This window comes from Haemorhous mexicanus, chromosome 5, assembly GCF_027477595.1.
Source record: "Haemorhous mexicanus isolate bHaeMex1 chromosome 5, bHaeMex1.pri, whole genome shotgun sequence".
In the NCBI taxonomy this organism is placed as follows: Eukaryota; Metazoa; Chordata; class Aves; order Passeriformes; family Fringillidae; genus Haemorhous; species Haemorhous mexicanus.
In genome coordinates this window covers 48093060-48165148 of record NC_082345.1, presented here as the reverse complement: position 1 = coordinate 48165148, position 72089 = coordinate 48093060, and the positions used below count along the sequence as shown (strand labels likewise).

Here is a 72089-nt window from a genome sequence, read left to right as displayed (position 1 = left end):
ACGTGAGATTGTCTCAAATTAGCTATGAGAGCTGAGAGGTGAAAGAAAGGGGAATTATTATTCCCTGGAAACTGAGGCACCAAGTGACTAATGATCTCTTCATTTTTAACTTCTTAAGGGTTGTGGATGTTTAGTTCCCATCCATTTAAATAGAAGCTAGGTTTAAAAACATGAAAAAAAGCTCTGTAAACCCTACCCTGATGGGATTCCAAAAAGCCTCCTTGAAATCCAATGTATCTATTTTTTATAAGCATTTGAAGTAGCATATACATATGTGCCTGTGTCTGTATCTGTCTGTGCACTTTCTGGCTTTCAACAAGCAGCCTGCACAGCATATTTTTGCCTGACTTGGATTTATTTGTACTGCTGTGTAGAATATCACATAATCCATTTGCAGAACAGTGTGTAAATGTTTTGGGTAATATACAGGCTGAACAGTTTATCCTTATATACATTTCCAGACATGGGCCCTGTGAACCATTCAGCGTGCTCTATTGACTTTATTTTCTAAATGCCACTGTCAGCTGCCTTAGACTCATAGGACACCACAGGCCAAATTTCCACACAATTTCAGAGCCAATGGTCCCTGGGAAATTCGGTCTTGTTGGGTATGCCCATTGTCCAAACTGCAGGTATAGGCAGGCTCCAGGTTCCACAGCCATCCATTACACCCTGGGCTCTTCTCTGGCAATCCCAGAAATACTGAATGCCAAAGCTGTACACACTCAGCCTCGGTTCCTCACACACCTGTGCATGGATAGGAGACTTACTGTAGAAATCCACAAATCAGGCTTGAAATCAGTAGGAAGTTTGCCTTTTTGGTTATCCAATCTCCTAGTTTCATTCTTTCCTCTCAGTCAAGCCTACAATCCACACAAGGCATTATTGCTTGGAGTATGACTCACACCTGTTTCCACAAAAACCCCAGTGGAGATTTCATGTGACACTGACAGTGAAATGAAGTAAGCATCTTCGTGGTGTGTGCTTAGATTAAACGAAAGATAGACTATGAAAAGACATCTGAAAGATAGAAGGCTCCTCTGGAGATGTTTTGAGCTTATGATCTAAGACTTAGACTAAGAATTACAATGAAGACAAGAATATGGTAAAATGCAGTCAAAAAACAAAGACAGACAAAAGAATCTGATTGTAACTAGGTAAATTGAAGAAACTGTGGGTGGAAAGAAAAATAAGTAGCAGAGGCAGCCTCATTTTCCTAAATAAACCTTGGCTGACTGAGTGGGAGTGACATGATTAGGTGGACTTGGCAGTACTAGGTTAGAGGATAGATGATCTTGAAGGTACTTTGCCACATAAAATGATTCTATGATTCTATATAAATCACCAAAGCCATTATTTTTTATGTTTAAATGCAATAAAGGTTTAAAATACTTATCATACCTCCTTTGTTCACAATTCTATCACGAAGAAACAAAAGCAAGCACAACAATGATCTGTCATTGGTTGTCAAAAGAATATAGCCATCTCAGTATCACCCCTCCATTTGTAAAAATGTAGCCTGCTTGTCAATCAGTGATAAATAAGTTGTCTTCTAAGGCTGTCTGCCCCCATAACAGAAAATAAATGTTCTGTCTCTCTCTCCTGTCGTGTCTTTTCTCACCAAACATTTAATCTTAAGCAGACAAAAAGCTCACTTTTATCATCCACAGTATTAACTTCTGTCACTCAGGGCTTATGTGGATCCCTCAAGGTAGCATGCCTACTAATCCCTTACCCATCTTGCTGTTATTTTGGGCAATTTTGAGACACCTTTTAAAAGAATCATATCCCTCTGTGTGTTTAGCAGAGAAGTAATACAGGGCAGCTCTAGATAACTATATGAGTCAGCTAACCTACCTTTGCTGTCTGAATAGTTAACAGAAAGGTGATTTCTCTGGAGATCATCTCCAAAGATTCAAGATTGTCTCCTGCTCCTTCCCTCCATTGTGCCCCTAACTGCATACAAAACCTCCCAGCTAGGACTCCTGTGCCACCTCTTCTACAGGGCTGGTGCACCCTCACCAGCCTGATTCTCCAGCCATCCAGGCAGAGGAAGTGCTGGAGGGCAGCATGGTCATTTGTCCTGTTTGTGGATACAGGGACACCAGTGTGGAGATGGGAAGGGTGGGGAGAGTGTGGTGTCCTTATCCCCCCACCCCAGTCAGAAGTGTCTGGGTTCCTACCTGAACTGATGGCTGGAGCCAAAACCAAGAACCCCCAGATTCAAGAGCAGAGCTGAGGCCTAAATTAGATATTGGCTTCCAAAATACATACCAAGCAGCATGAATTTTTTTGGGCCATATTCAGGCAATCAGGCACAAAGAGTAATTCCAGAGACTTGAATGTTTTCACTTTATTCATTAAACTTCCAATCTAGGAGTATGGAAGTAGCAGGCCAGCAGTAGTGATGAACTAGCTCTGAAAATGCATCCAGACCAATCATCCCATCCTGTAAAATCCTTGCTGACAAAACCCAGAAATAAATAGAAATAGCATAAATTGCAATCTGAGAACAAAACAAAACAAAAGGCTTTATAGAGCTGAAGGATCTGTAAACGATTTTCCACCACATTGTCAGAACTTTGCAGTATACTAATAAATAATTCACGTAACTCTAGTTCAAATGCAAAAGTAAAGAATAAGTCATTACAGCAGGAAGCTTCTCAACAGTTTGTGTATTGGTATAACTTGAATGTGCTCGGAAATATAACAAGCAAATATTATGGTTTTAATAAGCGAAAAATAGACTCTATAATCTTCCTTAAATTCTCCATAAGTAGAACTTGCCTAGTTACAAAAACAGGGCTTTGAGTTTAAAATAAAATGGAAAAATTTTATAATCTCTGCTGCTCACTCTGCTAGACAAGTCCCTGAGCAGAGCACTTGAACTAATTGAACTTATCCTGAGCAGGGGTTTGGACTCCATCTTTTCCAAAAGTCCTTTCTAACCTAAATAATTGTATGATTCCATGATACAATATCCTTCTCATTTAAAGTCAGTATAAATCCTTGATTTTTCATGAGCATGTTCCTCATAAAGGAGCAGTGTCCAGTGCAAGATGAACAAATCTCTGGAGGAAATGATTGCATGTTGCAATGCAGAACTTACCTCTCACTGATGTGCCTTTTCATTGAACTATGATATCTTCCAGTGGATGCATTTCCTGTGGGAGGAATATCAGGCCATTTTCTTTATTATAACATGAAGCATCTGTGTGCTAAAAATTACAAGGATCCTCAGTTCATACAGCCAGCAAGTCACTTGGTATAACAAATTTCAAAACATGAAGGCATTATTTATGCCCAGAGGCTTTTCTATATTATTATCCCATAAGAGATTTATGATTCAGCTATTGCCTGGTTATTAACTTCTTGCTCATTTGCATTTGAAGTCCAAGAAGTTTAAGTCCAGAATTCTTTTTCACACAATGCAGGTTTTAATAGCTATTCAGAAGGACAGTATATCCAGTAGAAATATCCTTTGGAAGTTCAAGTGGCTGCAACAGCATAAAGGAGGCACAAAAACTGACAGACACCTATAGTTCTAGAGGTGGTACAATGCTATCTATATTTGCAGAGTGCCCACTCAGCTCTAGTCTTTTCAAGACCTGCTACAAGGTTTGGGGTGTGACTACCCAGACAGTGATGTCGGATAATTTTGAAATCTGTGCAGACCCAGCTCTTTTGTATTTGGTAACACACTGGGCCAACAGTTTTCTCAGATACAGAGTAGAGTAACTAAAGCATATTTTTTTTTAAATACGACATTGAAAATAATATTGAGATCAATTCAAAATAGAAAGACTCTTCCAATTTATCAAAAAATGAAATTGACAAATAATGTTAAATTTTTCAGGTGAATCCTTATTTATTTTTTCATAAATTGATAGTCTTTCCATGAAAACTGACCATTTTGTCAAAGTATAATTTTTTTCTTATGCTTCTTTAGTTGAAGCTTTTCAATCGACTTTTCACTCACCTTGAACCAAATGCCCCAAGCGATCTGATTGTCCCAGACAAAACCAGCAAACAAAATCCATCCTAAACTTCTCATAGAGTGTCAAATGAGGGATTTCCAGGGCCTCCTCTAAGTTCCTTTTTTATGACACCTACAAATATTTGAAAAGCTCAATACTTCACACACATGTCTCTGACAATGTTAAAGGAAATTTAAAAGTAATCTGTATCTCAAATCTGAGGAATAACCCGGTATGGAGGATGGAAGGCAGCTGCTCTGATGCCTATTCAAACCTGCCCATTTTCCTCAAGTAATCATGTGCTTGACCACGAATCCACAGCAAATATTCAGTCCTGCTACTGGTCTTGTTTGGACTAGTTGTTCTGACTCCATTTGCAGCCAAGCCTCAGGGTCTCTGCCTCAGCACTGGCTATTGTCTGAGCTGACTTGTGATTTCCACCACTATTTCTTTCCATCTTTTTCTCTCCTTGGTGGTGGAACAGGGATGAATATCACTAGCCATCTACTGCATTGCTCCCAAAAACATCTAGCACATTCACAAACTGAGGGGTAAAACTACTTTGCACAGCTCATTTTCTTCAAACAAAGATCAGAGAAAAGCCCCCAGTGTGTAATTGGATACTTACTGGTTTGAGAAGCCTCTGCTCACTTAATTGCCATTCCATAAGACAAGTAGGGCATGCTTAATGAATACTTTTACTTAACACCCAGTTCCTTTGATTTAGGCTGGCTTGTTAGGGCTTTAAAATTACATCTGAGACAACCTTACTAGCTCCATACTCTTCAAACTTAGTAGCTCACATTTAAGAACAATTTATAGAAGAATGAATGTTTTTGATAATATGTTTCTCAGAAAAAGCCACCAACCTGCTTTTACAATAGACATAAATAAATAATGAGATTTACATGAAAGATTGTATTTGAAACTATGAAGCTAGGTTGAACTTCAAGTGCATTCACTGGTGTCCCTGGGCCCCTTTCTGTTTATTCTCCATGATTTTGGTATTCACATTTTTTTATAAAATACTTTAAAGGCTCTTACTCTTTTTCCCCTGTCTCATTTTATTTTTTCCTATCCATTTCAATCTCCCTGTTTTCATATTCAGGTAGACAAACAGAAGGACCTCTAAGAACATATTATAACTGATTTGCATTTTAAATTATATCTGTAAATTATATCTCTGTTGTTCAATAATTTAATAATTTAATAATTTCAATAAACAAGCTGTTCTTTTAAAGACTTACACTTCAAGGGCTGCCTTTTCTAAAAATACACCTATCTTGGCCTCTTTCTTTAACTACACCACTATGGGTATCTAAAATACATACTGTATATTGCATTGTATTGTCACTTGAAGGTACAGAGCCGTGGGTGGCTGATGAAGGCAGAAAAGATTTCACTCATTTACTTGCTAGCATTAATTTTAGGTAATGTTATTTGTGAGTCGTGGTTTTGTATCTGGGCTGAAACTGCTGAAGGACAGGACAGCTGGAAGCCTCTGTGTTCAACAGCTCATGGAGAGAGTGAAAAGCAAACAAACTATGTTAGGAAAATATTCACACTTTCAGATTACTGCCTGACTGAAAAGGGTCCATAATTTCTATATTTGACCACCTACTAATGTGGTATTTAGTCTTAAAAATGTGAATATCTTGTGGAAGGAATGGTTTATCTGTTTATAAAGCACTCAGTATAAGCATATTTAATAGACTGTTTTAAACTTCTTTTTTCATAGTGTATATGATAGGGGGAAAATGAAAAAAATAACTGGTTCATATAATAGTCTCTCCCTTTCTGAAAAACACATTAGTGTGGACCAGAAATCTACTTATATGGCCACATAACCCTTGCAGAAGAATAAAATGTATATCACCTCTTCCTCCAGATATTATGTAGAGAATGCCAGGGACCTGAGCAGCCCCTGAGGACAATTCACAGGGGTTTTTTCAGACCTTTGCATTACATTGAATCCTAATGTTTTCATCCAGACCTAGGATTAGGAGACCCAAAAGATGGCAGGCTGTTGTCACTCACTAGATACCCATTGGCTCTGACATTATGATATAGTCATTGAAACTCCAGTTTTGAACAAACACTATGATACTGCAGAAAAAATTCCCAAGACTTAAGAAAAAAAAAGTACCAGTTGTTCAAGCAGCAATCAACTTCAAACCACAGACATTTAAAAAAGATAATATAAACAGCTTAAATTTTGAATTGTTCTTCTGCCAAGGAGAAAGCTGTAAACTTCAATAGTTATTATGTAATTTGTAGATGTTCTCACGGGCGTAGGAAAAAATTGGCACAAATGCTTTTGCAATTGAGTCATACAAATTGGCATTGTTCACTGACCCTCAAACCTATATTTTCATCTCTCTTATAGTTTTGCTGCTCTGTAGCATATGTGCTGCACAAAAGCTTGGCTAGTAACTGCCTGCTGTCTACCATCTGTGCTTCCTTAAATGTATCTGCCTGGTGTTGAGGCAGGCTGCAAATGTGCCACTCAATTGCACAGCAACCCAACTGCCAGCACACGTGGATGCTGTTGTGCTAATGTTACATAGCATGGAACTGGCTCCTAAACAGCATTCTGCATGTGACACATCAAAGTATTTGACAATATTGTTTTAAAGCCTACTCAAGGACAAATAGTGCTATTTTCCCCAGAGACCACAAAGGAAACCACAGATTTCCACATAATGCACCCTTTTGCCAAAACATGCTTTAATACAGACAGATGAGACAAACTTTTGTTTATAGGGATGTTGTATGATTGAGCAATCATCATGTTTGCACTTTACTGTATTTTTAATCTTGTAGTAAGTGGTTTACTCCTAAAGAGCCTAAAATGTGAAAAAGCTTTTTAAGTACCTTCTCCTGAATGGCAATTTCTCCTTGCCATTTTGCTAAGTGGAGGATTTGTTTGTTTCTACGTCTAAATGTGCATATGCACTAGGTTTCAAACCTTGGATTTGATAACTTTTTTTTAAATCAAGCCATTTTTCTGATTTATCATGTTCATTTCATGAAATACATTAGGCACATTCATCTGTGAATGATCTTACACAGTCTGAGTGTGCAGCATGTCTGGGGGTGGGCAGGTTTGCTGCCAGGACTTGGGACCCTGCAGAGAGCCCACACTCCACCAGTCTGTTCCTGAAGGACTGACTCTGGAAGGAATCCTCACTGGAGTAGTTTGTGAAAACTGCAGCTCAAGGAAAGGAGTGGCATTGAGAACTTCATGAAGGACTGTCTCCTGTGGCAGGGACCCCATGCTGCAGCAGGGCAACATTTGTGAAGAGCCCTCCCCAGGAGGAGGAAAGAGCAGAAGAGACAATGTGTGATGAACTGACCACAACCCCCATTTCCCTCCCCCCTGTCCTACATGCAGGGAGGAGGGAGACAGTCTGGGTGGGAAGTTGAGCCTGGGAAGAAAGGAAGGATGGAGGGGGAAAGGTGGGGCTTAGGATTTGGGTTTTTTCTCATTACCCTTCTCTCATTTTGATTGGCAATACACTAAATTAATTCCCCAGGCCGAGTCTGTTTTCCCCATGACAGAAATGGTGAGGGATCTCTCCTTGTCTTTAGCCCTACCCACAAGCCTTACATTCTATTTTCCCTCCCTTTTCCAGCTGAGGAGGAGATAGACTGGCTTTGGTCACTGTATGTCCAGACAGGGTCAACCAAACAGCAAAGTCTAAATATTTTTGCCACTAATGAAATCTCTTCTGAACACTTTAATTACCTTTGACACCAGAGAACTGAGACACCTTAAAATAACTTCAATTAATTAAAAAAAATATTAATTTTGAGAGTTCTGGAGCAATCAGTGAATAGCTGAATTTTAAGAAGTAGAGCTCAAAATAATTTTCTGAAAAGAATTTTCAGAATTATTTCTTTTTCATTTTTCTATTTTATTATTACAAGGTGAATAAAAAGTGAAAAAAAATTAAATTATTCAGTGCCAAAATATTAACTAGGAAGGTAAGGGATATTTATACACTACTACATTATGACACTCTCTAGCCACTTAGCATACTAACAATGTATGTTCATGACATTCAGTGTTAGAGAAATGTTGAAACTTCTAGAAAAACAGTACTGCTGGCACAATTCCTTTCCCTTACAGATGTAAAATGTTCATGAATAATTTGAGTGCAAGTCAGTTCTGAGACTTCTGTCTGAATCAACTTCACATTTCCCTCCAGGACAAAACTGCATTCATAAACTTGTAATTGATTTCTTTACCTGAAGGCAGAGAAAATATTTCATCTTTGGAGCACAGTTTAAAAAAAAATCAGAGTATTACAAGATGCAGTTTGTATCAAATCACAAGATTAAATTTTAACATATAAACATATCTATATCTGGCATGGATATATCTGGCATATCTATATCTGGCATGGCTGTAAAATTATGGACTTACCTTAGAAATTGATTTATAAAACAATACTTTATAGATTTCTATGGATAGTCTTTTTGTGCCTCCAGTTATTTTACAGATGGTGTACATAAAATACTGAATTTGTTTTAAATATCAAGTCTCAAGTTAATTCTTTGTCTTCTATCAATGATTTAATTCTATCTTGCAGCCTTGGCACAGCTTAAAATTCAATAGGATTAAACTAATTTTACATTTATGATATTCCTCTCATCTGCTTTCATTTACAGAAAAGACTCTTTATTAAAGGAAAACCTGAAGCTACTGAATTAATAAATAAGTTAGCTACTCAGTCTGGTTTCTTAATTTCAGTGACTGAAAATCTAATTTTTATAGTGTCCCTCAGGTAATTAATACAAAATTCAGCTCTTCATGGTCCTTGCTTAAATTGCAAGTAAGATGAGTTTTACTGTCTCATTCTTAGCAGAACAAAACCTCTATCACAGTTTAATTTCCTTCTCTTGCAGAATCATTTGGGAGCAATGCCAGAAGTGGCAGACTAAGGTGACATTGCAGGCCAGAAGTATCAGACTAAGGTGACATTGCAGTGAAAGGAGAAAGGAGTCAAAAGATGAAGATATTCACATATCTATATGTTTTTGAATTGCAGGAATGCAACTATGTGCTGTGTCTTCCTTTTATCCTCACAGAACAAAAAAGAGGTGAAGGTGGGGAGAGTGTTTGGCCACAAAGCACCTGTGCCCTCCGGACTCCTGAAATAGGCAGTGGCAGCCCAGCAGGACTTGTCCACAGTGATGTCGACTTCCACACGCTGATTGCTCTTTTTGGTGTGTTCATGCCCACCTGGATACTCAATGCATTGTTTCATGACACAAAAAAGGCACAGGAAGTACCTATGGATATGCCTGCGCTGCTGCCTTCAGTATGGACACGCACCTGATATGCTCCTGGATCACTTTGCCTGTTTGTGTTCATATTTCCACGGGTAGATAGCCTTGTTAATTATACAAATGGTTCAGTTCTGATCCTCTGTGGTCACCACTGTTCACAGTATAAACACAGAGTATGCAACATTAGCTCATGTGCAATCTTAAAGCATTTGGGAGGGAAATTTCCAAAACCTGAGTACAGAAGATGCTGGGCATGCTTCATCCATGATCCACAGGAGCAGCTGCAGAGCAGTCCTGTGGCAGACCCTGGCACTGACCTAGTGTATTATGCACATGCATGCCAGCATTCCAGCAGGAGAAAGGTAGAGATCAGTCCCTTTTCCAAGGTAACAGGTGACAGGACCAGACTATATGGCCTCAAGTTGTGTCAGGGGAGGCTTAGATTAGATATTAGAAAAAAGCTTGTTCACTAGAATAGTCATCAGGCATTGGAAGAGGCTGCAAGTGGCAGTGGTGGAATCATCACACCTGGAAAGGTTTAAAATGCATTTGGATGTGGCACTTGAGAATAAGGTTTACTGGTGAACATGGTGGTGCTGAATTAATGCTTGAACTTGATGATTGTGGTGGTTTTTTCCAACCTTAATGATTCTATGAGTCTATGAGTCCAGAGCTCTAAGCGTTCAACTTGCCATGCTATCATTCCTTTGATACAAATTACATGGAAGGATCATACAGTCCTCACATACAAGCATTAATTCTTTGTGTGAGTGCAAACAAAACAAACCCAAATCCTACAACAATGTTTTTAACCTCATCTTTCTCAGCATATGCATTGAACTCCAAGATTCAATACTCACAATTGCTGAGCTAAAAAATAAGAACTTCTTTTCTGAGGTTTTTCTAACATATTTATTGGGAAGAGATAGTAACAGATAAACACATATCATCTCAGAATGTGAGTCTTGTCAAGAAAGGATCAGGAATATTAATCACATTCCCAGCCAACTGTAATTTGTATTAAATCTATCAATAGGCAGTGCATTCAAATCATGACTCTGCCTGCCAGAAGGCTTGTATTCTCCATGAAAAAGTACAATTTTTCCCATCAGTAAGTCAAAAGCTGGAGCTACTCAGCACTAAATCATTTGAGGCCAAACATCTATTAACACATTTAGAGACATGGGCAAATATTTCCAATACACTGTGACAGCTAGCAGATAATTTACCCCTAGCATCTCTTCAAAGGTGGTGATACAGACAATAACTGAACTCATGAATAAGCTAAGGAATACAAGAACAGCATCTTAAAGCAAAAATTTTGATTTAATAACCAAGTAAATATATATATACATGACAATGTAAATATACATAAACATGACACAAACTTTTAACATTTTGGACCAAAATTCATTTTAGGGTAGTTTCATGGAATTCAATGTGCAGCAATAATACTGGAACTAAAAATATTATCTTTATCCTTTTAGCTAAATAAAATGGCAGCATCATTTATAAAATGTACATTTGTGATTGAAATCATGGTTCTCCTATTTCAGCTTCATAACTGGTCTACATATGGCACAGTCCTAAATTTGTTTCCTTTTAAAACTTATTGTAGAATATATGATGATTTCATTTAAATAATAGTGATGATGGTGATGGTCATCATGATGATAACGATGATAGCAATGATGACAAGAATATCACTTTTTCTTGGGTCTTAGTATTTATTACTATATCTATTGTCTTGAAAAGTGGTCATTGGCATGTAAGGAGATGTCTTTCTAGTTATATCCACCTCCCCAGCCATAATTTCCAGATTTTGTTTGGCATTTTTTAAACTTCTTCCCCAGATGGCAATGTAATATTTCCTCCACAAAGTCCTAATGATTCCTGCATTGTTAATAAAGAATTCAGAAGATTTGTAGCTAAAATCTGGGTAACACACAATTTTAACAATTTTTGATATATCAAAATGGATACAAGAAACACAAATTCAAAATGCTAACGATAGTTCAAAGTGTGAGCCATGATATAAAAAAATCTCCTGATGAATGCAATAGCACTTGAATAGGTTTGCACTGTATCTCTAGGACAACATTTGGATGGAAAGGCAAGAAGCCTTTGCTTAGAGTCTCATTGCCCCCAAAGTTCATTATGGAGATGGATGATATACCTCAGTTAAATCAGTTGCTACAACCTACTGGCAGAAAGTACGCTTTGTTCTGCTGCACTGGCAAAAAAGGAAGCACAAGGGAATGAGTATGGCTACTTAGTTTCACTCAAAGTCTCTTTTTTCTATGGCTCCTAAAGAGTGAAATTTAAATTAATAAAAATTTTTTGGAGGGGTTGTAAAAATGCCCAGAATCTGCTCCCTAAATGAGATGACCTTCAGAAAGTCCTCAAGTGGTAATTACAGGAGTGTCATATAAGCCCAGGGAAAAGATGAAGCTTCTGTCCTTTTGTTTCAGAGAGGCAAAATGAAGATAACCTTGGCGACCTTAGCAAGAGATTAAGGCAGGTAGAGTTTGGGAAGTATTTTGCAGACCATGAAGCTCTACCAGGGACCAGGAGAACAGAAAGGGAACTGTTGCTGGGCACACATAGGGGTGAAGAGGTACGATTTGGAATAGCAGTCAGAATTTTGATCTGGTAGGAGAGATTGCATCAGTTTTTATTTGTGATTTTCTAACAGCAAGATTTCCTTTCAATTCAAATCTATATGGATCAGCCATGGATCATCATAAATAGATCCTCGGTAGAGAATAAATTATTTGTGGCTGCATTACTACAAGTAACACAATTCCTATTTGAACTGTTTGCAATTCTGTTTTACTGCTGTATGAACAATCTGTTTCATAACCATGGATGTTTCCTGTAGATAGCCAGGGCATTCAGGCCCAAAACTCTACCTTATGAAGTCAGAAAACAGCTTTCTCTCCTTTTTTTTTTTTTTCTACTCTAAGGAATCAAACCCAAACCGAATTTTCCTAAATGAACTGATTAGCCGGGTCATTCCACTCTGCCTTTGTCAGTTCATGACACCCTTTAAGCCAAAAGTATCTAACATTCACAACCTCTTGAGGACACTATTGTCCTGGCCATGTGTTTGACAACTAGAGATTACAGCCATGATTGTCTCACAGATTAAAACCTGCCAGTTCCAACTTGTGTCTCCATATCTGCCAGTCTTCCCCTAACAATGCAGACACAGGAGCGGTTTATTCCACTCCATAACCAGTTTCTCTTGTGAGAACTAAATGATCCAAGTGAAAATGTCAGGACATTATTTTGGCACCATCTTTAAAATTCCTCAGCATTATTTCATTGCAAGATTAAAAAGATTATCATGCACCGCTTCTATCTTCAGTATTCACCATTTAAAGAAATGTGGACTGGGACTGGCTATGAAAATACATAAGCAGCTCTGTAGAATAAAAGAATGATCAAAATATACTGTTAAGAATGCAAAACATGTTGGGATTTTCTTTTCATTCTACTAGGTTGTTTTTGTAGTTTCTTTTTCTTATAATAAATTTATACAGAACCAATAGATTACATTGTATTTCATTCTTCTTATTTGTACTGCAAAATATAAACTACTAATTTTTAAGCAAGAATCTAATTCCTTTTAGTGAACTGTGCCTTTCCCAAGTAGTAATAAAACCATGGAAAGTAAAAAAAAATCCCCACCCAGATAACCAGAAAGCATGTCACAGTGCCAGCATCAACAACATAGTCATTCATTTCAGGACTGGGAACAGTAGGGGTTTTTTTTACTCAGAATTTATTTGTGTGAGAAAACAGAACCTAGGCTTTGATGAGAAAGGCTTTCATCTGATAATTGGATTTTTTCCATTTTTATGGGTTTCCACAGTGCTCCTGGGGACTCATATGTTTGAGTTATTGACTCTCCCATATGGATTAAACACCTTGGCCAGACTACAGTGTTGTGCCAAAGTCAACCTTCTCTCTTAATGAGATACTGCAATACCTGCTGGAAATCTATGCGCAGTGAATTGAAAAATATTTAGTTCAGATGAAGACTCAAAATATAAAGCAAAACAAGGGTACAAGATGTTCAAACAACAACTTCCATGAGCACTGATGGATAAATTTACAAAGAGAAAAATTTTATTTTTAAATGTGGGGGTTTTTTTAAGAAATAAGAGAAGTCCTGAAAGAGGCACGTTATAAGGATTTTAAAAAAATAAAAAGGGAAAGGAAAAAAATTACCCAAATGAATTTCCCATCATTTGAAAACGAGTTTTGATGGAAAAACAGTGGACCTGAACAAAACTCCCTGCTGAGCCTGTTAGTCAGTCCCGTGGGGTAGGCAGGACAGGGCATGTGGGATAAAGACGTCCATCTGGAAAATGCAGCCCACTTCATTCTCCTAAGAGAAAAAGCAGGAATACCTGTGTTCAAATACCTCCTGACAGACTGAAACTAAAAGTATCCATAGCCTGTAGTTCGCACTAGAGTGCAACCTTTAATTTTCTTTTTAAGAGCAGGACTGATGTCAGGGGAAGGAAAATGAAAAAATCAGAAAGAAAACACTTGAGAGACAAAAATGGAAGTGTTTTGAACATTACAGATGGTGAAAAATCATCACTGAACTTAACAAGTTCTGATATTTCATTCACTACATGATTAAAATAGCTGAGATAGGGACAGTTAACATTTCTCTCGGACTTTTAAAGAACACATCAAGGTACTGTTATTTGCAAAATCCAACTCTACCAAATTATTTATAGAGCCAGTAACAAATATATATTAGAAATGCAGAAATGTAAGTAGTAGAAGGTAAACTTCTACTAGAGATCAGATCAGGTGGTGTCAAATGGCACAATTTCTCCACTGTGGTGTCTGAACAGAACTGTGACTTCCACCAGTTCTGGATCTGGATGACTCTGTACACAATCTGAATGCCAGTTTTCTTTGCAAATTAATGCCTTTTTAGGAGTTTTGCTGCCAATACAGTAGTGCAGTCACACAGGTGATTCCTTGAAGCATTTCTGTTTACAGTTCCTTTCAAGTCTGCACATTATGCTGTGTAACTAACTACAATCAAAGGAAATGGAAAAAACAAAAATCCCATCATTAACCATTGGATTAGGTCATAAGGGAAAACTTCACTGAGAGCTAATTGACTGAAACTCTTAGAAAGTCAGTGAGTGGGTGCATCAATATCCTATCAACAGAATTAATTGTATCTTGGATATTCTTACCCCACCTGAGGACATTCACTTAAGTTACAGATTTGCTCTAACAGGGAATTTTTTGTGGGGTAGAATTATTAACTACTACTTAAAGGGAGAGGGGAAAAAACAGCTAAAAAAATCTACCAGCTGTAATTATAGTAAGACCTTCATACAAACCCTTCCCATTCCTGCCTGTCTCTGGTACTACCTTCACCCACCTTCTTCCTTTTCCTAACAGCTGGAGACCTGTATTTGTCAGCTGGGCTGGGGTATTAGCTTTTCCCATTATAAAGAACAGCAATATTTGGTTCTTGCCTTTATCTGGTCTAATTATACAGAGAATAGGAATCATAGAATATGCAGTCATTTCAGCATAAATTAACCTGAAGCATAACTATTCACTGTGTAGCAGAATTTCTCAGTACTCACTAAATGTGATCAGTATTTAGTTAAAATCAGTATTTTTTTGACTACCATTTAAAAACTATTAAACCCCACAATTTTATAGCTTCTCTACTGAAATTTGAGACTGTTAGCACTCAGAAAACTGAAATGTGATGAAACACAGTATAATGTAGACAGATTATGTGTCACCAGAAGTGCCACAAAGAGTCCCTGGGTATGCAGATCCATTCTCACCTGAAAGAGCCTTGCTGATATTCCTTCCATGTTCCTCTGATCAGTTTGCAGACATCGAAAGGAAATAAATAGCTACCTGGACATAACACCCACAAACCAGCAACCAAAGGGCATTTGAAATAAAGATATGTGGATTTATTTTTACAGCAAAGGGAAATATTTGAACTTGAAACTAAAGGGGTACTAAGGAATAGAATAATAATTGGTTCTGTGCCAATAAATCCCATGCTAGAACGAATGGGTCTGAATGCCAAAAAACAGTGTCACTCTTAGCAGCCACTTCTATTTATAGTATGTATATATGTGTGTGTATGGGGCATGTGTAGGTGTCCAGTTAACTGCTTACACATCAGGAAATGCATGGAAAATCAAATCCCATGGTGTGAAGCCAAAAAACCTGAACTGCTGCTATGCTGCTGATACCTGCAATGCACAATGGAATTTGAAACTGAAGCAGGGGTTCAATGTCACAAGCACACGAAATTCTTTCAATTTTTTAATTATATTAATCTGCTTGACATTTTATAAATGTACATAAAGAGTTAATTTAAACTAGGTTCTAGTAAGAGCTGGCAAAAGCTTTTTCTGACTTTGTGCTGCCTTCTGAAGTTTTGTCACTGTCTCTCAGTCACACCAGAATGATGAACAATTCATGGTTTACTCTGAAAACATATTTAAGTTTAATTAGATCAGGTTTCTTTTCAATTATGTTTCAATTTGTTGGACCAGGTAGCAATAAAATTTTACTACTTAGAAATCCAGAATTACAGACGGGGAAGTACTTTAGGACACAAAATATCTAAGATACTTTTATGTATCTTTGTCAGTCTTTACAGGAATTCATTCTTATAAGACAGTGGTGATTGAAACACTGAGTCAGGCTTGCACAACACAGAAACTTCCTGAATACACTAGAGAACTGCAGAGAAACATATTTTTACAACAAAAAAACAATTTTCCAGTTTCCTTATCCACAAAATAAGGGATGATGGTAAACTATCGATATGTCTTGTGAACAGAGGGAATGTAACAAAACAACAAAAAGCTCTCAGCATTTATGCAGCAGTACTGTTATCCTCAGGGTCTCTGTCTGCGAGATGAATGCTCCCCGTGAACACGGATTCCTCTTGAGCCGAGGTATTGTCCAGCTGCTTACTTGTGCAATATGGGATCTGGCCACAGAAATACATGTAAATCCATGGGTTGGCACAGCTATTTAGATTGCCAAGGAGCATTATAATGGTGAATGCCGAACCTAGAAGAAAACAGTTAAAGGAATAAGAGACTAAATAAAGCACTCTTATGAATATAAGTCACATTTCCACAGTCTGCTGCTTTCTGGTGTAACTATTCATATGTTAAAACTAATATAATAGTAGGAAATTCTCATATCAAAGTAATTTGCAATTGCTGAAGGTATAAAGCACACTTTTTTGTATGCATTCAGAGTTAAATAGTTTCATATAGCTCTTTTTTGATGCAGCTGCATTAATTTTAAAAGCAATTACTAAGCTGTTCAACAGATATAAATAAATACAGGTATATATTTTGACATAAATGTACATGGACTAAGACTCAAATTCCCATGACAGGAGGAATTCTTAAAACAAAGTTCAGAAACTACTGCTTTTATCAGGCAGGACTATTATATTTTTCTCTTTTTTTTTTTCCTCTTTATTTAGGACAGGTGATTTTAAAGTCACTTATAGACTCTGCCTTTCACAAAGAGGCAGCAGCATAAATTTGACAAGCCTATTCTTGTTTACAACATGGTGTTTGATAACTCTCTCAGGCTTGCTTATTTTTGCTTCATAAACAGCTGGTTGACAACTTTTGGTTGTTTCATAGTTTACTACAGAGATTTCATCAATACAATTTCAATAGCAAAAAAAAAAAAAAATCAGATGTCTTATAACTCCACTGTTCTACCCAGTAAATAAGAAATAATTTTATTACTTTGAATAGTCAATTGGTTTTTTTCACCTCAAGAACCCAAAATATTCCTGCTATTATACCTAAAACCTTTAAAAGTCTGAGGCTTTGCTGAAGCACATGATACTTTTCACCATGCTGTTCATGAATCTTTAAATTGTAAATCACTCAAGACACACACACAAAACAGACACATGATGATTTGATCACATAACACAAGAAGCTCCCTGTACCTAAATAAATACAGGAGATAATAAATCCAGGTATTTCTTTTAATCCTCCTCAAATGACCACATGTAACCTTTACACAAAAGCAAAATGCAAACATAAAGCACTCAACAGCAGTGTGCTAGCCTGCTCTGCAGCTGTTGCTGAGGAGAGAGAGCATCTTACCTTCGGTCAGGATGCTGGGGAACCACACAGACCACAGCTGGGCAATGAAGAAAGGAGACCAACAGAGAACATAGGCAACAACTGTCACCACTGTCATTTTTACTGTCTTGATCATAGCCTTTGAAATACAGTTCACACTGCTTGCTCGGGATGGCAGGACTTGATTCTGATTTGTTGCTTCACATTCATTCTGTTTTTTCACATTTATGTTTCTTCTGATTATTTTGCAAATCTTGACCTGGCATGTGATAAGGATTGCTGAGGGAATGAAGAATATAACTACAAAAATCCAAGTCACGTATGCCCTTGGGCCCCAGGGCTGAATAAATTCACCCCAACATTCAAAGACACCTGGAGATATTTCAGTCTTAGAAAAGATAAATACCTGTGGTAGGCTAAGAATCAGTGCTATAGACCAGCTGCTGCAAATGGGGATGTTCCAGAGAGCTCTCTTCTTTTGGAAAGTGACCATAGGGTAGCAAACGGCTTGATATCTGTCCACTGTCATGACCACTATCATATAAGTAGAGGCAAACATGCCCAGCAATTGTAGATACTTGATAATTCTGCACAAGAAATCTGGCCCTATGAAAACATCTGTAATATCCCATATGAGTTGAGGCAGCACTTGGAAAAAGGCTACCACTAAGTCAGCAATGCTGAGGTGAAGCATGAATACATACATCCTAGACAGCTTCTTTCTTCTTCGCCACAGCACCAGTACAAGAATGAAATTGCCCACAGACGCTGTCAGAAATATGACCCCCAGTACAGCAATCTCTACTTGAGCTAATTGCTCATCTCTTTCTGGTCTTCCAATAGGATCTGACTGATTTGTCAAACTCAGGAATCTGTGAGGAGGAGGACTCTCGGTCTGATGTGTGTTATCCTGCATAGGAAATGAAAAATTCTTCATAATGCACGGAAGCTACTCAGAGTAGCTGCCACTTGCGACTGAGGCTGACAGCTGTGAAGCACTGGCTGGCAAACAAACCAGCCTGGGTTCCAGTTTCAGGATAGCTTCAAGCAAATCTTCCTGCTCATGAGAACTAAAGCAGTGGGACTTGGATCGTGATAAAATTGTGCCTCTTGCTGGCATGCAAAAAGGCTTTATATAGGCTCCCAGCAGACAGAGCCTTATGTAACTGCAGAGCCCTCGGGTAAGCTGCAGGGACAGCAGCCAATGGCAGACCGAGCCACACAATTGGGGGAAAGACATAAATAAAAGGCAAACTTCAGAGGCTCAATGTGACTCAATTACTCACTTCAGTCAAAACCCAAACTTGTAAATAGCTGTGGCCAGACTTGTTCTCAAATGATCTGACTCAGGAGAGTTCTTGCAAAAATTTTTCTACGCAAACCAGAGGAGTACACTTTAGGAGAAGCGGGAGGAAGGTTTATACGTAGATAAAATTGGATCCCCGAGCTCAGGCACATCATAACAGCAATCTCCAGGCGCCTGGGGCATGACCACATCCTAAATGCAGCACAGAGAGAGAAATGCATTTTTCCATAGCCCTTTTTTTCCTTCTTTTTTTTGGAGTCACCTGGTTCTAAAATAAAAATATTTGTACTGCACTAAAAATAATATTTTTATTTCAAAACAATAAGACGTAGGGTCAAGACGTAGGGGTTTTTTCTCAGCAAAATGAAAAATAACACATGTGAAATAAATTACTTTTATTGGGACTGTGAGTCTACTGAGAATTTAATTTAAAAAAAAAAAGTGAAAATTCAGTGACAAATCCAACTGAGGAAAAGGTCTCTATGATGAAACAATACCCAAAGGTCTCTATCCTATGATAGTGCTAAAGTCTGTGAGATCGTTTTTCAGTATCTAAACCTTTTCATTTTTGTAAACGTAAATTGTATCATGAACAAAGGATATAATTGTTCTTCAACATTCCCATATGACTTTTGCAAAAAGTTTGTGGAAGATAAGAATAGAAAATTTAAACTGATTCTTTTTTTTTTTTTTAATCTCTCAGCCTGTCCTCTTAATCACAAAAGAGAGAGATTAAATAAAATCGATCAGTTTAATAGGAAAATAACAGATATTTGTATGCAATCTTACTTGAAGCTAGGGCACTCATATCCTTCTGGTTACAGTCAGGACACTGGTAGTTTGAAGTTTTTCTGAGGAGGAAACCAGTAAGGTGAAAAGCAATATATATGTTGCATATATAGCCCATAATACTAAACGTAAGCTGATTAAAAAATGTGATCTCAATTATATTATAAGACCAGCTCAGGAAGCTCACAGACTATCACTTCTATGCTACTAAAGGTTTTCATGTACCAACAAACAGGTGAAAGGCAAAATTCATAAAGAGGATGCTGAGGTGGACTACAAAAGTTTGGAAAACCTACATGACCTCTATGCTCTCCCTCTTTCCCTCTTATCTGCCACCAAGCAATGTATGTTAATAGCTCATGAAAGGGTAAGACTGTGAGAACAGACAACAGAGAAGCTGAACAATCTCAAGAAAGTTTTCCACTGACAGCAGCTGTAAGTATCCATTATCTAGACTTGGCTGAACACTGCTGCAGCTGCCTGAGTCTACAAAAGCTTTGCTCTAAGACTGTGTTGCAAAGAGTATGAATCACAACCACTTTATCTAATATATCTGATATTTTTTTCCTAAATTAAGGCGTATTTGTAGGAAACTTGGATTTCCTGAAGTTGCTTCCTATTAGTTTCCCCCTCAATTTGGAACCTAGCTCAAATAATGGGAAATAGGCATAGCAAGACCATAAGAGAACAAACGGGTTTGCCTTAACCCTCACTCTCCCTTCACCCAGCAACTTGCAGAAGAGTAACTGAATTGACCACAAACAACAAACCCCTGGAAATGCTGCTGATGGCAAACACTGCACTGGGGAGCAGCTGGGCTGATCTCAGGTTCTGTCTTTTGATGGAGACTAAGTTTCAGGTGTGTGCTTCAAAATCATTTACCTTGACCATCTTCACTCCAACACTTAACAAAAAGCCAAGTGGGATCTTTATTCTTCCAGCAAGATAATATGTAAACACATACATCTCAGCAGAGCTACGATTAAGTGGGTTGAAACAGGAGCATGTTGAAGAGAATATTAAGTTCGGGGTCAGGCATGGAAGATAAACATAAATTTATATTTCATTATTATATTTCAGTATCAAGAAATTATATGCAAGAAACCCAGTATATGCAACAGAAGTCAATTCTGGGATACTGCTGGAAGACTAACCAGAATATCATAGCTATTTGCATGATTTTTCACAATACTTAAGGTATGGATGGACTTATATTTCAGGCAAATGTGTTCTATCAGCTATGCCTAGAATGGTCCAACAAGATCCCTGGGAACACACAACTCTTCCTTGGTCTACACATGCGCACAGCACACAGTGTCTGGGCAACGGCCCAGGTGTTGGATCCAGATGTGGACACAGGCTAAAGGGCAAGCACACTGTGAAACAAGTAGCCTTCTCTGTGTTTATTTAAAGGGTGGTGGCCTCCCTTGTAAAAATTGTCCTAGTGATGTAAGACTCTATTCCATCTTGCATACAATCAGTTCAACATATGGTAATGGTTTCATAACCTTATAATTGTTCCCTTTCAATCATTTTCATCCATGCAAGCAAATAGTCAGAATAATGTTAAATTGAAATTAAATCCACTCTGGGAATATAACTTACTGAGAAAAGAAAATTGAGATAACCAATGAAAATGTTTAAGCAGCCTTAGCTGTTCTTTTATGCCAATATTGTCCTCCCATTGCCCAGCTTTGCTTCATTCCAAACCATATCTGTCCAAGTAAAATTCTTTTCCTAAATTATTTTAATTGACTTCTGCTGAACTTCTCAGTGTGGACTGTCATCTAATGTTTGCTAGTTAGCTAAAGGGAGAGATTCAGCTCACAGATTAAGACTCCAGCTTATCTATCTGCTCTGAATTTCAGAATCACACAGCTGCTAAAGGCAGGGACAGCACTGAATTCAGACCACTTTACCCAGGGTTTGTCCAGTCAGGTCTTGAAAACCACCAAGATCTTAGAACCCCAAAACTCCCTGGGTAACTGATTACAAATGCTTATTTTCATTGTGAAAAAGCTTTCCTTATGTGTCACCAGACCCCCCCCTTATTCAGGCCACCTTCTCTCTTCTGGCATGGCTTAAAAACCTGGCTCGGACCTCTAGCCAGCATCCTCCTCGGCACTGCATGGGCACTGTTAGTGCCTCTGAAGCTGTCTCTCCTCCAGGCTGAACAAGCTACATTGAGAGCATTGTGGAAAATGTTGCATTCAAGGAGTTAGTAGTGATCTTGAACAGTACATGTCTGTTCTACTGAGCCTTGTACTTAAAGTCTGTGCTGACAGTGGTAAATATTTTGAAGTAGGTGACTCCCAGCCTGTCAGGAGAAAATACATGTGATTTTTTGACACAGAAAAAAAAGGCTCCACATGTGGGAAGAAGGTGGAACCCATCCACAGATGGCATCTGTGCAGGGGAAGATCCATGTAATGTCTGCCAGATACTGCACAAAAATGCAGTTCCCGGCATTGGAAGGGACCTAAGATTTCCTCACTATCCATATTTCTGTGGTTTACCCTACCTTGAGAAAACAGCTATTTTACTACTCTCTTTATTGTTGCACCCCCTGGCGCAGAGCACAAGCCCAACTCACTCAGCCTCCCTCACTAGGCTACATCCTCCAGCCCTCTGATCATCTTCCCAGTGCTATGCTCAGCTCATTCACGCTCATCAACACCTCTCCTGTGCAGGGGCTCCAGAGGAAATATTCCACGTGTGGTGAGTGGAGTGTGTTGAGCTGGTGGGAAATTAACACTTCCCCTGACCTATGAATTCCACGTGACCTGAGTGTTTGTCAAGTCCCATCAGATTCTTTGCCTTCCAAAAACTGCATGAATTGCTGTGCATTGCAGATTTTTTTGCCAAGCCAGTGAGGAATATAGCGGAAGCAGGAATATATGCAATTTAGGGTTAAATGCCTTCGACCAGTTTCTAAAACCCAGAAACTGTTTAATTTTTGACAGACATTATTAAGTACAACTTGTGAAGGAAGAAGTTTACAGTCTTTTACTTTGGAATGGATAAGCAAGTTCTATTTAAGAAAAGATCAAGCAGGAAATATTGCTGTCTGCTTTTGTTGTAAGAAACCCAGGTCTGCCTCTTTTCTCAGTGAGATTCTGCAGATGTGAAGAGCTACTAAACTATCATTAGTGCACTTGGCAAGTCATGAAAACCAACTAATTAAGAAAAACATGTTTTTGCATGATTTGCTACACATTTAGAGAATTTTAGAGAAATAAAAAATTATTTCCTTACTACTGATATGACTCTATTTACTTTCAAACATTAAAATGTACCTTATAGGGAGGAAAGAACTAGAATGTGCAGTAAAAGACTCAGTTACCAAGAAGATGATAGAAACATTTACTTGTTAATACTTCTTTACATAAAATACTTACTTAGTCATATATTCTAGGGTAGATAAAAGGCGTCACCATGACATTGCATTGAAATTGCCCTATTTACAGAGACTACGTTTGAGGAGATGTATTAAGTAATGTAAATACATATCAGTAGCATGAAATTTTATGAGAACTGCTTCTGGAAGTAGTACAATGGATAGCAAATGGATTCTTTCCTACAGGAAATTAGTCAAAGTTACACATGAATACTGTTCAATAATTAGCCGTAGCACAGATGCATTTACAGCAAGGTAGGTCCATATTTTTCACTAATGTAATACTGTTTATTTCCAGAACATGATGGATAAACTACTTTGCTGTAAATCTTTTTTAAGGAACTAAAATTAGGTACACCTTAATGATGCTGTACAATCTCCTACAGTTCTGGATTCTTAAAAAAGAAATAAAAATCCCACCATGAGTTGTTATATTAATATACAAGGTTCTTTGGACCCAGCTTAACAGTATGATTCAACCTTAAATAGTTAAAAAGTTACATCTAAAGGCAATGTGCCAAGAGAAGACAGAGACGAATATATCACAGACACTATTACAGACAGCATATCATGAGTCATGCAATGTAGGCAGCTACCAATGCTATTGTCACCACACAAGGAGACACAAAATGACAAATAGCATCAATAACTTTATTCCTCAGAAAGAGTTAAGCTTTGATTTGGACAAAACCATTTCTGGTCAGGAAGAAGAGCTCTTAGTGAAGCCAAAAGATTATTAGAAAATGTCAGGACAACCCGAAATCTCAGCCATTTCCAGTCAAGGTGAACTAGACACCACCCTTAACTTTTCCAATTACTATCATAATGAACACAGGACAACATTTTGTCCTGCTAGCCCTGTTTATACACCAAAAGGGAACTGTGCACATCTGTGTTTGGTGTTCATGTGTTATGTGCATGTAAACGCTGCTCTGCTGCACACACGTGACCTGGCTGTCTTTCACTTTATAAGAAACTATGTTCATTTCCCAAATGAGTAAATTAACTGTGTATTTAAAGGAAGAGGGTATTACTTTAGTAAGATTTAAAGGCTACATCAAATCAAATGCAGGTCTATACAGCCTTAGAATGTAAGACTGCAACACATCAAACATCTATACTTACTGTTAGGCAATATTTTGGAACAAGACCTTTCTAAATTAAGTGCATCCTCCAGTAGGAATTAGCCACAGGCATGAAAGCCAGAGGGAAAAAAAATGTGGATGGGCCCCCTGTGACTTGTAACTAGGCATGTCCCAGATACTCACCACAAAACAGTACCACTAACTACGTAGAGTACGACGTGCGTCTTTTTACTCCCTAGGGAGATTGCGTCTGAAACAAAAACTTTTTAACCTGTTTTAGTAAGAACTTTGTTATTCACTATTGCTGACCTCATTCTTTAGATAAGTTTCTCATTTTACAGCTGTTAGTGACAGCAGTGAGTGAGGGTGCTACTGGGTCCAAAGCCTGGAACTAGTTGGCTTAATTCATGTTCTTATTATGGTGCTAGAATTATCTTCCACAATTTGTAAGCCAGTCTCTAAGTAATGCTTCTTTCCTATTGCTGCTGTAAAATGTCATGCAACTTTAATAAAGTGTTTACCCATAGAGTACAGAGCTTTTACTCTTCCTTGTACAACTTCCATCAGGCTTTTTAAGACAGAAATAAATCATTATAAATCAGTTACATTGGCTTCTGCCAAAAACTGTCTTTTTCATTTGCAGTATTCCAGACAGTCTGGGTTCTCTATTAGGATGTTAAATGGCCTGATAACTCACCTGCCACCAGGGTCGTGTAAAACAACTGACAGAAAAGGAGCTTCAGCGAAGCTGGTCAGAGCAAAGGAAAATGGAGAAATAATGTGTAACTTTGGAAGCAGGAAATACGTGAATATGTTTTGATGAAGAATTACAAAGCACTTTTTCCACAGATGAGAAGTTAAAAAGAGTGCTTTCTGTTAAAAGGAAAAAATACTAAGATGGTACCTAGAGAGGTCCAACTCAACCACGTCAATAATTTAATTAAAAGACAATGTAAATAAAAATGACAGTCAGTCTCTGCAGCAATACTGAGTGAGCAGTTGCAAACACTATGGACAGTGAATTAACACCAGCAGATCTAAAGAGACTGCATTTCTATCTCCTTCCATTTACACAAAAAAACCACGGGTGACACTTGTACTATCATACACTCAACAAGATGCTGCAGTAACAAAATTCACATCTATCACTTACTGAGTGATGAAAGGTAACAGAATGACTCTTATGATAATCACAGGGGGCTGAAGAGGAATTTATAATATGACCTCTAACACAAGTCTGAATTTTAAATTCTAAGTAATCAACTACATTATTCATATCTAGTATATAATTATTTGATTGGCACACACTTGTTTTGGCAGATAGATTTCTAGAATGCACAAAAGGGCAGAGGCCATCGGCTATGAGCAGTGCAGACACAGGAAATCAAGCACTGAGGAAGAAAGACGAGGTGGGATTTGGTGGGATTTGTTACGGTTCTAGTAGTGTGCATGCACATCACAATTAGCTAGGAACTGACATTTCAGAGTGAGATTCAAAATCTTGGGGACTCTGACCCTTCTGTTTTGGAGGATGCATCTGGGAGAGGAGGGGGATAACAATCCAAAATATTCTCTGGCTTCTAGGTGAACTGATTACATAATATTTGGCACACTCTAATATTCCATGAAGAGAGTTGCCCCTTTAGCAAACATGTTACTTCCACATTATTGTCTAAGATTCAATGACAATAAGGAGCAAAGCAGCCCAATCACTTTGGGTAACTGAAGCAAGGCAAAGATACTAAGCATCTGCAATCTAAGACTTACATCATTTGCTCTTTGGATTTACAGAAGACAATTTCACAACAATGTGACTACTTGGCAAGGACAGGGGTTTTTTTAAAGTTTCTCTTTTATTTGAGTTGTTTAACTCTTTCTAAGGCTTCTATAATTTTTAGCTCTTTGACAAGAGTAAAATATTGAAGGGAAGTAACAGATAAAAAAGCAATATGAAAATAAGAAAAGTTCCACTTGATTATTTTCAGTGTTTGTGCCAAAAACCACATCCAAATGAAAGGCTGCAGAAAGATCCATGCTGTCACAAGCATGTGTTCAATCATCTTAATTCTTATTACTCTGAGAGTTTTCAGTGAATGTTCATTCAAGTTGGAAATTAATTATTCACTATTCTATCCCTGAAAACAATGAAATGTTTTCCCATTTTTGTCTGCCATCTAGTGTTAAGACGCAGAATATTTGTGTTTGCAAAGCCTAAAATATTTACTAGCACTACACAGCTTCTGTCCATGTCATATTATGCTGATGAAAGTACATAACAGTGTTTCCCCTACACGATTATTACCAGAATACTGCTCTACCAATATATGTTAACTTTGTCACAGTGCCTTGAAATACTTGGGTTTTTTAAAAATTTATTTGAGTCTCTTAGGTGATAGTTCTGTATTTTCAGAATACCATCCATAATCAATATGACAAGTAAAAATAAACCAATGCTATATATAAAAATGCTATTCATATAACAGCTTTTTATCAAACATACAGCGAGAGTATGCACAAAACTATTTTCTCAAAATAAAAACTTCCTCATTTCATAGATCAAGAGTGAGAATCCTAGAGTGACAAATTTTGGAACCATTATTTCTGGTAAATGTGCAATTTTTATCAAACTGACTCTTAACCCATAATGACTTTCCCTCCAAGCAGCAGTCCAAGGCAAACATACAAATATGAATGTTAGAAATAATTCATGGCATTGAAAAGTATAGCATGCATATAAATGAACACAGCTAACTCACCTGAATTACTGACACAATGCTTTGGCTTTCACATGACAAAAATCACGTACACCAAAAAAACTCTCTTTCTTTAAAACAGGAAGATTCACCACAGCTGATGTGTAACTTGACTCACAAGTTTTCATCCTACCTATAAAAACATGTAGTAACAGGTATAATGAGAAAATGTTTTGAAAGCCTTTGATTTTTTGAATTTAGTAACAGAGAAAGAATGCATTAAAATCAAACTATTCTCAGTGTTGTCCTAAACTGAAAACAATCATGTTTCATGGGACCACTCTTAAAGACCTTGAGTGCTGGGTGTACAACCTAATAGAGATCAACAAAAACCCACCAATAATAACAACAACAGATTTCTCTCTTGATACTTCCCAGGGAAAGTACTGAAATGGAAGTATTTTTCAAATAGCCTATATACATCCTATTAAAATTTAAATCTATCTCAAAATCATTTAAATTATATCTATATTATGTGGAAACAACTACAATTTTGGCCACTGTCTGAATACCATATGTAGATTCACCTCTCTTATCTAAAAAGTAGGTATTTAGTCAAACACAATGCACTCATCTTTGACCAGTAAGAGAGCTTATAAAATTATTCTGTCTTTTAAATGAATTTGAGATAATTTCTTCCTAATGGCATGACTATAGTGGAAAGAATACTAAATTGCCAAAATGTTTGAGATGGTGCAAAATTTGTGCCTTGGAATACATAAATTTATCTTTTCCTGTCCAGTGTTTTTCAGTTGTGCACAGTTGTGGACAGTTACCTGTCCAGTGTTTTTCAGTTGTGCACAAAAATTATGTCATGGTTGTTTTGAGAAGCTGATGGATCACGCACCTCTGAACATGCCAGATCAGACAGGTCTGCTCATCCTTGGGGAGAGCAATATGGCAAGAATACATGGGTTTGTGACTAGACCAGAAATATGAAATCCTTTAATCTTTTCAAAGAAACAACACACTATTCATTGTACATACCCCAGTGGTGAGACAAATGCCTGAGCAAGCACAGGAGAGAATTTTACAATGAGATTATGGGATAAAGTGTGACTGTTTAGGAAGGAACCACGGGGAGCTAAAAGGGATCAGTTGCCTCCTACCTCAAATACCTTATTTGCCAGTCAAAGAGAGCCAGGATGTGCCCTGGCAGGATGAAGCTTATCCTGTCCAAACCTCCTTCTTACTGAAGTTGTAGGTCTTGTTTTGCCTTAGCCTTTGTTGCTGTAAGAAAGCAGGCTACCCTGCTTAAAGCCAGCTCAGACTGTGGCTTCAGATGGGTGACTGCTTCTTAAGTCATCTGATGAGATGCAACTCAGTTCAGCATGCTGACAAACACATTAGAGCCCTGGGGCTTACAGGAGAGCAAACACACCCAGAGAAGCTGCTTAAGCTGACACTGCTACACATTCTAAAAGTATCTGTACTGGGTTGCTCTCATAACAGTATTCAGGCTTTTACATGAAGTAACTCATACATCAAGAGGCAGTGAAACCTCCCTGCTTAGCTGCACCTGGCACCTAGGGCAGACCCCACTACTGTTTGAAATATTTGGTTTAAAAATGAGCTTAAGCATATGTAATGAAATCCTGTGAAAAATAAAGGGTTGTAGATAAATCTTGAAAACATAAGTATACCACCACTGGATAATACAACAGGATGTGTAGTAATCTACAAACAAGGCAGGCAGACCATACCAGCAGAACAGGACAGAAGGCAGCAACTCTGGAAACATTTAATAGGGAACAGATGAGCACCTGGGTATGAACTGCCACTGTAATGTGCAAAAGGATCCTAATAATATGTGGCTCGTTAGTTATTTGTGGCCACTGAGTACTTCACCAAGGAAGTGACATGCCTTGAGTGCAAAATTGTCATTGCATTGGCTTAATGTGACAAGGTTTTGGTGGGGAAGAACGGGGAGTGGGACTACAGGGGTGGCTTCTGCAGAAACACTTCAGAATGTGCCCCTGTGTTGGAAGGTGTCAATTCCAGCAGGCTCCAAGATGAACCTGTCACTGGCCAAAGCTGGGCCCATCAGCAATGGAGGTAGTGCTCCTGCGATAACATATTAAGAAAGGGTAAAAGCTTCTGTGCAACAGCAGCTGGGAGAGAGGGGTGAGAATATGTAAGAGGAACAACTTTGAAGGCATTTGGATCAGTGGAGAAATAGGGGAAGGAGGTGCTCCAGGTGTTGGAGCAGAGATTCCACTGCAGGTCCTGGCAGACCCCACACCAGAGCAGGCAGGGACCTACGACCCCATGGGAAACCTGCACTGGAGCAGGCTCTTGGCAGGACCTGTGGCCCTATGGAGACAGAAGTCCAAGCAGGAGCAGGTTTGCTGTCAGGACCTGTGCCCCTGCAGGAGACCCACTCTGAGCAGTCTGTTCCTGAAGGACTGACCCTATGGAAGGGACCCTTGCTGGAGCAGTTTGTGAAACTGCAGCCCGTGGGAAAGACTAACATTGCAGAAACTTTGTGGAAGACTATCTCCTGTGGGAGGGACACCACGCTGGAGCAGAAGAGTTGAGAAGTCCTCCCACTGAGGAAGAAGGGGTGGCATAGACAGTATGTGTTTGAACTGACTGCAGGTCCTATTCCTCATCCCCCTGCTCTGCTGTATGGAGAGAGAACTTGGGAGTGAAGTTGAGTCTGGAAAGAAGGGAGGGGTGGGAGGAAAGTTTTAAGACTTGATTTTATTTCTCATTACCCTATTCTGATTTGATTGGTAAGAAATTCAACTGATTTCCCTAAGCTAAGTCTGTTCTGCCCATGATGGTAAAAGGTGAGTGATCTCTCTCTGTTCTTATCTCAATTCACAAACCCATTGTTCTATTTTCTCTCCCCTGACCAAGTGAGGAAGAGAGTGACAGAGTGACTTTGGTGGGCACCTGGTATCCAGATAGAGATGTCTTGCTCTGGGAGATGTGGAGAATTTAACCTGTGCAATTTATAAAAAGTACATTATAAAAATTACAATGTGTAGGGAGTATAAGTTTTCCTTCGAGGAATAAATTGCAAGTCAAGAAAATTAATTTACTTCTTTATTTGTGAGAAAGAACAGAAGCAGACAACTGGGATCTGAAACTGGAAGTGTGGCACGACCCTCTTAACCCTGACGGTAAGGCCTCCATTGTTCTACCTGAGCACACAGTGCATCCATCCTCTCTTACTGTTGCCACCTGAAGTTTTGGCAACTTCATTAAAACTGTGTTTCAAGGCAGGCCATGCAGGCAGGAATCTCAGGGCCTGCTGCTGCTCTGCAGCCTGGCAGGGGAAGACCAAGGTGCCCCCAAACCCTGTCCAACCCATGAAAACTTGTCTGTCATCATTCCCTAACCATACAGGAGATAGGGGGGAGCATATTCCCAAGGCACTGCACTGAGGAGCTACAAAGGCTGGGTAGGGACAATTCTCTTCCCAGCCCCTTGCTCCCAGAGACTCCATAGGGTGTGGCACCAAGAGCCCAGCGCTGGCAGCAGCGTGGGGCACAACCTGCTCTGCTGTGCCCGACCTGAAAAGCAGACATGTCCTGGGCTGCACCAAAAGCAGCGTGGGCAGCAGCACGAAGGGAGGGGATTCTGCCCCTCTTCTCGGCTTTGGTGAGACCCCACCTGCATGCAGATCTGGAGTCGTCAACATAAGAAGGACATGGACCTCTTGGAGCAAGCCCAGAGGAGGGCCGTGGAGCTGCTAAAGGAACCAAAAAGGACAGGCTGAGAAAGCGAGGGCTGTTTTCTGCTTCTGTGGGGACCGCAAGTTCCTGAAAGAGACCGACACAGAATGCAGAGAGAACAGAAACTATAGCGACAGGACAAGCGAGTAATGGGCACAAATTAAAAGATGGGAAATTTAGGTTAGATATTAGGAAGAAATTCTTCACTCTGAGGGTGGAAAAGCACAAGAAGAAGTTGCTGGCCCACGCATGCAGATGCCCTGGCTCTGGCAGTGCCAGCGGCTGGACGGGGCTTAGAGCGGTCCAGTCCGGTCTGGCCTGGTGGGCGGGAGGTTGGGCCCGCATTGTGCTCCCCGTCGGTTCCAGCCCCCGCCCTCGGTAGCCCCGTGAGCGCCCACCGGCCGCGGGGCCCCGCCCTCCCGCGTGCCGCGCCGCACGTCGCCGTCCGCCCCGGCGCGCACGCAGGCTCAGCAGCCCCGCCCCACCCCGCCCCGTCCCTGACCGCGCGCTGCCCAGCCCCGCCCCGCCCCGCGAGCCGTCTCGCGTCACCCCCCTCAGCTCCCCCTCCTCTCCCCCGCCCGGCGGCGGGCCGTGGGCGCTGGCGCGCGCCCCAGCTGTTTCCGGCGCGCGGGGCGGGCGCAGGCGCAGTGCCGCGGCCGCGCGCCACGGGTGTTGTCGTGCCGGGTGCCGCTGCCTCCCGCCCGCTCCGCCGGGGCGGCACCGCTCGCGAGGGCGCGGCCCCTGCCTGGCGTTAGGCGGCGGCCTGGGCAGAGGCGGGAGGCGGGAGCCACTGTCCAGCAGGTACCGCCTCCCGGACGGGCCGCGTCGCCACGGGGTCGGGCCTCATCTCCACCGGGTCGTGGGTCGATATGAGGACAGGGGGAACACGATGAGCGCGTGCCGGGCACGCGGGGCTCGCTCGCGTAACGGGAGGTGGGCCGGGGACAGCGGGGCCTGGACTCGGTGCTTGTTTACGCCGCCACTCTCGGCAGCGTTTCGGGGAAATGGCGCAAGGCAGGAACAGCGGCCGCGCCTGCCCCCGGGACAGGAGGCGCCTCCGTGCGTATATAGCCTGGGCTGGCCTGGGGCCCGCAGCCCGGCTGCGCGGCGGTCACCCGGCGGGACAGGCACAACGTAGGCAGAAGAGGCTGTAAGTAACGATGGCCCTCCCGGCGGGGTTTCACCTCTGCTGTCACTGTGAAGTCGGCCTGCTTAGGAGTTGGCTTGCGTGCCTGCCTGGCAGGCCTTCTCGGCACTTGTCGCGGGCGCTCGAGAAGCCTGGGATTGCTTTTTCTGCAAATAGTGGATTTGCTCCTGCGGTATCCGCACAACTCCGATGTGCTGTGTAAAACGGTGCTCCACCAGTTGTACCTTTCTTTGCAGAGTAGGGATTGTATCCTGCCCTTGGCTCTTAGGATCGGCACGTTGTGTTGAACTTTGATCAACACTTGGTGTCACTTCTCCCATCTGAGGAATTCTGCTACGGGGTGGTAATATAATGACATTTGAAACTTTGTGGCTGCACAAGATAATTTGCTGAAGAAACAGCAATCAATTTTCAATATGTCATTAAGTACTTTTGAGAAGTGGCACATATTGCTCAAGATGAGCATAAGCTGTCCTTCAGGGAGTAGCATGTTGAAATGTTAGGGTGAGCTACCTACCAAATGTCCTGAGCAGTGGATTTTCCCATGAGATTATTTGATTTGATTTGAATGTTTATCTATCCTTACCAAAAGGATGCACAAGCTTCATCTGTTTTAAACAACTCTGTGATTTTAGTTCAACTTTTTTCTGGTTTGGGGTTCCATTGTTGGTTTTAATTTTGTTTTGTTTTTTCTTTTTCAGGTAACACTACATTACGGGACTTACTTATTGACTTTTTTTTTTTGGAATGAAATAGAAAGCAACATAGAAAAGGTGCAATTATTTATAAGTTATGACAGTTCATTTATCCTTGGATGCATATTTATTCTTTTTGATTAACCCAAAAAGTCTTTGGTGGAAGCAGAGAAACAAATACCTGTGTTTCTGTAGACCTAAAGCCTGCTGGAGGCTAAATCATGCTGTACACCTGAGAGTCTTTCATACAAGTGAGCCTTGGTGTAAGTGGGCCAGAAGCAGAACATTTTGGTATAACAAGTACATTTGTAGCCATGAGTTTTTATACTACAGAGTTTCCAAACTTTTAACTTCTTCTTCTAAAGGACTTACAAGGGTGGGCATTCGCATGTCACGAATTAAGAATACTATAGAATCTGTTTCGAAGGCAGTGTCTGGCACTCACAGTGAGCTGGTGTCACGGATAGCTCGATTAAAATCCCACTCGGGTACTTCGGGTAAAGCAAATAAAAGTAGTGCAGATGCAGATAAGATCAGCACAAATCTAGAAAATGATAAGCAAGTTACAAATGTCAGAACTCAGGACGATTGCAACAGAGGCCCAGCTGCAAAGAAATCCACTTGTGCAAGCGAAAACTTGGAACCTGTGTTAGTAAGTTCAAGTGGCACTTGTCAAGATACTCCAGAAGTTTCAGCATCTGCTAAAAACCACCTTTTCCATGTAAGCTACTTTTCTACAAATTTTGGAGAGACTTACAACTTCGTAGCTGATCATATCAACTCTTACTTTAATAATTCTGTTATGGAACAAGGAAGAAAAAGGAATACATTATTACAGGACTCTGAAAGTGAAGAGAGGAATAAGCTTGATTCATCAGCAAATACTGTAACAAGCGAAGAAAAGAGAGTGAATTCAGCAGGTACTTTAGCTCCTGAAGGAGAGATCTTGGGTGCTGAAAAGACAAATACTGCTCTCCCAGTGTCCACTAAAAAAAGTATTGCAGACTTTCTTTCATATCCCAGTAACAGTGTACAAGCTTTTGTCGACAGCTATATTGGTGGGTTGGTTCCAAAGTTAAGATCTGATACAAAAGTTGTTTCACCAGAAAAGAGTAAACAGGAGGAACAAGAAGTGTCTGAGAAGAGTGATGAGGACAAAGTAAAAGAGGCCAAAACTGCAGAAGAGAGGGAGAAGCATCTGTCTCTTCAGAGAGAAAAGGCAAGTCTTTATTTAGTGTTAATTTATGTATTTTTTCTATGTATATTTTTTACAAGTGTATATATATGCTACACTAGTGTATATACCTATATTTAAGCATAGATACACATTTACTTTTGTAAATAAGTATATACCTGTATATATACTTACATACATATGTACACATAGTTTTACTTTATATATAAGTATTTGTACTTCCATATAAGTAGATATGTGGTGTTCCTGCCCTCAGCAGGGAGGTTGGAACTAGATGATCTTTAAAGCCTGTTCCAACCCAGACTGTTCTCTGATTCAATCTGTGCACTTTCATAAATAAGTACTTATATAAAACTATATAGATTTTATCTATATGTATGCATACTACATGTAAACTTACAAATATATATTGTGTACATTAAAGTAGGTATAGATACATCTGTGTTTAAGTATTCAATGTTTTATGCAGGTATAGATCTGTTTATGCAAGTTTATATATGAAGAGCGTCTGTGTATGTATTTATATACACAAACAAACACACACCACTGTGCATGTGTGCTGTAGGTATAAACTATTTAGTGCAATACAACAGGACATATATTTAGTTCATGTATGCATAGAGTCCATAATTACAGACAGATCTAGTTGTGGCATTTTTTGTAGATACAGTAATTTTATCGTTTATGGTTTGTTAATGGTTTAAATACCAGAGAGTTGCCCTGAAAGTCCATCTGAATACATATTGGTTTGGTGTATTCTTGCTGTAAACTTGATTTCGTTTTCTACTAAATAAAGAATCAAAAGGTTTTTGTTGGCAATTTAAGCAGTGCTTACTTGGAACCTGTAGGAGATCTCTAGTACAACATGCTGTTCATTGCTTCTGAGAAATCTTAAAATAACACTTTGAAATTAGTCTTGACAAATTTTACACATTTCTCAGAGTAGTTTTATGTTGTCTGTTTCTCTTCTTTAGATCATTGCAAGAGTGAGTATTGATAACAGGACTCGAGCTTTAGTTCAAGCCCTGCGGAGATCAGCTAATCTAAAAGTCTGCATCAACAGGGTTGAAGAACTGACCTATCATCTTCTAGAATTTCCAGAGAGCAGAGGAGTTGCAATTAAGGTGCAAATAGTTTTTATGCTTACATAAAAATCAATCTGACAAATGATTGATACAGAACAACATAAAACCTCCTTCTGTGCTTTTGTGGACTAGTCATATTTCCTGTTTGCAAGGATTGTAGTTTGAGTGTCTCTTTTTATAACTTTTTAGCTGGTTCATGCAGATTCATATGCAAGCTACTGTGAGTTTAGCTAAAGGCTCTTAAGATTGCAATGTTTAATTTAGAAGCATACGGCATGGTCATGTGGATAGGTAGTATAGCTTTTTCCAGTGGTAGATAAAGGTCGTACACTGTGTCCCCTGTGGCAGTTGACTAAATGGGAATGTGCTGTACAGTTGATCTGTAAATGCACAGTACTTTCTATGCTTGTTTACATGCTTTCTTCCATGAGAGGTGGCAAGAGAACCATCAAATAAGTTAATGCAATCTAGTCCTACTTGTTTTCTTCCCTGCCCTGAGAGGGCGGGAGGTGGGTGGTAGACTATTCTAGAAGTACTAGCTTAATCACAGCATTTGTCAACCTTGTGCCTATTTCCACAAGATGTGACAAACCTGTGGCACAGATTGTAGAATTTCTGGAAGAAGCAGCCTTTGGGAATGGAGTGCAGGCCAGATGAATCATCTGGGCAGGCATTCACATAAATATATGTGAATTACTTTATTATGAAAGAGTGTATTCACTACTCCCATTTTGATTGTAATGCTGTGTATCTTTGTGGTAATGTCCATTTAAAAAATACTCTGTGTGGGAAAGCATTTTAAATTTTGTTTTGGTATTAGTGTACTTAGAAGGCATTTCTTGTTTTGAAGCAGTACAGTACTTACTAAGCAAATCTACTTGGTGTGCCTCATACTTGAGTCTACACTTGGCTGATGTGATACTAAGTCAATAAAATGAAACTGGTAAATGTAGCTTTCCTAGCTATTAAAAATATTTACATGTAGTCTTGATTGTTTACTTCTGATATGTAGTTACTATAGTACTGAGGTGTGTACAGCATAATATTGACATCCTTTCTTTCCCTTCTTAGAGAAAGACGGGTAAATACAGATTTGAAGATGTTTTCTTCAAAGTTTAACTAGTATATTACTTCTGTACTTTAATGCCATGGTAGTGAATTTAAGAATGGATTCTTTTGGTTTAAACATAAAGTTAGAATTAAATATCCTTGTATTTATCAATAGGAGAAATTAATCTCATGCCTGTTGCGACTGAGAGAAGTTAATGATGAAAGTCTTCAGGCTGCTGTTAGAGAAACTTTAGCTCTGATTGGCTATACAGACCCTGTGAAAGGCTGGGGAATTCGAGTCCTCACCATTGATGGAGGAGGAACAAGGTAAAACTTCTGAGGTTTTACATACTTGTAACGCTTTACATACTGTAACTACAAGTAAAATTTCAGTCTCTCTTTGACAGATAAATTCCCAAAGAGGCAATTTATGAGTTAGCTGTCTGTCACATTTGACTATCTAAGGGATGGGTATTGTTTTTCTATGCATTTCTGCTTGAATGGTGTTTGTTTTGGTGCTCATTTTGCTGTACACAGTTATCTCACTCTGTCCCAACAGAGTTCACACCGCTGCACTCCAGATACTGTTTTGTGATAGAGAAACACAAATCTAATGGTCTCTAATTCATCTCTCCCATTATTTCAAATACATTAAATTGAGGCCAAGCAAACCCCATACTGGAAAATACTATGCTCCAAGGTGCATTATATAGCCTTGTTAAGACCAAAATGTAAGTGCTGTGTAGTGGGAATGCACCTAAAATCTATCCTTAGTCTACATCCACAGAAGTTGATCACCCCCCAAGCCTTTGCTGTAAAACAATATGGCTGTAGCTGTTGAATACTAATTTGGTATGCCTGAGTATGTAATTCATATTTAGATATTCATCATTCTGTTTCAACTGTGTTCTGCTGCTCTTCTATTTCCTGAAATATTCAGGATTTTTACTGTTGCAGTTATTCAATTATAATTAGTTATAATGAAGCAAAGGTGTTTGAAAAATGATTAGAGCTATATAAGATAAGACCACCACTGTATGTGAAGGGAATTTTGTGTTTCAGGGGTTTAGTTGCACTTCAGACTCTACGGAAACTAGAAGAATTAACTGGAAAGCCGGTTCATCAACTTTTTGACTACATCTGTGGCGTAAGCACAGGTAATTATGAAGTCACAAGCTGGAGTTTTGCTATCAATGTAGTAAAAGAATAAATATAGATTTTGCAGTTTCTGACTTAGGGTGTAAGCTGGGAAAGTACGGTCTGGAAGGCTGGAGTCTTTCTTTTTGCTTCTGAATAAGAACTTTGGGCAGTTCATGACAGACTCTTGGCTTTAAACTGATTTGTCATTTTTTCAATTTATGTTAAATTTTCAATTTGCACATAGACAAGTTATCTTAGGTGTTTATGGAGCTTTACAGAATACTAAGATAATAGCCCTCAAGAGCTGCTGCTGAGTCAGTCATGTTTCCTTTATTAAGTTAACGCAATGTTTCATCTTTATTAATTACCTGCCAGAAGGACAGAGTGTGCCTGTAGCAAGATCTTGAATGATCTAAATTAGAGGAAGTGGTCAATGCTATTCTGCCCTCCCTTCATATTGGTCTGTACAGGCTGGAGAAATGGCTTGGCAGGTTCAGTAAAGCCAAATACAAAGTCCTCTGTCTGAAGTGGGCTGATGGCCTAGAAACCAGCTTTGCAGGAAAGGACCTGGTCTTGTTTGGAACAAGTTGGATGTGAATCATCACTGTACTCTGAGGCAAAGAAAGCTGACCGCTTTGCTTGCATGGACGAGAACGTACCCGACAATTGAAGTGTCTCTGTTTGGCCACAAAGGTCTTGTTATGGGCTCCTCTATAAACCCTTAATCTTTTGGGTGTGTTTTTGTACGGGGTGCATCTGGCAGAGAGCCAGGGGACTGGAGCTCATGACATGTGAAGGAGAGAGTACAAAAGCTGGGTTTATTTGGCCTTGAGAAGGCTAAGGGTGAGCCTTTATCCTTGTTCAGCTAATGGGAGAATAAAGAGAAGATGGATCTAGAATAATTTTAAAGGTGTACAGGGGTAGGAGAAAAGCCAGCAGACTAGTTGAAGTATGGGAAGTTATAATTAGGTATGGGATCATGTTTTTCTTGCAGGGGTAGTCAGACACTGGAAGGAGTTGCCTGTTCAGACTTTGTGATCTCTGTTCATGGAGATACTCAAAATTTGGCTGAACAAGTCCTGAGTAACCTATTCTAATTATACTTGTTGGAACAGGAGGTTGGACTAGATGATGTCTACGAGTCCCACCCAGAGTTATTTACACTTGTGACTCAGTGATAAGTTACTCCTCCCTAGAAAGCAGGAAACTCCAGAGCGTAAGTTTCTCCTTTAAAGACAGTAATCTCCTTCAGAAATTGTCAGACCAGTAGCAGCACAAGTATGTTTTCTAACATAGGAGGTATGCTGTAGTTTACTAGCTCAGTTTCCTTTAGAAACCCACACTCTTCAATTTTTTTGTCATACTTATGTTCAGTCAGAAACTATATTAAACACGGATCACCCTGGGTTGATGAAGTGTGTTTCAAGTGATTAGCTTAATAGACTCAAAACAGCGGAGGAGAATGTTTAGGTCTCCTAGACAGAATTTGTTTGTAGCCACAATATAGTTCCCTGCTTTACATTTTTAATAGTCTTCCAAATAAATCCTTCATTAGTTAGTTTAGCAGTAAGTGGTCTTTTTTTTGGAAGATGGTTTCCCTACAAAACACTTCTCTAGTGTTGTCTTCAATGAATAAAGGTGTTTTACCTTGGATAGAGAGGCCTTGTGTTCTTAATTTACTCCCACTACTTTCACTAGAACTAACTTGGTTTTTAATTCTTCCTCAAATTTTGGGATTTATGACTGCTACTAAGTACTTAGCATATTCTTTTAAATTTTGTTTACACAATTAAGCTTTTGTCTGCAGTAGTCCAGTTTGCAATAATAAATGGAAAGACGTGGCTGGGTGAGGCTGTGCATGTTTGCCAGCAGTTCTGTTTGTATTGACAGTACATATGCCAGTAGTCTTGCAGTTGAATGAATTATGCTTTGCAAGAGTGATGGATTAAATGATAGGAGACATGCCTCTTGTGCACTGCACTTCTCTTTTCTGCTGCAGTGTTTGTATTTCTTACTAGTGTAAAAAATATTAGTGTTCAGCTCTTTTGCCTTTGAAGTTTGGAAATGCCCTTGCTGTGAATTCAGCGTCACTGTCTTTGTAGTTATCTTCCCCGTGCTTCTCTTCATTGGGGGGTCAGAGGGTGTAAATGCAGGCAGTCACAGAGAAAGATCATTGCAGTGATGCTGTAATAGGCTCTGCATACTTTGAATCTGCTCACCAAAACAGCAAATGTATGATATTGTAGAACCGATGCTGGAGAGTTTAGAGGAAGAGAATGTGGCAGAGGATTTGCATGACTCAGGAGAACAGTGTTTCTCTGCTGCTAGGTGTTAAGTCTGCATTGAATAAGGCATCTGGTGACTTAGCAATTGAGATAGTTTCTCTTGATGAAACTTTGTGTCAAGTATGTTGAGATTTTGTGTCAAGTGGGCCTAGGTTGCCTTAAACATGTGTGCTGCCTCCTAAGAAACTGAGACCATCAATCCTCTCAGCTCAGCTATCGCAGTTGGCGGGCGCTGTGAGAGTGAAAGAGGCCTTGGAAGTCATGGTTTTTTTAAAGCTGTCTGTTACTTCCAGAAGTAGTTTTTTTCTGCACATGCATTGTATTTTTACTCAATTTTAAAAGGTACCAATTTTTGAAATAAACTTTATTCAAGCCTATGGCATTTATTTCCAGATTGAAAAAATCATGGGTCTTAATTATTTCTAATGTTTAATTGCATGTTCTCACAGTAAGCCACAATTACATTTAAAGGTTTTGTGTGTCCCTTTTGACTCAATGTATCTGAGAATTGTAGTAATGCATTAATTGTATTTTTCCATAGTCCCTTTAATGGTATTTAGCAGCAATGCTTTTTGCCTGCTGTTATTTTGTTCCTGCAAGGGTAGGTCATAATTTTTGTTAGGGGCACACTAGATGGCAGCATGTATGAAACTAATTACAAACGGTTGCAACCAAATGTAATCCAAATTACTTGAATCTCCTTTATTTTGGCAGAATTTTCCTAGAATGTTTCTCTATTGACTTAAGAGTTTGCATGGTAGCAAATAATGCTCCAATAAATTTTTAGTACCACAGCATATATTTCTCTTTCTCATTTCTCTTTCCAAGTAAAGTAGTGGATTTCATTTGCTTTCTGCCATATGCTTGTTGTAATCTGCAAAATGAAATAATACAATGTTTTAACTTCTCATATTTCTGTTTTTGGAAATAGACTTTTTCTGTATTGTGTACATTCTTTTAAAGTATGCTTTGTGATCTCTGAGCAGGAATTTAGTGAAATAAATGACAGTTGGTCTTGCTGTTTCAAGACAGATATTCTGTTAACCTATGAACTACATTAACTGATAATCCATCTTTGGAATCTTCCTCCAGGATACGTTTTTGTAATATTGCAAAATATTTGGTTTTTTTCAGGAGCTATATTAGCTTTTATGTTGGGTTTGTTCCATATCCCCCTGGATGATTGTGAAGAACTGTACCATAAGTTAGGATCAGATGTTTTTAAGCAGAATGTCATTGTTGGAACAGTCAAAATGGGCTGGAACCACGCCTTTTATGACAGTGATATATGGGAAAAAATGCTCAAGTAAGTAAAAGATAATCAGATGAAAAATAATTAGTGCAATGACTGAATGCATTTGGTTTTGTTATTGCTTCACTCGTGTGCAGATTCTTAAAACAACTAGAAGGGACTAACATGTACTCTCATTCTTTTGAAGTAGCTGTTTTCATTTACCAAGATGCTGGAAGCTTTTAATGTAATGATTTATGTTTCTGGGGAATAAAGTAAGCCTTACTGCACTGATTTCTGATTATATTCCTGTATGCTCGCCAGCTCTGCTACAGCTCTGACTCGTTACAGATTTGCTACAGATTTTACTAACCACCTGCTGTGTCCTTTTTGGTAAAGGAGATTGGTAAGAAAAGAAATAATGTGCTGTTGTAGGGATTTTTAATGTTTGCTGCTATTTTGGAGTGCTTTGTCCATTGCCACTTTCTTTGAAAGGGAAATGAGCTTTATGGGTTTCCGTGAAAAATTATCTGCAGTGTCAGATGCCTGTGCAGTGTATTCACTTGCATTGATGGCTATTCAGGAAAAGCCACTAGAAAGAATTATTATATTACAGGTTTTATTTCTTAGTTTTATTAGTCTGCATTTGTATTGATAGTTCAATTGTTTATAATTTTTAGCAAACGAATGTCATAGCTTCCCAACCAGCATAAGCTGACCCTGCCACTGAAAGAACTGAACAATCTTTTCTGAGAGACAATGTGAAATGGTAAAAGGTTCCTTCTGATAAGTAAGAACAAGTTCCTTTGGGAATGTGATTACTGTGTTTTATGGGATTAAAAGTGTTTTTGTGACATTATAGTGGGAATACCAGTAGTGTCTGAATTTTAAGCATTTTACTTCTTTCATGAAGTGGAGAGAGAAGCTTCTAAGCACTTCTTCTCTGTGCTCTTGCATATTTTTAGAAATAAATACATTTATCAAATTAATATCATTAGCTTTTCTTATCAGGTATCTAAAGGCCTTTTTTTAGAAATTAGATTTTTCTCTGTCTTCTCTCATTTCATTCCCCACCCAGTTAAATGAAGTCTTGTGAAAATCACAGTAACCTAATGTGAAACTATTTTACATGGCTTTAATTAAAATACTATTGTTTTTCTGCATAAATGTGCATGTAGCACATGAGGAAAGTAAAGAACTCTACTCCTGTGCAATAGACAAAAGCAGGCAATTAATATATTATCCATAGAGTAAATTAAAAATTAAATGTGCTGATCAAAAATGACTTCTTGGTTACCTGCAATGTTGAAGGGAGATGCTATGCCTGCACAGCATTTTGTTGAAGGGATTCCTAAAGGCTTCCCTGTGGTGGTGTGGGGGTGTAGAGCTGAGAAGGGAATTGTAAGGTTATATAGTATCTCTTTACAGCAGTATTGAAGGTCAGGTCTGACATTGTTACAGCATGGGGAAACTGCTGTGTGCTTTGTTTTGAATTTAAAAGCATCACTTGTGCTGTGTGTGGTTTTGTAGTTTAAATGGTAACTTGTCAGCCTTGCTTGAAATAGAGACAATCCATTGACAGTGTACAGACATGTAATGCACGTTTAGTCCTACCACAATATCAGTGGTAGTATTTTCTGTCAGAAGGTATTCTTGCTGAAAATAATTAAGTTGATGTTTCATTGGTCTAATGTTCCGTGCATTCATGGGGTATTTTATAAATTGCATTTCAGAAAATGACAACTAATTTTGGTTAACCAACATTTCATTCAGAGTACTTTAGGAAATTACTTTAATATGTTTTATGTATGTCTGTTTTAACTCCTCTTATGTATTTCTTGAGTAGCAATTTGAGGACTAGTTTTAATGATTTACATTATGCAGAAGATTGTACTTACAATGTATCAGTATATGTAATAATATATTGAATTGAATTTGTAAGAACCTGGCTTTTAGTTCCAACTTCTCTGTTTTCTTTTGACTGTTGTTGACATATACAATTTTCTTCTTGAATGCTGTCTTAAGAAACTACTGGAGAAATTTGATGAGCAGCTAGGGGTTTTCACAAGCTAGCTAAAATCTCATGTTGGGAATTTATAGTCTTGAGAAGCAATCAGTCACTCTGTGAGGTGTAGGATAAAAATTACGTGTTCTCTTTGGGTAGGAAAATGGATAATGCATGTGTTTGGGAATACATGTAATAATACTTCAGTATTTGTTTTGCAGAGTGAAATATAAATTGACACTGCTCTCTAGTCACTAGATGGGTAACACATTCCCTACCAGCACAGGGTATAACAGTCTCTTGAGTAGGTTCGGCAAAGATGTCATAGTTTTCTGGTACTACTGTTGCTGTTGGAAGAGGGTGAAAGTTACAGTTTTGCCTTTTGCATTGAGTGCTCTTTCTCCATTTTGCATCACTGCTGTAGCCCTTTAGAATGTTTCTTCCAGCATATGGTTGACAATATGTTCTTCATAGCATTATTGAAATAAGTGTTGCAATATAACTGACTTGAAGCAATGAAAGAGCAATGTTTGTGAAAGAGACTCGTTGTTTAAGTAGGTCATGTCTAGAGGACATAGGTCACAGACAGACACAAACAAAGTAGATAAATGGAAAAGTAGGATGGCATAATAACCGATGAGTGGAAAAATGTAAAATGCTTACAGGATTTAAAATAACTTTAATATCAAAAGTGATTTGGTTGTCACAGACAGTTTAATGAAACATCTGTATGCTTGTGGTCAGACAAAATCATTCAGTGCGTGACAGTTGGGATTGAAAATACATTAAATACTATAATGCCATTATATTAATTTACAATACAGTTTCAATTAAAATATTATTTACAGTCCTAGTTTCCCCATTTTACAGAATATTTCTGTTGCAAGATTGGGGAAAAGGTAACCAGTGGCCTAAAGACAATGCACATTAGGAATCTTTATCATTAACAAAAGCAAATTTATTTAAGTGGTAATTTGAGATAGTAAGGCATCGTGAGAGTTACCAGTTTCTTCTTTTCTTTGATAACAGGGGACTATTCAATAAAATTAGAAGGCTTTATTTTTTTAACACAATATGTGAATAAACTGTGGAATTACTTCTGCTGTGACTTTATAAAAGAAAATTAAACAGTGAGACAAATACATTTATTTAATATGCTATTACAGTATTAATGGTAGCATCAGAACTAAACTAAATGTGGAGGTGGTACTAAACTTTTCTCCTTAGACTGTAATGTCTGAAGTTGCAGAGTAGTTGAAAGGATTTCTCGTACCTACTCTAGAGTATCAGTTTCTGGCCTTCATAAAAAACAGGATGTGATGAGGTAGTTATTCAGTTTGATGGTTCCTATAATTAAGCAGAGGATATTGCTTATGCTTTTTTTTCATCTTTGCATTCGGGGTTTGGGAAAAACACCTAATACAGACATTGCAGAAATAGATGAAAGTGATGCAAATCAGTAGATGGCTTTGATATCTCACCTATGTCAGTTTCATTTCTTTTATTCCTACTTCTGTGCGTCTTCATCTCCTTCTGTAAACAGTTAATGAGTGCATATGTCACTCTTCCACTTCTGGCTGGTGATTCTGAGACTAGAATCAAAGCAAAAACAAAACTGTGCTACAGGTACAAGAATTGTGTCAGCAGGAGTCTTCCATTGTAGGACTGGAACCTGTCTTCCTTCTTTCCTCCCTGTCAAGGACATTTCTGTAGCCATCCTTGAAGCACAAATATCCACTAGAAGAGCAGTAAATTGTCCTAATTGCACATACAGTCTACTGTCTGCATGGAGGACTGCTGCTATGTTAGCCTTTAAGGCTTCTTTTGTCTTCTGACCTGTGTAGGTAGCTAAAGATATTGTTTTTAAAAATGGAGGTGCTACTCCCTCCTGTCATGGGTGCAAGCTGTAGATGAATGATCTTGTAATAACAGCACATGGAATATCTTTACTTTAAAAGTGTGGCAGTATGGAAAACCATAATTGCAAAATAAGGCAGATTTAGGGTGGGCTGTTTTTAGGGGAGGAAGGAAAGCTTGCTGATTTAAAGGAAAGCCTGTTTGGAATCATTATTGGTGACCACCCACTCTCTAGGAGTTTTATACCTTTATTGTAAGCAAATCAAAATTGAAGTAGAAGGTGAGGTGAGATCACTGGCTAGTATGGTAATTTGCTCCAGTCTCTTCTACTGTGCAGAAGGACTGTCTTCTAGTTAACAATGGGAATACTGACCCTGATATGATGAGAAATTACAATGCTGACCATTAGTGTGATTTATGAAAATGCGTTCATGTGAAAAAATATTATCTCAGAAAGGAAAGGTAAATGTATATTGGATTACTGTTGTGGTAGACTACATGTAGATGTTTTAACTTTCTTCTAAATCATATGGAATCACATCTTTCTCTCTGTAGCTTTTTTTTCTGTAACTACAGAAGAGTAATTTTTCATTACTGTAGAACCACTTAATAAGGATGTTGACTTTTTAATTCCTAAATGTGGCAAAGTATTTTGTCTAACTATGTAGTTGAGTAATGATAATGATTTATGGTTAGGTATGTGAACTGTGTAATTTGAATCAAGACCTCTTCAGTTACTCTTCAGACTTATTTCCAGTAGGCTAGAAGGTTTGAAGTGTCGGTCCATTGAAGTCACTTGTATAAGTGGGTTTGTTAAATTGAAATACAAACATTGCTTCTTTTAAATGCAAAGGTTTCAGAAATAAGGATGATAAAAATGTACATCTTGTTCATGCTAAATTGATGGAGCATTTTCAATTTTTTACACTTTTTTAGAGAAAAAATGGGCTCAAATCTTATGATTGAAACTGCAAGAAAGTCCAAATGTCCAAAGGTAAGTACAGTTTTCTAAGGTAAATACTAATTGTATATTTCACAAGTACTCTTAAGAGTTCTGAGTAAATTCTATACCTAGAAGAGCACTGGATAGACAGCATGAATGTTGAAGCGTTATTCAGGCTTCTATATGTGATAACCTATGCTTTTAAAGGATAAAAATGAATTAGATTGTTAAATTTTGCCAGCAATTTCTGATATTTTTATTACTTCTAGTAGGAATATATTGCAGAGGTGTTAAAAAACTTGTAAGCATAGAAATACTGGGTCAACATTTTCCGGTTGTGCTAAGTTTGTTTTTTTCATGTAAGAATTCTACTGTCTGGAGGTTCTGTCCTGTCAGCTGTGATCTGTGTTACTGTGTTGCAAGAGGGCCAGGTTTCTTCTCACTTTGTTTGGAGTACCTGGTTTTCTCCATTCACTTTCTTGGGCCCCAAGATCTCTTCTCTTCCTGTATGATAGAAAAGGCACTAAGTCACAGGAGGGGTGTTACATACAGCAGCATGAGAGTGAAAGATGAGAAAGCATGGGTATTTTATTTTTGGTGAAGGATAGGGTGTGAAGAAAGAAGCGAAATATAATAGGATATATTTCAGAACAATCTGTAATTAACAGGTGTTTTGGTGTCATAGCACTATATTCAATGCTTTACTGTTAAATGGAAGATACTCTCATTTTTCTAAACATAGAAACGTGTGCCTTACTGACTGCGTTCCTAGTCCGTGTCTAAAACAAGGACATGAAAAGGCTGGTGTGGTATGTTGCTTTCTGAGAGAGAAGCTATCCTGTGTTGACTTGAAAGTTATCTTTGAACTGGGATCTTTGGCTTCCTTCCATGTTCTTCAGTAATAAAATGTGAATATAAATAGAGCTGAAACTAGCTGTTCCCACTAATCTCTTTATAGTGCTGTCAGTGGTGGCACTCTTTACAAGGCACAGCAAAATCAAAATAAAACACACAGTTCTGTGCTCTGCTGCTGCTAAATTCATGACAGGATGGGTTTTTCCAGAAGGTGTTGAGCACTTTGCAACATAGCCTGCATCATGGAGTGTATATGGGTATTGCCAAAAATGAAAGCATCCTTTTAATAAGTTTTCTATTATATTTTCTGAAGTATTTTTCTTACTGCTTCTGGTAGTGCTTAGAACTAAACCCTCCTTTTAGAAAAACAGGAAACTTCCTCCCATCAAATGATGGAGTGTGAATCAGGCAGTTTTGCTTTTGCATTGTAATGTAGAAGTTACACTTTTGTTTTCTATAAGGATGAATTTACAGTGAATAAAATTATTTAAATTAAGTAGCTGAAGAGTGAAAATGCATACAGTGATATCATAGCATCAGCTGTGCTGTTGAGTAACGTTTCATGAAAACACCCTACTCTGTAAAACAGTAAACAAGATAGAACTGAACACTCACTTGGCTGCTGAAGAGTGTTGTTCTGACAGTGCCAGCCAGGCTGGCTGCATCACCTCTAAAGGTCTTGCACATTCTAACACTCATCTGTAACTACATGTACTTTCTTCTTATGATTAGATATGTAAGATACATTCTTTTTTGTTGTCGTAGTTGGGGTTTTTTCAATGGAAATATAATTTTGGCTTTTCACTTAGATGAACATTTGTGATTTTTGTTACTGACATTTTAGTGTCCTTACAAAAAAATCTTGAAAGACTTTGATTCTTGTGCAAGACAGATTCATACTACAATTCTTTAACTACAGTTGCAATATAAAGTAGTCATTTTCTTGGAGAAAGAAATTGATTGACAGTTCTGACATTCATATTTAATGGCAGCGTTGTATTGCTGGTTACAGATTTCTGGGAATGAAATACTATTTCAAAAGGAAAAGTATTTAAAAATCACATAGTTGACGCCTGCATTTTGTTTAAATATCATAGGTATTCATTGAAACAGAATAGCCAGTGGAAACAATTAATTGCAGGTTTAAAATAGCATTTTCTTTAGGGATTTGGGTCTCTTGTTTGTGTTTTACCTTCCCTTTTAAAATTTAGCTAGACGTTAAGAAAATGTAAATAAATATTGAACCTAGTAAGACTCCAAAGGTGCATTATTATATACATTGAATTCCATATGGTGGGAAGCTTTCATTCTCATATTATGGTTATTATCACCATATACAACTAATTTTTTTCCTCCTCATTTACTAGGTTGCTGCAGTAAGCACCATTGTAAACAGAGGAACACCACTGAAAGCATTTGTGTTTAGAAACTACAACCATTTTCCTGGCGTTAAGTCCCATTATATGGGAGGCTGTCAGTATAAGCTGTGGCAAGCAATTAGAGCATCATCTGCTGCACCAGGTTACTTCCAGGAATATGTTTTGGGCAGTGATCTTCATCAGGTAAGTTGAAATCATCTCCTTGAGGAAATATTTTCCAATTTTACACCTGAGAAAAAACATGGTCTGAATCTCTGAATCAAATCAAAGCAAATAAGTTAGTAGTACAAAGGAAATCTAGGACAGATGGGGTAAGAAAAGATATTTTTAGCTTCTATAGTCCTTACAGAACGAGAAAGGCTTAAAAATCTTAAGTCTTCTCAATGCAAACCTTAGCTCTTCTGCTATTGCTTACTTCTCTGCCTGGGAGGAAACCTTATATGAGTTGTAAATTGCCTTTGACTTCCTGCTTACAACTGGTATTTTGCTGAGCATTATTTCGCTAAATAGGTGGTGTAACTTTAAAATCTAACAATATTGTAAAATGTGAAAAAAAACAGATTATACACTTCAGCATTCTTTTTATTCATGCACAAATTCCGTTTATGGTCTACTTAAATTCTTTCCATTGATAGCTTATTCAGCTTTACCCTGGTTCTGGGCTAGTAAGAAGAGTAAGAGATGCCACAGAAGTAAGATAAAACTTAGAGGACAACTGCAAAAGAAATTCCCTTGAGGATAAAGCAGTGTCTCCTATCATCACTGCATGCTATTTTATTATATTACAGCCTCTCTTGGTGACCCTGATAAGTAAAGAACAAAGCAGATGAATTTCTTTAGTAGTTTTTAGCCATGGGGTTTTAGTCCTCCAATGCCCTTGTATTATTCTGCAGTTCTTCAGGTTTTCAAAGAATACTTCTTGCAATGCATACTAATTTAAAACTATTAGTATTTATTTTAATAAATACCTGATGCAGATCTGTGGCAGAAAAGACTACAAAGGGTGACTGAACCAGAGATCTTCAACAAAGACAGCACAGGACTGGCACTTTCGTTTAATGGAAGCATCTGTTGCATTTCTGTTGCATTAATTCATATGATGGCATTAGCCACAAATGCAGGAAAGCAAGCAGCATATTTTGAGTAATAAGATATACCTGGATCACATAGAGAATTTCTGATGGTGTCCATTAGAAGATTGTGTACTATCCTTAGCATTGTAATGTGCTTGAGTAGTACTGAAATTTAAAGGCTAACAGATAAACAAGATGAAATAGAGGAAAATTTATTCGTTTAAGAGGTGGTAAAAAAACCTCATGGGTACAAGCAAACAAACAGCTCGAATTTTATCTGAATAAGGACAGCATATTTCCATATTTTGATTCAACATTTATTAGGTGATGAAATAATTCAGCTATCTAAAAGCTGCATAGAAATTAAGGGGTGAAGGGGAAGGGCTCAGGATCAGACTCAGGAAGGGAGACTCAGGTTCAAGAGATTCTGAAGTTTCTTTCATTTTATTGTTTCCCCTTTTTGTTTAGTACACTCCTCGTCCCTCCCTTACCTGACTGGCCCCCACAACCTTCCTGGTACAGTGCATCTTGTTATCCTCAAAACATTTTAATCAACTACTGTCTGAAATAAGCAAATAAGTTTTGACAGGTTTTTAGAACTAAAAGTGGAATAACACATCAGATTCCAAGCCAAAGCACTGCTTGAAATTCTCAAGTGCGCTCATCTTCCATCTGGACAAGCAAAACTGGGAAGGGAGCTGCTTTAGCCTTGGGAGCTGTTCCAAGCTGCTCCATAAGTGATCGGATGGGTCAGTGTTAATCTATGTAAAGAAGTTTTCTTTCTCTTTCACCTTTCTACCCCTTCTTTCCTTGAATTGAAAGTACTTTGAAATTGATCTGTGCTTTTACATGAAGGATAGCTGAATAAACAGCATGATTTTATAACTTCTACACAGTGCTTTTTACAATTCTTCATCTTAACGTAGTTTCTGAATTGCCAGACTTGTGTGAAATATAGTAAGGCTGGTACTTACTTCATCTGTGTTCACTTTTAAGTCCAGTTTACCAGACTAGGGAATGTATAATTGGTGTCAGTACGGATCAGATTCAGTATTTTCAGACACAGAGGACTGGAATAAAGTCTCCTTATTTTTTCCCTTACTCCAGAGTCTTTGACAAAGCCCTTCTGTCTGATCTTACAAACCCTGTTTCCCAAGTTCACCATTCTTCTCTATTTGATGTATTATAATTACTAGAAAGCTAGGGCTTAGGGTGTAATTCACCTTAGTCAGCCATAAAGAACTAAATATGTTCTCAGTACTGAAGCAGGTTATTGTTGTAGAACTAGATGCTAAATTTTTGGATTCAAACCTTTTCAAATAATCTGAAAAATCTCTTCTCGCCAGCCAGGAATGTTTAAACATTTGAATTCTTATCGAAACCACCTTTCATGTCTGACATGCTTTTCTTTCCCCAGATTACATTTTTATTACCACTTTTTTTACCACATCTCTTCTTCCGTAATTGTCTGGTTTGTGTGGGGGGTACTTGGATATCCAGGTACTAAATTACTACATGGCAAAAGCTCCATAACTGTCTTCATACAGCTTTCTAGCAGAGATTATAAATCCACTGCACAATCTGAAACAACCTTGAATTGCCTTGTTTTAACCCTGGGGTAAGAGCCTCTGTGCATGTAGCAGACTGCGATATTTATTTTCCTGGGATTTAATGGTAGCTCATTGGAAAAAGCAAGATATTCAAGAGTTTTACCTCTGCTGAAATATTCAACATGAATTGAAAGAAATACACATGCATAAATAAATTTTTAAACAGATAGAATCCTAAATGCAGGCATACTCCTTCTTAAAATGGCTTTCTTACCAATATGTTAATATTGGTATCTCTTTGTTCTTATAGTTCATATCATAAATATGGGAATAGTAGATTCTTGTTAAGCATCTTTATTCTGAAAATGCACTGCAAGTGTAATTTTAAGTTCCTTGGCCAGTAGTATATATGTAGTGTATATGGAAATTCTTGCTCTTTTCTGTATGTGCACTGTCTAACAGATTGAACTGCCTTTGAACTACTTGAATAAATGAAGCATAACATTGTTAGATGTTTTTGATAGTACTGTGATTTTTGAAAAGGGCATCAGCACAGTGTGCATTAAGTGTAAATAATAATTTATGCCAAAGGCTTCAAAATTGCAGTTTAGTGTCAGAAAGATGGTGTTTTAAGAATTTTTGCAGTGATTAGGAACTTGCATTGATCATCATAATCTGTTTTCTGAACATTACCTGTGCTAGTTTCTTAGTAGCTTATATATAGCCTCCCTCTGAAGTGTTGATATTTCTAAACAATTCCAAGAACAGAGTTTTCCAAAATGTATGTGAAAATTCAGAATACTAAGTACTGTATTTGTTTCCTAGCTTTCAAGTTTGTGACTCTTTAAGCATTATATAGAGACCAGGTTCCATATTAGTTGTACATTTAAATCTGAATGAGAAACACTCTAGCAGTTCATCTGACTGAAGACTCTTCAAATGTGTGAAAATCCTTATTTTGATAATGGAAATTTAGTGGATTTTTTTGTAGTCATCCTGCATATTCATCTCTTATGTTATCTAGCTTTTGTTAGGATCAGAGTCCTTTCACAAACTGTATGAAGTAGCTGAATGAGAGTTATGTATAGGGTTGAGATGAATTCTTAAAGTTCTTAGGTATGACTCCAGATGTCTGTGGTGGAGTCATGGCTGAACCGAGCTGTTGGCTTTGACTCGCTTTTCTGTAATTCTGGAGTTAGATGTGCATGTGTATTTGGGTACACACACGTGCCCTTTCACTGGAACATTTCACTTTGATTTCCTGTACCGGGCACTCTCAGTGTGAAGCGTGGTATTTTTTAAATAAGGTAATAAATCAGTTTTAGTTTTTCTGATGTCATTGTTTAGAAAGAGGTTTCTAGGTGCCTGAACATTTAATTGTGCTGCAGGTGAGCTGATGACTTGGTTTATTAAATTTCTGCAAAAAGCCATCAGTTGTTGCAAACAGCAATATTTACATTCAGATCAATCATGCCATGCTATCTGGTTCCGCTCTGTCAAGTAAGAAAAAACAGTGCAGCTGTTGGTAGATGAGGGGAGTAGGATTAATATTCTTTGTGGTTCAAAAGAGGAACACATTAACATTCAAAGGGATTTAATCCCTGTAACATGCTTCTCCAGGAACCCTGCAAGTTAAGAGAGACCAAGTCATGATGTTACATTATAGAAGCTGTATTGCCACATGTCAGTTCCTTTATTTTAAAATGTATTTTTTAAGTACTGAAGGCTCTTAACCTCTCCCCAGTCCTGCTACATCCAGTGACTTTTTTTCCCCCCCTCTACTTCCTTCAGAGGGCTGTTATTTCTTGTATCTATTCTTTTTCTCTTTTTTTCCCCTGTACTGTGAAAAACATTTGAGGTACTCAATAATGTCACTTCAGTAGACAATAAAGTATGCTGAGGAAATTATTAATTAAATTAATTAAAAGACCAATTTAGAATGTAAGAAATCATTATGCACACTTCATTTAATAGCTTTTACAGTACAAACTAAATTCATCCCACAGGATTAATTCAAAGGGCAGCAGGGATTGTGTATGTGATGGTGGTAAATTCAACAAAACCGCAGATTTTTCTCAAGTAAAACACACCAAATTTAATACAAAGGACTTGATCGCCTTTTTCTCGACAGCTTCCCATTAATCCACTGTTGTATTACCATTCCATTTACTATAGTGCTGATGTTGATGTATTATATTGCTCCAATAAATGTGTTTTCTTTGTGCAAAATCAGATAATAAAGCAGTTACATTGGCACCTAGTCTGTTAGTGAGTTTTAATAATGCAGGTGTAACAGGATGTGTGATGAGAATACAACTTAAAAATAAAAAAAAATATATGTAGTACAATAATAATAACTAAAATTTGAAGTCACACCTTCATTGGAAAAAGATAAGTCATGGTTTCTACATATTTTTTTCAGACTTTCTCTTTCATTTTATTAGGTAACAAATCTGTAAAGCCAATTCATCTTTATAGCTTGTTACAGGAGAGGCCTTCAAAAGTGATTCACTTAGTGCATCCTACCCTAATTGGTTTTACATGGTAGCTTTTAAAATTAGATTCAAGGGTGCTTCCCAGGCTCTAAGACATAGAATATAGGTCACATTGAAGTTCTTTTCATTCTTAGGATATGGCACGGTGATCAGTATGCACCAGAGCTTATGCAGGCTGCAGTTTAATAGGTGTATCTTGTTCTCACAATGATAGAATCAGCTCTTTCTTTGTTTCTCTGTCTACTTTTTGCCATACACGTTTGCCTACAGCAATCAAGGCAGTGTTGCTTGCTGTTTAAGGAAGAGGGAATTTACTAGCACATGTAAGTTACATGGATACCTGCGTTTCTTTCTCTCTAATGGTTTCCACAGGTTAGTATAACAGCTCTGAAGGTGGACGTGCACTGTGCAGTTTACCAGCCTTTGTGAACTTGCTGTGGTTACTGTATAAGTAGTATGTCGCAGAGCAGACTGCTTGAAAGATTCCCTGTAGGGGCTTGCTAAGTGACATATTATTGGCAGATTTGTTTAGTATAATGAAATTGAGAGCATCTGTTGTTTAGGCATTTAACTTGGAAGCATTCTAATTTTTATCTCAATTGTTTCAGAGTGATGTTTTCCTAATGTAGTCTTCAGAGGGCTTATTTAAAAGAAGAAACAAAATCTTGCTCTCATACAAGCTGTAATCATTTCACTATTTTTTTCACTTAGACTTTTGAGTCCCTGTATCTTCAGTGACACTGTTGACCAGCTAATATTTGCTATAAAACAAATCTTGTAAGATCAGAGGAGGCTGTGTAGAATGGAAGATTGTGAACGGAGTCCATTCAGTAATCCCTGTACAGTCTAGGTTCTACACTCATGTTCTGATGTTGCAGCCACTATTTCTTAGATCAAAAAGAAATATTTTTCAGTTCTTTATAGTTTTTATTTTCCTAGGTTGTGTATTTTTTCAACACCGACTTAAATGGGGCCATATTTCCAAAGAAAATAGCCTTGTGATGTTCATTGCAAACAAAAGCTTAAGGATGCGGTGTGGTTATTGATATACTTTTGCCTCTTCCTCTTGCAATCTTTCTTGCAACTGGACTATTCAGTGTGTTTTTGCGTGACCCAAGACACATTTCACAACACTGAATCATATATTGGAGTCAAAATTAGCACTTCTAATTCAGAAACAAAATTCAGAGGGGTTAACTTGATCAGGCTGGAACACTTGTTACCTTAACAGTATGATGTGTTTCCTTTTTGAGAGGAAGATACAGCTTAGAATTACACTTGCCTTTATATGTTGCCTTGCACTTTATATGTTGGTAGTTTAAATCATCGAGTGGTAGTTCCCTACTCAGACCTTTTTCATGATGGTTGTGATACCAGCTGTATTTTGTCATTTAGCCATCTATTTCTTAATTTAGGGGACTTGTGAAAGTGCAGAACTTTTCCTTCAGTCCTTACTCCCCGTCCACTCCCCATCCACCTGCCTCCACTGTGGATACAGGTACTAGGTAGTTCATGTCGAAATCCTGAATCCTTCACAGCAATTATCTTCAATGAATTCACTTTATCTCATACATTTTGTCCATTTTAAGATCAAATCCTTTAGCTGCAAACATATTTCATTTCAGTTGCAGTGAAATGAAATGTGATGTTTGAGTCAACATGTAAAGAATCAAATTGTCTTAAGAAATTTAGGTAGCTTGCATAATTCTATAAATAAAGGGCTATAATTGGAAATCCAATTTTAGTTTGAAATTACAGTGTGAAAGATAAAAAGAAATTAGTAGAGTCTGTAATACATTTAGATTTGAAAGGTGACTGTAGAGTTAGCTTACAGCATTGATTGTTATATGGTTTTGAACAGACGAATGACCAACATGTTTTAAGTAGCATTTTCAAGTGATATATCCAATAATGAGCCACATACATTCCCTATGGGTCACCACTAGTCTTTCTGTATTTTTCTCAATGCATTTTGAAGTTCCTGACATTTTACTGTTGTTTAATAAGCTAGCAGCTAAAAAATGTAGACCAATTAATTAGGAAAACTAATATCAATATTGCTATGTAATAGCAATAACATTGATCAAGTTACTGATGTAAAAATGTATTGAGTCTAAATATTTCCATTGTTATCTTGGGAAATAAAATTTAAAGAATTTAGAAATTTGGAAAATTTAACATGGCCACATTTCACGAAGATTAGGCTATCTCTGTATCTGGTATTCCTTGCTCAGCTGTAGAGGTTTCATATTAATGTGATTGTTTGGTGCAGCTTTCTCCTTAGTCCAGTATATTCTGCCATAGCAAATAGAGTGTTTACATGCTTCCTAAGTTGAATGTTGTCAGCAAGGACAAAACTTCTAGACTTGAGTATCCTGGAGTCATCTGAATGTAGAAGGATTTTATTCAGACCCATGGGTTGGGGGATTTTGTTGGTTGTTTTGGTTTGGGGTTTTTATCTGTACTGTTAACTTACCTGTGCTTCAAAGGTATAAGAGAACCTGAGTTTGGGTCTGTGTCTGGGGTCAGTGTAGGTTCAGCCCTGGGCCCATTTTTTGTTAGGTTACACACTCTGATCTTTGCTTGTAATATCACAGCCAATTCATCATTTGGGAAACATGGTTAAAATACATACCATTTTTGTGATGTGTGCTGTTAGCTGCAGAATTAATGTAATTAGATCTGTCATGCACAACTTATGCTTTTAATGAAATATCTGACAATATATTTTATTACCAAACAATTCTTCCTTTCATGGTGTCCATTAATATTTAGCAAACTTCCTCAGTACCCTGTAAGCATACATTTTCTGTATCTGACATAAACCCATAAATTCAATGATGTCTTCAGAGCAGCAGGTCATTTTCTGTGAATTAGTGACTCACTAGGATGAGTTAATAATTCAAGATAATCACCTAGAAGTCTACCTCAGCCAGGCATTCATTCTAATGAATGTAAAATATATTATCAAATGTTTTGCATTTAAGAACAATAGTATTGACAGTTCTCGGAAGCATTGATCATGACATTTGGGTGTATGCCAATTGTATTATGTTATTGCTAGTTTTTAGGGGAAAAAATGATAAATACTCTATGGGAAAACAGTTGAACTGAAAAGGAAGCTTTTCAGTAAATTTTCAAATGTTATTGAATTTTTTTTTTCTTTTGTCATGTGATCTTAGTATAATGTCTCTCTGTAACTGGTGTGGCAGAAGTACAAATATAGCTAATGCACCTTCAGATTTTCTTTAAAAAAGAATGTAAAATAATGCAGTAATGGAAATTTAATATTGGTGTCATTCAATAATATAAGTACCAATGCATTTTATTTTCATATTCTGTACAAATGTTTTTTCTAGAATTTTTCCCAATGCTGGTTCAAGGGAAATCCCTTTTTCACTGCACTCTTTGCGACAAGTAACTTAAGTGTTTATTTTTTTATTTAAACATAAATCATAATTATTAGACAGCATTTCAAAATAATGAGCACAAGGTGTTTATTTCAGGAATCTAAAGGAGCACTCTGGCTCTCCCTAAATAAGGGAATTGGTTCTTTCTGTAATTGTTAGAAATTTTGTGTGTAGGAGGATGGCATTTATATCTGTCACCAATTAGGGCCTCTGCTGGGAATCAGCATTGTGCAGAATATATTATAATTGTGTGTAGTTGACCCCAGTAGTCTGCTTCTTAGCATGATTAAAAAGCAAGGGTGAATCTTCCCGAATAAATTGGATTAAATATTTGTATAAGGAGACAACTGTAGGTCATTGTATGCTTCATAAAAAAAGACTGAAGTTATTTAAATAAGTTTCTCACCCAAACAGCAAAGTGGAACATACCATTTGAATGGAGTGAAAACAAATTATTCTTGGTCACTACATTTTAGACAGAGATTTATTAGAAATATTGACACCACCATCCATTGCTTGTCAGCAAGATGAAAACAGTTCTGCTTCTGTCCTGTTTCATGTTTATAAAACTTTTTATATTTTGCCAAATAGTTTGTTAAGGAAAATAAAGATTGCCTATCTTACTGGGAGTTTCTCTTCACCGGTTTCATCCTCGGTAATACTGAGATCAGTCTGACTGATTACTCCCAAGAGGAAAGCTATAATTCACATATATTTCAAACATATTTGTATATATGTAGCAGAACAGCATAATCACTTAATCTTTGTATTGAAAAGGTTATGTTTGTGCTGAAGCTATAGGGGGCTAATTTAATGTACAGTTAAATCTGAATGTATAGATTTCTTTTTTTCACAAAGCACTTGTCAAAACTATAACTTTTTCACCCGTTGATGCTTTACTGAGCAAGCCTTAAAACTGAAGTACTGATATTTTCATAGTGCTGCTGGTGCCCAGAGCAGTGAGAGGACTGGGCTGGGATGTGAATCTTGAGGTTACCTCTATTGATAGACCTTACTACCTTAGGTAGTGAAAGAATTCTCCCCTTTCTCATTCCTGTCTTCTACTCTGAGGATGTTTGCTGCTACATACATAAATGTATTGAGATGATTTTATAGAATCCTTTTGCCCATTACTTCTGGGAAATAGAGCAAATGTTTCTAAAGTAGCTATTTTAGTTTTTCTAAGAAGTAACCCCTTATTATTACGCAGCAACTCCTCAAACTCATTTGCAGTAACTAGACTTATCCTTAAGCTGCATATTTATGATATTTATGTTGACTTTAAGCATAGAATTTAAAAAAATACTTTTCAGATGTCCACTCAAAGTCTTAGCCTGTCTTGTCCTGTGATAGCTTTGTACTAATTCTGTCTCTGCTTTTTCACAAAGACAGTGAAAGTAAACAACAGAGCAAGTCTCTAAGGGTGAACTAAAATGCAAAGCATGTCTGCATAGGCAGTGAGGTGAAGTGGTTACTATGGAGCCAACAAACTCAGCTTCCAAATATCAGACTTGGCTTTCATACATTATATATCCTTCATTCAGTGCTAGATTATTTTATTCACAAAGTTTAGGATAATTTAAATGAAACTGCAGCACACAAGGTGTTATACAGAACAGTTACAAGGCTCAGCTTGAGTCTGACAGAATTAGGAAGCGCAATGAGAGCCTATGAATGTGGAGAATGTTCTTGTGAGAAACAACTGCTCTCCCATGGTAAAGTATAGTACAGTTTTTGAATTTTAGTATCTTAATTTCAAATAATTCTTTTCAAAGTATTGACTTAAGTATGTCACTGGTGACTTCATGCCTATTCACCATAATTATTTAAATAGGACAAGATTTTCAGAAGGTCCAGTGCTACCAGGTTCCCATGTGCTCTGGAATACTTTCTTGCAGGCCTCACAGTCTGTTTTCCTTCTGATTGTAGAATTTGCACCCATCTGTTTCCAGTGTTTAACCAGGCCTTTCTTTACCTCTAGAACTGTGCAAGCAGAGTATCGCCATCAGAGATTTTATTGGAGCATTTGTTTAAGGTGCATTTTTCCTGCTTTAAATAATTGAAGATCTAAACTAAAGTCACAGGGGAGCCTTGCCTGACCATTTTGCAACTATCAAAACACTGATAGAAAATACTAGCTACAGCGTTAGACTCGTTGTTACCTTCCAGCAAGCTCTAAAAATATGGTTACTGTTGTATTAAGGATTTTTTGTGAAAAAATCTGTATGAAAAAAATTAATTGGCTTCATCTGAGAATATGATAGTAAATAAAACAGAACAACTGCACATTTACCACCTGGAAAGCATTTAACAAAAGACTGAAAACAATGTCACTGCTTTGCTATCACTAGCAATTTTGCAGTTGTATTATTATTAAGTTCCATTTTAATATTAACTTACTTGATTACTTCCACTATTTTTAATTTAATAATATCTATTTTTTATTTAGAAATTTTTAAGAAGGCTTTTTCTTTGCTGCTTTCCTGCCTGATGTCATCGGGAGAGTTATGCCCCCTTTTTTAGTATCTCCTTGCATTAGCATTCCTACTCCAGCACTTTGTGTTTGGTGTACTGCCAGCAAATTAAGTTGACTCAAGTGTAGAATGGTTTTGCAAAGTTCAGCAGATGAAGCAGTGTCTGGCACTTGCCACTGCACTGAGCGTAGCAGCAGAGAAGGGAAGGGCTGACAAATGTCTGTTTGGGAAGTGAAAAAGAGACTTTGCAATTAGATTGAGATGTAGCTAAATGAGAAGAGAGGGTGAAATGCTGGGAAGGCCAGATAATCCAAGAATGGGAGAACAGAAAGAAAAAAGGATCTGCCCTGGCTGTTTGCCAACACTGAGTCCTGAGTCAAAGCTTGGGCCAAGTCCACCTGTTGTGGGTATAGGCCAACAGTTTAGTAATTTGTAGAGTTCCTGTAAGTTACCCTTTCTGTTAAAGATTGCAAGGTGTAGACTCATAGACTCATTAATGTTGGAAAAAACCTACAGAGTCCAGCCATTAACCTAATACTGCCCAGTCCACCACTAAACCACATCCCTAAGTACCACATCTGAATGTCTTCTAAATACCTCCAGGGATGGTGACTCCACCACTTCCCTCTTCAGTGTGTTCTAATGTTTTTTTGTGAAGACATTTTTCTTAAATGTCTAACCGGAACCTCTCCTCGCACTACAAATTGTGCATTTTCCACAAGACTGAGACTGGACTGACAAAATTCAGATTCCAATAAGAATGGATTTTGAGATGTAATTTCGTTTTACAGCTAAAATTATATACATCTGTGATTTGTGCAGTATTTCTTAAACTAGAGTAGAACCTTAAGAAAACTGGAGGAGGAGGAGAGGGCCTCAGGTGGTTATCTATCTGGTCCAGCCTCCTGTTCAAAGCAGGCTAAACCTCAAAGATGGATTGAGTTGCTCAGGACTTTGCCCAGCTTAGTTTTGAAAACATCCAAGGAGGGAGATTCCACAGCTGCTCTGGCTCTTACTCTGTACTTTTTTGAAAGAGTCTGGGTGTTTCTAATTTAGATAGTGGAACACTGTGATTAGCTTCCTCCTTGGCTTTCTTTTTTCAACAGGGTAAGCAAACCTACTTCCCTGTGTCTCATCTCATCTGTTATGTGCTTCAGACCCCAAACCATCTTAGTGGTTCTTTACTGTATATGTTCCAGTTTTCAGTGTTTTTTAACTGGGTGTCCAAAGATCTACAAAGTATCTGTCCCCAGACTGACTTTGTGCATGCTGAACATAAGGGTATAGTCACTTCTCTTGATCTATTGGTTTTGCTTTTAGACCCAGTGTATGTTGATAATGTGTAATTTTTTGAATATTCTGTTCATAAGGACTCCGTGTGCACACAGGCAGTACCATTCCATAGGGACATAGCTAACAATATAGGGGAAAGGAGTGACACATTGAAGACATTCCATCTGTCCAAAAGGAACTGATAAACTTAATAGGAACCAAAAAGGTTTAGGGCTGCACATAAAGTTAGCAGTGCTTTGTGGAATTTGCATTGTAGCTTGAAGCTTATAATTGAAGTTAAAATATCACTTTATATCAACAAGATTTTTGCACCATCATATGTGGTATAAAGATCCTTATTTTGTTTTGAAACAAACAGGGATTGATGTTGCATCTCTGTAGCCATAGATCAGATAAATGTGCCTTGTTTACTTCCAGTTGTTTAATTACACAGAAGTTCAGAGTGGCAAGAAAGCTCATGGAAACTAGCATGGATGAGGAAGCTGTTGTTAGTCACCAAGACATTCCATACTACTGGCAGTCATTCAGTATGTTTATTGCATTTTGGTTAATTTATTTTTGTAAATATATTTTAAAAGCCCTATGCTTACAATAAAATATTGTAATTAGTAAGTTATAAATAATTTAGATGAGTTTATATAGTATTTTATAGCTATAGAACAAGTTCAACAGAATGAGAAAAGAAATTAGGACAGCAGATTTAGCAGCTCTCCAAAACAAGGATCAGTGAAGTTTCTTGCGATCTCAGTATCTTTTGTACAAAACTGCAGAGTCAACCATTTGGGAATTCTATTCCTGTGTCTCAAGGGCAAGCATGGAGAAGGCTATGTCATGATTTCTTAAAATTAATTTTGAAATATTTTGATCTGACTTTCGTATTTCTGTATTGCTAGTTCAGTAGACATCTTGGGATGGGCTTTTTTTCCCAGTTCAATGAAGTTAGAGGAATTACTCAGAATCAGAAGCATTAGTTTCTGTTCTTTCAGAATGGAAAATTCTTTGTTGTTTACATTTTCTTTGAATGCACATAAATGAATTTGTAACTAATTTTAAAAATGGTGAAAATACTTTTTCACAAGAATTTCAGCTTTTTGCATAATTTATTGTTTCTGGAGCTGCAGATTTAAACAAATTATAGCAGTATTTCCTTCACCAAGTCCTTAATAGTACAGTTTAACTAACAGCATTATTTACTCCTTTAGTAGTTGATCATAGTAAGCAGAAGCAATATGATGAACATCACTTTTTTAACAGAGTAACATTATTTGAAGTATTGATTAGGATGTGGTTACTATCACCCATAATCTCTTTGGAGGAGAAGAAACAAGTCAGTTGCCTTTCTTAGTCCTGCTTCTAACTTTCAAAAACTGACATGAGTATATTATCTGTATAAATGCTAGGAGTCGTGTCTAAACTGCTAATCATTAGGAATTTACTGTCATTACAATAAACCTAAATTGGAGAATGTTTGCATATGGAAATCATTGCACAAAGCCATTACTCATCACAAACACATTTGGTATCTATATTTTATGTTCCTTTGATCTTTCATTTTCAGTATTACAAAAATGTTGTAGTCTAGTATAATACACCCTCTTTTATTTTCAGTATTACAAAAATGTTGTAGTATTCTAGTATAACATACCCTCAAACTTCTGATAGCACTAATTTTTCCATGGTATAGCAGTCATGTTTGATTATATTGACGGTATCAGTGGAAACTATTTTGTAAGCGTGTTTTAAATCTAGGATTCAAAGAAAGAATTAAGCACCACTATGATAATTATTAAGATTTTAGATAAAGATTCATGGGGAATTATATAAAGGATAAAAACGTCTTTGTATTAATTTTCTAGACTAAACATGTACAAGAGATAATGGGCACTGAAGAGACCATTCATGTCAGCAGTGTATTTAGTGTTTTGAGCGAGGCGGATGGTATCCAGAGAGGGTTCAAAGAGCTTTTTGTAGGTTGAAATGAAAGGTTAATTAAAAGAAAGCAAACTCAAAAAGCTAAGCTCAGTAATCCTGGTTTTACATATCTAGCGCAGCTGTAGTTACAAGGAGTTTCTGTAAAATGTTTTTCATCTCTAAAACCTTTTTTATTCTAAGCTATTCTTGGGTAGAGTTGCTTTTCCTTATTGTTCTAGTAATGTGATAGTCGGATATGGGATATAGGGAATTCAGGGAACTTTAGAATATAGGGAGTGCTTGCATTATACCTATTATAGTAAATACTCTTTCTTTTATATTTTACTTGTTTGTATAAATTCTGAATTGATATGGCTATCCTCATCTTTGCTATTGATAATGTTCTCAAACTTAAGTTTTGCCTTTATAACTGCTGGTTTTAAGGCATTCCCAGCAAAAAAAAAAGCTCTGTTTAATTCAAATTCCAAATTAATCTATTTCTTGGTTGAAGTGAAGGTTACTTTACTTCCAGGAAGTGCTGAATGTACTTCTTGAGATTCAGTGGATCAAAATCTTATTGTCTGAATGCTTCTCAGGCTTACTGTCATTCACACTGAATTCTTATTAGTCTTGAAGTATTTTGTCCCAGCCTCATCACCTACGCTTTTAAGATGTTGCTAGCAAAAGATGTCTCTCCTCAATTCCAGAGTAGCATTTGTTCCTAGTAGTATTGGGCTGAATTCTGATCTTCAGATGAATTAAGAATTAAAGAAGCCTCATATCCCCAGGACTGGTCCTCACAGGACCTTGAATCGTCCTGATTCCTGATGAAAGGACAGTACAGAAGAGCTTAAGCCACCAAGGAGATCTTTCAAGTGCATTGGTGACAGCAGCTGTCCTAGTTGGTGGTGAACCAACAAGGAAAGGTGCTTTGCTGGACCTGGTGATTATGAAGAATAAAGAACTGATCAGGGATTTGAAAGTTTACAAAAGCCTTGGCTGTAGTGACTGTGAGATGATGGAGGTCAGGATCCTAAGGGGAGGAAGCAGGGCGAAAAGGCGAACTAGAGCACTGCATTTCAGGAAAGCAGACCTCATCCTCTTTAGAGCTCTGCTTGGAAGAATCACATGGACTGTGACCTTGAAGAGAAGAGGAGTCTAGGAGAGCTGGCTGATAGTCTGTAATCACTCCCTCCAAATTCAGCAAAGGATCACCCCAATAAGCAGGAAATCAAGCAAAGATGGCAGGCAGGGATGAGCAAGGATGTCCTAACTGAACTCCAACATAAAAAGGAAGTGGACAAAAGGTGTAGGAGGGACAAGGGACCCAGAAGTATAGATGTCCTGTCCAGTCTTGCAGAGGTGGGGCTAGGAAAACAAAAGCTGGCATGGAGAGGGATATAAAGGGTAACGACAAAAGATTCTAAAAGTACATAACAGCAAAAATACTAGCGAAAAAGTGGGCCTGCTGCTGACTGAGACAAGAGAGCTTGTGACAAATAGTTTGGAAAAGTACAAGATGTTTAATGCTGCCTTTGTCTCAGTCTATACCAGTAAAAATGGCTTTCAGGAATCCCAGGCCCCTGCAGCTAGAGTAAAAGTCTGGTGCAAGGAGGAATTTACTTGGTGGGAGGAGAGCCAGGTTAGGGAGCAGTTAAATGAACTGGTCATATGGAAATTCCTAAGGCCTGATGTGTTGCACGTTTGAGTGCTGGTGGAGCTGGCTGATGTCATTGTGAGGTGACTTGATTATTTTGAAATGATTGTGGCTATTGGGAAAGCAGATAGCATTCATGTCTTCAGGAAAAGCAAGAAGAAATCTATGGGGAACTTAAGGCTGGTTGACTTCAGCCCAAGTCCCTTGGGAGATGATAGAGGGAATCCTCTAGAAAAGGACTTATAAAGTCATGAAGAACAAAAAGGTGATCATGAGTAGTCAGCATGGATTTACAAAGTGGTTTACTTGTGATTGAGCAACCCTGGCAGCCATCTGCAATTGGTAGACAAGTATAAGGCATTGGATGCCTCAACTTCGTGAAGCCTTTGACACTTGCCTCCCATACCATAGACAATTTGACAAAGTGTGGGTTAGGTAGAGGTAGTGAGGTGGATAAAAACTAGCTGAATGATTAGGACCAAGTTGGGATCAGTGTCACAAAGTCAAGTTGGAAGCAAGACACTAGAGGTGTACCTAGGGATCTATACTGGGGCAAATTCTATTTAATGATCTGGATGATGGGACAGAGTATACCTGCAGGAATTCCATGGATGATACAAACATGGGAGGAATGACTGGTACATGAATGGTTGGGCCACCACTCAAAGGCACCTCAACAGACTGAAAAATTCTCATGGATTTGAAAAAGGTGAAAGGCAGAGCCCTGCATATACAGAGGAATAGTCTCATTACACTGAGTTGTAAAGCAGCTTGGCAGAGAAGGACCTTGGGGTGCTGGTGGACAATAAGCTCAACATGAGTGATGCCCACTTGCAGTTAAAAGGGCTAACAGCATCCTGGGCTGCATCAGCAACAGTGATGCCAGTGGTCATGGGGGATGGTCCTTCCTCTCTGCACTGCTGAGGCCACATCTGGAGTGCTGTCTCTGGTTTCCCAGTACAGTTTGGAGTGCTGTCTCTGGTTTCCCAGTACAATAGAGACATGAGTCTATTGTAGTTAGTTCATTTCAGGGCCACAAAGATGATTAAGTCTCTCCTGTGAGGAGAGACTGAGTCAGCTGAGACTATTCAGCCAAGAGAAGACTCAGAGAGGGGATGTGTACCAATCAGCAATGGGAGGGAAAGAATATGAGGAAGTTGTGGTCTTCCCAGTACTGCCCACTGGTAGGATAAGAGACAGTGGTGTAAATGCAAACACATGAAATTTCATCTGAACACTGGAAAAATATTTTACTGTGAGGGTGGTCAAACACTGGAACAAGTTGCCCACAGGGATTTTGGAGTCTCCACTTGTGGAGATACTTAAAACCCAGGGGGACATGGCCTTGGGCAGCATGCTGTACCTGACCCTCTGTGAGCAGGGCAGTTGGGCCAGATGAGCTCAATAAGTTTGTTCCAACCTAAATGACTTTCCAACTCTTAAATCAAAGCTGTAGCATCCTGTGTAATGACTGTGTAAAGCTGTAGCCCTTGGGATTTTTCTTTTTTAATTTGTTTTGGAATCTTCAGGTAGTGATTTGGGTTTTGTTACAGGAAATTTCCTTGTAATATCACTAATAAACATTTCAAGGGGCAGATTTTTGATTAAGAAATCGGTGATATGTGTATCTGTCTGTTAATTTGTGTATCTGTCTGAAAAGGTCTTCAAAAATGAAGTCATAACTTCTCCAGATATTCGAGTGAATGCTGCTGTTTCAGCCTACCACTTGTATATAATGGAGCAGAACAGAGCACAGCCCTAGCAGTGGCTCTGACAGTGCCTGGGAGGCCAAGCTAGGAAGCTGCTTTATCATACAAACAGATTCAATTCAATTTCACAAAATTGGAAATTACTGCTTACAGGTTTTAATTGGTTTTGTATATTAGGGCTATGCTAGTTTAATTTATAGTTGCAGTTTCTTTTGTGATCATATGTTATGTATAGTACCAATATTTGTATTTCTTGTTAATTTACAGGATGGAGGTCTGCTCCTGAACAATCCTTCTGCGCTGGCAGTTCATGAGTGCAAGTGTCTCTGGCCCAATGTTCCATTGCAGTGTCTGATTTCGTTGGGCACTGGTCGGTACGAAAGTGAGGTAAAGACCAATGTCACACACACCAGTCTGAAAGCCAAACTGACAAATGTTATCAACAGTGCAACTGATACAGAAGGTTGGTGTCCTAAGATATACTGTGACTGTCTTCAATTTTATTTATGGTTCTTAGAATTATAGTTCCAATTCAGAGAACAGTCTTCAACCTTTTGTCTTTCCTCTTCTCTTCTCTACCAGCCCCATGAAACTGAATTGAAGCATGTCTCTTTGTAACTTACTGTGTTTAGTTTTAGTACTAGTATTACATGTTTTCTGGAGGATAAATATTTTTACTTGAGCTTTAGCATAAAAGGCATATTCAGGAATTAATTTAAAAATAATATTTTCTTAGATTTTATTTATTTTTCCCATAATGTTGAAATGCTTAGTAGTTAATATAGAACTTTTATTTTCAACAGCTTCAGAAAATATGGGTTTATACCTGTACTTTTCCAAGGACTGTACTGTATGTTCCAGTGCTGGTGACTTCCATTGCTGTCAGGAAGAGCCAAGCATCTGTTTTCTAAAATAAATTCTGTTCCTAGATGGAAGTACACTGGAACTCTATCACTAGCAGTTTACATCTGTTTTATTTTTTGTAAACAGGAAATATGGATACACAGATAATTTCCCCCTCCCATTACAGAGGAAAGTGATACTGCAAAAAGCCAGGGAACAAGAAATGGTCTTATGGTCTAGATGCCTTGCTGTATAGTGTCTGTCAGCAGTAGGGAAAAACTAGATTTTGGATTGCCTTTTGGTTTTTGCACAGCTGTGGAAGGGCAGTGGGAATTGTGGGAAGGAGATACGTGCTGTCCACTTTCTGTCAGAAGATTTCATTGCAGCTGAAAAATGAGGCAAGAAATTTGAAGGGAAAAGGAAGAAAGGAAAGTTCATTGCGGAGACCAAAGGAAAAGAAGTGGGAAGAGAGGAGAGCAGATTTGAGCAAATGGGAACTTGTATTACAAAGGAAAAAAGGGAGAGTATTAAATAGGGCAAGAAAGACTGGATGTGGTGAGACAAGAACAAACATAGCTGAGTAATTTGCAGGAGGAGAGGCCAAGACAAGATTATTTCAGATTTACAAGAATCTTTTGCTTTTATCTTATACCTGATTTTTTTTTCACTTCAAACTTTTTATACGACAATAGATGTTTAAAAGGATGGAGGAACATGGTAAGAATACAAAGAAGATAGAATGAATGGTGAAGGAAGTGATAGAAATGGGATTTTAAGTGAGCCAACAAAAAGATCTAAAGGGAGAAAGAAACAGGTTATAAAAAAAGAACGTATAAATGCATTGCACAGTTTTTTATTTTACTAGTTAACTGAAGTCATATAATTTAACTTGAATATTTTAAATTAAATACATGGTAAATTCAAGCCTCAAATATGTAGAAATATATTAAAAAAAATATTAATAGTTGTAAACAAAATAAAACTTTAGTCCTACATATTTTTACTTTGGGATTCCAGAAGAACATACCTGTTGTTTTCATAATACCTACTTCTGTTAGTACCAAGTGTAACAAATCACAGGTACCCTGAAATGGGAATATGGAAGTTACATTTGTGCTCTTCAGGATATGCTGTTACTTGTGAAGGACTGGAATGTAATTAAAAATCTAGATAGCTACAAAGCTTACTTAATTGTCATACCAGTGAAGTTGTCTTGGACTAAAAGATTAATCTTTTCCAGAGTAAGCAGAGCTACGGGGTCATTTACAAGTCTTCTAATGAGAAAGGGGTTTTGATGAGGCAATGGTAGAAAAATGTTTACTCAGCAAAACAGCACATATTTACTCTTACTGTGTCATTCCAGAGCAGTTTTTGTTCAGATCGCTTGTAGGACTGTTCTCATGTGAATTTAACTGTTTCCTTCATTTGTTTTCAATACAGAAGTTCACACCATGCTGGATGCACTCTTACCTCCAGATACTTATTTCAGATTTAACCCTCTTATGAATGAAGACATACCTCTGGATGAAAGCCGTAAAGAGAAACTCAATCAGCTGCAGACAGATGGAATTCGTTATTTAGAACGAAATGAAGAAAAACTGAGAAAAGCTGCAAAAATATTAACACAAGAAAAATCAGCTTGGCAGAGGTTTCAGGACTGGTTAAAATTAAAGGCTGACATGTATGAAGGCTTGCCGTTTCTTTCCAAATTGTGAATAAGTGATGCATGAAAGATAAATGTAAATCTTGTTCCAGAAAATCCATTTGGTATTGTAAAGGAAGAACGTTGATTCAGGGTAAATAATATCTTTGGAAAGCTATCAGAATTCTGGGGAAAGCCATTCAGGATGGCTGTTTTGTGCACACTCATCACAAGGTTTTAAGGTGTTAATTATTTTTGGAACTCAATGAATCTTACTGTTGCTCTACGTTAATTTCTAAAGTCAGTAAAACTGAAAATTATGGAAATAATTGTGCAATGCATTTTTGGATGTATGTGCTATGATTGTGGCAGAAAACCTTTATTTATCAACTTCCGGGCTTATTCAAAGTTAATGAAAAAAAAATCCTCATTCACTTTAGTGTAGGCAATATGCCTGTTAAACTCTTATGTAGGCAGTGAATTTAATAGAAATGTAATATTCTTGCAAAAACTCTGCCTGTGTTAATTGCACTTTCACATCTGAAAGATAACATTTAAATTTGTTTTTTTATTTTAGTGGATTTTGTACATAACAGTATTGAGTAAAATGTTTGGATGACCATAAATGGCCTATTAAATTATCAACATTAACTGGTATTTTTAGAACTTTCTGCTTATTGTTTTTATGGTAATAACTTCAGATTGATTAACTCATTATTTGAAAGTAATCCCAAGCCCCAAAACTTCACTTAAGCAGCTATTCCAGTTACAGGATAAATGAAATAAAATACTGAAATAGTTCATATGAATGAGAAAGTTTCTTAGGGAAACTTAACTTTTGGGGGCCAGACTTGAGGTGTAGTTCTGGTCAAGAAGAAAATTAGAAGTTGCAACATCAAATTATATAAATTTCCCTTTGTCTTCCAACTTTCATATGTGCATTCTCTTGAAATTATGTCAGGGCTGTGAAGTTAACATTTAGAACTTAGTCCAGTCTTTTTGCCCATTCCTTTGGGCATACTTCCTGCGTATGCCGTGAGGGATGCTGTGAACTGTGACAACCAAGTGTCTCAAGCAGCATTTTCAACAACAGGAGGGGACTGAGAGTTCTTCAAAACAATGCAGTGATATTTGCGGTAGACACAGCAGCTACTGTCACGTGTTTGCACGTACCTGTTAATAAGATTGTTTGCCTGGTGCCTGGGAGAATGTTTGTCTTGTAGTAGACAGCTACAGTGCATGAGACTATTGACTGGATAAAATGTAAGTTCTATGCAGTAGTTAAAGCATCCAGTTTCACCAAAATCAGTGCATTTGTACTTTGCTGTTTGGAACTAATCACCTGCCATTATCTACTAAAAATAACATTTATTGTGATAGTCACCTTCTCTACTTGTTTTAAACATTGAAAATGTTATTAGGCTGCAGTTTGGAAAGGAGCTGTGAGGCAGCTGAGATCCTTGGAGGTGCTACATCATATTCAGAATGTGCAAGAAAGCATTTGATTGGGATGTTCTTTTTCTTTAATTTGATATATTTTTAATTTTGACCTGTGTCATTTTACTCACATATTCATCCTTTTCATCTTGAGTTCTCTCCCTTATGTTTGCCACACAAGGCAGACAATTATGATCATAATCCAGCTTTCATTTATACAGCCTCCCTTTTGCATTCCAATTACTAAAAACCAGTAGAAGAATAATGAGATCAAATGTTTCCCATAGGTGTGAGATGATTTAAGCATATAAAAAAGAAATGTCAGCATTATTCTGATAGAAGTACTTTGTACAGAGTTAAACCCTGTTGCACCATAAGTCAAAACAAACAGTATCAGGTAGTCTCATGTAACAACACACTGCTCTGGCAAAGAGCAAAGTCACAGCATCATCCATGCGATATCAAAGGCATTATTCTAAATTCATAAGTTTCCAGTCACAGTTTTTTGGGGCAAGTATTATCTAAGGAAACAGGTACCTTTAGTGAACAAAGTGATAACATTTCCCTTTAATTTTTTATGTAAATAAAACCTAATGTTCTGAGCATTTTATTTCAAATAGGGTAAGATCTGGATTCGTGACGATACTGTTCTTGCTGGAAGCTGCTGTAATATCTTCATTCACCCCTTTTTCCCCTCCTCTTTATTGATATAACAGTATTTTTTTAAGCGTGGCTTTTAAAAGTACGTATGGAAATGAGTTGAGCTACAGAGTAATTAATTCAGGCTGTTTTAGGCCTCTGTGTACATAAATTCACAAGGTGCTTGTATTGAATGCCTTCAAATTAACTTGGTCTTCAGTGTTGCAAGTGCTGCACTGTCATGGGGCACTAATGAGTTTTTTCTCTTCTGTAAATCGTTTTAAAATGTGGAGATGCAATAGGTATTTCACTTGAGCTGTAATTAGTTTTTAGTTACTTCAAAAAAAAAAAAATCAGCAGTTTGTCAGAAATCCTAACTACTATGGATGTGTTCCATAGTGCGGTGTGAAGCACTCTATATAAAGTAAATTATTTTCAGGAAGTTGGAGGCATTGGCTGTGTAATACTGCATGATACTTTAACAGCAGAAAATGGAATAAGAACTGTAGCAAAATGAGATCTCGCTAAATTAGGTAACAGAATTTTAAATTAAAGGGGTTTTTGATAGGGACCAGAGGAATTAGCACTTGTCAAATACAAGGAGGTTTTGACTGATCATTGTGATGGACTGAAGAACGTGATAATTCTCTTCACAGATTAATCTAGGAGGGATCATGAGTATTTTGAACAATATGATTTCAGTGCAGCATGGATTTGAGAAGAGAAGAGAATAGACAAGAATGAAAAAAATGCCTCTGAAGAATAAAAATGTTAACAATGGGAAAAGGAATACTCTACTGCAGAACATCATGTTAAAGAAATCCTGCTTTGAAAAAATACCCCTGGGAATGCTGTGGGGCTATGCAGTTAAAAAACTGAAATTGACTCAGCAGTCTCAGCTGCTAAAGTCACTGTATCACTGTAGAAAATTCCCCAGACATGTGGAAAATGTGAGCAAACCTGAAAAAATTAGATGAGTGTGAGTTTTGAATCTAGAATAAGCAATCACAAGAAGACAGTAAGTAGATAAGCATTCTAGGTCACTTGTGCATTCAGAGACAACTACAAGGTTTGTCTGACCAGATGAGTGTTACCATTTGAAAATGTGCCTGCATCCTGGGAATAAAATCAGGAACTTTATTGGTGTCCCTGCCCACCACAATGGGGATGATCTTAATGATCTTTAATATCTCTTCTAACCCAAGCCTTTCTATGGTTCTGTGATGTGTTTAGGCTTTAGTTGTGAAAGTGAAAATATCAAATTTGCAAAATTGACAAAGTGTCTTTGATTTTGAAAGGCAGAAAAAAAGAGTCTAGACTAGGAAATGAAAAGGAATAGGCATAAAATAATCTTCCTTTATGCAAAGTCAGAAACAGAAAAACCTCTTAGATTTTCTTAGATGCCCTTGTAGTTTCTTATTATCTATGCAGTAGGAGATGTTAATTGAAGGAGGTTTCATTACCAAAGGAAACAATATAAAACTTTTAAATGTCCAAGCGTGATCACTTTAAGATACTTCCTGTCAGTGTCCATTCCAGCAGTGAAATGAAGATACTAATTCTATTGCACAAGCTGCAGGCAGCCACAGTTGACTATAATTATAGTTTTGGTCAGTGCTATTAGAGAAAGAGATATTCAGACTAAAACAGATACAAAGAAGGGCTGCCAAAGGGAAGATTAGGATAGTGTGGTTTGTTTCATCACCAAAATAAGGGCTCAGTGGAGGGAACCTGCTGCTGTTTCAAAATACTTCAAGAAAGAAAAGATGATAGGCTGAGGGACACCACTTGCATAATACCAAAAGTGCTCAAACTTACAAAGTAAATTTAACCTGAAAGTAAAAGGTGCTAAACCCGTTAGGAGCAAGGTTACAGAGTGGCTACACAGAATCAAAAGAGCAAAAGAAACTGATTTAATGTAAATTTTAGAAATCAACCCCTCCTGGAGAGGGTTCTATAATGCATTGTTCCTACCAGTATCCATGGCCAACTGAATCCCTTTAACCTATGTGGCAGGTGAGAACTCTTTAATCCCTCATATATAGCAGAATCCATAGGCTTGTGGAAATGTCTAACAGCTTCTTCTCTTTAGTTCTAAAAGACATAATCCTTATGTCTTATCTTTGATCCATTACTTATATTTCATATATTTTGCTTTTCTTGCTGAGCTGGCAAAGGGAGCTGGTACAGGCTGAAACAATACAAGACAAATGAAAGGTGAAAGAAAAATGTGGTATGTGCTTACTGTTTATTTTTCACATTAATTTTTCATCAGAGATTAAAATACTTATATTCTGCTGGGTCAACAACCAGTGCTGGTTTTCTTCCATTACAGGATTGTTCTTAGAATGACAGATATTAAATACAAGCATAATCTGTTGCAGGGGAGGATGTGTTAAAGCCTCTTCTTTCAGCTTAAAGACTGCACCCCAAGCCAGCTGTGATACAAACCCATAGACCTTTACATTCAACTACATAAGGCAAGACAGAAAACTCAGTTGTTTGGGTTTTTTCACACTGTTGCTTAAACTGGGAGTCCTATTTTCAGACCTTGCAGAACTGTTCTGTTTGAAGGACAGTTTGCTGCTAGAGGTAAGATATATTCTTGGTGCAATCATATTCATTTACGAAGAAAAATAAGCATGCCAAATGCCTCT

General features: G+C 37.9%; 2 protein-coding genes across 4 annotated transcripts; one reads left to right on the top strand and one right to left on the bottom strand.

Annotated features, from left to right (window-relative positions):
* Positions 1-15094: 15094 nt before the first annotated feature.
* On the bottom strand, positions 15095-18500 carry LOC132328119 (arg8-vasotocin receptor-like). The gene is made up of 2 exons (XM_059847888.1): positions 17441-18500; positions 15095-16370 (listed from the first exon to the last, which is right to left on the bottom strand). The coding sequence occupies exons 1-2, from the start codon at positions 18354-18356 to the stop codon at positions 16171-16173; spliced, it is 1116 nt and encodes a 371-aa protein (XP_059703871.1). The 5' UTR covers positions 18357-18500; the 3' UTR covers positions 15095-16170.
* A 12581-nt stretch (positions 18501-31081) lies between these two features.
* PNPLA8 (patatin like phospholipase domain containing 8) lies at positions 31082-68159 on the top strand. 3 transcript variants are annotated; one of them, XM_059847096.1, is made up of 10 exons: positions 31082-31233; positions 32281-33493; positions 34444-34593; positions 35780-35931; positions 36667-36761; positions 40164-40335; positions 45059-45116; positions 47288-47482; positions 65139-65334; positions 67155-68159. In XM_059847096.1, the coding sequence occupies exons 2-10, from the start codon at positions 32372-32374 to the stop codon at positions 67427-67429; spliced, it is 2415 nt and encodes an 804-aa protein (XP_059703079.1). In that variant the 5' UTR covers positions 31082-31233; positions 32281-32371; the 3' UTR covers positions 67430-68159. The 3 variants fall into 3 exon arrangements, with proteins under 3 accessions (XP_059703079.1, XP_059703080.1, XP_059703078.1); XM_059847097.1 differs by having other exon boundaries at positions 31228-31365; XM_059847095.1 differs by lacking the exon at positions 31082-31233 and adding an exon at positions 31394-31582.
* Positions 68160-72089: the final 3930 nt, after the last annotated feature.

Excerpts from the sequence above, each read along its gene's own strand:
- LOC132328119 (XM_059847888.1), bottom strand. The coding sequence starts at position 18,356 with ATGAAGAATTTTTCATTTCCTATGCAGGATAACACACATCAGACCGAG. Across the intron at positions 16,371-17,440 it reads CCCCAGCATCCTGACCGAAG|GTTCGGCATTCACCATTATA; the intron begins GTAAGATGCTCT and ends GTTTTCTTCTAG.
- PNPLA8 (XM_059847096.1), top strand. The coding sequence starts at position 32,372 with ATGACAGTTCATTTATCCTTGGATGCATATTTATTCTTTTTGATTAAC. Across the intron at positions 33,494-34,443 it reads TGTCTCTTCAGAGAGAAAAG|ATCATTGCAAGAGTGAGTAT; the intron begins GCAAGTCTTTAT and ends TCTCTTCTTTAG. Across the intron at positions 40,336-45,058 it reads ATATGGGAAAAAATGCTCAA|AGAAAAAATGGGCTCAAATC; the intron begins GTAAGTAAAAGA and ends ACACTTTTTTAG.